The sequence below is a fragment of the Macrotis lagotis genome, chromosome 4 (genome assembly GCF_037893015.1).
Source record: "Macrotis lagotis isolate mMagLag1 chromosome 4, bilby.v1.9.chrom.fasta, whole genome shotgun sequence".
Lineage (NCBI taxonomy): Eukaryota > Metazoa > Chordata > Mammalia > Peramelemorphia > Peramelidae > Macrotis > Macrotis lagotis.
This window is the reverse complement of record NC_133661.1, coordinates 268,316,600-268,388,688: the sequence shown is the minus strand read 5'-3', so window position 1 is coordinate 268,388,688 and position 72,089 is coordinate 268,316,600. Positions and strand designations below refer to the sequence as shown.

At 34.2% G+C, this 72,089-nt stretch overlaps 1 pseudogene; it reads left to right on the top strand.

Annotated features, from left to right (window-relative positions):
• The first annotated feature begins 33,399 nt into the window (after positions 1 to 33,399).
• On the top strand, positions 33,400 to 70,810 carry LOC141522918 (estrogen receptor beta-like; annotated as a pseudogene).
• The last annotated feature ends 1,279 nt before the right edge of the window (positions 70,811 to 72,089 follow it).

The following is a 72,089-nucleotide window of genomic DNA, read 5'->3' as shown; positions in this document are numbered from 1 at the left end:
AACTTGTTCTAAAGAAGATGAATTGCTTCAGCACCAGGAAAATTTACAACAACTGGAATTATTCAGAGTCTAGATAGCTATTTTTGCTAGAACCATAATTAACTCAAAGCTAAAAGGAGTTTGCCCCAAGATGGAAGAATATGTTTGGTTATTTTCTTTTCTGTTTTGGAGACCATGTTTCATCTCAACTCTTTCTTGCCTTTCACTTAGCACAATTGTACTTATTGTTGCCATTCTTAGGGTCAAAGAATTTATGTGTCCATCTGCAAAAACAGCCTTCTCTGTGTGTTACTCTTCTGTTGTGCTTTTCAATTACCTTTGTTGGATTTTTTTCAAAGTTCCACATTTTCTCTCTTCAAACTTTTTCCTAATCCTTGTCCTTTGAGAAAGGAAGAAAATGCACACCCTCTATTTTGAAACATGTTTAAGGAAGCATGTCTCATTCTGCTCTCTGAATCTATCACCTCTATTACATAGTGAATCCTGCATCCTCTGTAATCCCAACTGGTCTCTGTGCTACTCAGTGTTTCTAAGACATTTAAAGTTGATTGACTCCAAAATATTGTTGAATAGAAATAATTTTAAAAAATATCTCACCTGGAGAAATTATGAAGACATCAGTATTTTTCTTTCTTCTTTTACCTTCTCTACATTTAACTTTTTTAATTAGTAAAACTCCACCTTCTTTTCTTACTACCAACCCTCCTTCTCTAATTGTAAATAAAAAAAAACACTTGTTATAAGCAACTATAGTTAAGCACAACAAATTTCTACATTGGCTAAGTCCAATAAACAAAAAACTATGTATCTTCCATTTTGTACATTATATACGTTAATTCTCCAACAAGAAGTGGGCAGCATATTTCATCACTGGTTCATTGGAATTATGGTGACTCATTACAATGCCTAGAGATTCTAATTCTTTCAAAATTTATTTTTGTCTTGAATGAAAAAAATTGTAATTTTGGATCTGAATGAGATTCATTTCTTTTCTTTTCTTTTTTTTTAGCTTTTGCAAGGCAATGGGGTTAAGTGGCTTGCCCAAGGCCACACAGCTAGGTAATTATTAAGTGTCTGAGGCCATATTTGAACTCAGGTACTCCTGATTCCAGGGCTGGTGCTCTATCCACTACACCACCTAGCTGCCCTGGAATGAGATTCACTTCTAAGAATTAAGCTAGTTTTCTTGTTTAGGTTCTGATCAACTATGATTTCAAAATTCTTCTCTACAAAGATTGGGAATTATGGTTGAACAAGGAAGCCAACATGTTCAAAGCCCCAAAAATAAGCTAGAAAATATTCATCATTTTGAGATTACAGAAGATATAAGACTCTTAGATTTCCTATTGGAAAGATATCACTTTACAATCCTTTATTCATTCATTCATTGTTATATTGGTTACTATATGTTAAAGGATTAATCTTAGTCAAACTTGTATAGAAGAGAAAACTTACCTTTAGCCTCTTCCATTTCCCTTTTCATTACCTTTCTCTGCTATGTGTACATCTTTCACTTTGACCTTCCGATACATAACACTCTTATGTTTCTCTCAGGACCTCCCACCTAGATTTGTTCTCTTTGGCTCTGGACTCCTCTCTTCCAGCCCCTAAAAAAACTATACCTTAGCAAACTGTTATGTTGCAAAGTATCTAATAAACAAATTCACATTAAAGCCCTTGTGACTGATAAGAGATTAATGCATTACCTCTGAACTTAAAATGCAATGCATAGGAAACAGTTTCCTTAACCAATGTCAAACATATATAATTGCAGTAGATAGTATGATTCACAGTTCCACAAAGAACAGGAGATTAGTCATTAACACCATGGGATATATAACTAAATATGATTCTAATCCTTGTCAAATCTAGTAGAGATAATGGAACACAGAAAATTAGGGCTTTTATTAGGAAGATAGAAAGAAGAAGGGTAGATAATTGTTGCTAATCCTGAAGTTTGCAGCCCAAAGAGAATGGGAAAGAGCTAGGTCCAATTGAACATGACAGTCTTTGGGGAGTCAATAGGCAATACGATGGTCTAAGGGTAAATATATAAAGGTGAAGAAAGGGTGAGAGGATATAAAATAAAAGCAAAGAAAGAGTATCAGAAAAAAACAGATTTGTTAATTTTTCTTAGAGCCTTCTCTTTCCTTAACATAGAAATGGTGCTCAATTAATGGAACTTCATTCTTCAGTGTCAGGTCACATGGTTAGATGTATTTTAGAGTGCAAAGAACTTTTCATACTTAATCTGATCAGACTGTTCTTGATACCAAAAACCAAAACAAAATTTAAAAAATCAACATTTTGTTTACTTTGCTAAGTCTTCATTAGCACAACTGGATTTCCAAAGGAATAAGAGAAGGTTACTTGCTTGATTAAAATCTTTGCTTGAACATGATATACAAATTTGGTCTTCCATTAAAATATTATAAATAATATGTGAGCACTTAGCTTCTGATATACAAATAAAAATCCTCAACTTTTACAACTGACACACCTAATGAGATAAAACATCAGTCTGCTAAGACCATAGCAGCCAAGAGAAACAAGTATAAACATTCCAAATGCCTGAACCTAAAAATGTAGAAAATTTTAACATAAACATTATAGCAAATCTCATCTATAACAGAGGCAGCATGATGGACAGCTATGAAATACATATACACTATGATTCTTAACATGTGACATTTGAACCTGTTTTAAAATTTCTGAGGAATGGGAACATTCACGTATCTTTCTCATATCCCTGAAGGTTAGTCATCACTCCTTCCTCTTTTTTCTCTCCTCCTCCTCCTCCTCCTTTCTTCCTCTTCCTTCTCCTTCCTTCTTTCTCCTTTTCCTTCTCCGTCTCCTTCATTTCCTTCTTCTCCTTCATCATCATCATCATCATCATCATCTTCCTCTTCTTCTTCTTCTCTTCCTCTTTTTCCCTTTCACTCTCCTCCTCCTCCTCCTCCTTTCTTTTCTCCTTCTTCCTTCTTCCTCATCTTCTCCCTTTCTTTCTTTTTAGCATTTTATAAAACAGAAAGACAATACAAAAAGTAAATTGTAAAGACTGTGACTTTTAAAAATTGCAGAAATGTTATGTGAAATGTGAATAAGTTTTGGTCCTGGGAAAATTTCATTCCACCATTTTTTAACTATATATATGATTTTAAAATTGACTATTTATTCAGAATGTTATAAAAGATATATAATTCTAAGTTTCTGCTGAAAAAACCAATTACTTAATCTGTAAAATGAAGATTTATACTATATTATCCCTCAAATACTTTTATCTCTATAATTTTATATAATCCTTCTATAATACTAATGATCATAGAAAATCTTTTTTTTTAGCCGTGGGTCCACAGACTTCAAAAATTAAATGGGAAAATATAGATACATCCAAATTTCACCATAAGTTTTATTTATACATTAAGAATCCTCTACTTTTTAAGTATAAGTATTACTTTGAAAAGGGATTAATATATTTCACTAGACTGGCAGAAGAGTCCATTGTTTTCTCTCTCTGTCTCTCTCTCTCACACACACACATACACATGCAAATTTCCTCAAAATTTTGCTTATTAATTTAATATAATACTTTGCTAGTCATACAACTTAGATCTAAAGTCTGCTATAATGAAGGATTCTAACTGCAAATAACAATAATTCTTCCTTCTCTTTCAAATATGAGAGATAATTGTGCAGATCAATTTCCAATCCCTTCTTGGTATATACCAGGGCATCTGCATGGCACATTCTTCAGCAAGTAGGCAATAAAGCATAAGAAGAAAATAGAAGCATCAATAATAGTTATTGCTTACTCTCCTTTTCCGGCCTAAGTGAGGTGGCAGCAACAAAGCTTTGCAGTATAAAGTCAAAAATCATGAAAACCAGTTTAGTCAGAATCTTTCTGATCAAAGTTCTGTAGTTAAACCACTTAAAATTTATTATTTTTTGAAAGAAAGTTAATTCTATTTAAATGACAATTCCTGGCCCATTATAGATGTAAATATCCACCAAAATGACTTCTACATTATAGCATAATCCTAACAATGATCCTCTAAATATAAGACATACAAATATTTCTCAAAAGATGTTGGAAGGGGCAGCTAGGTGGAGCAGTGGATAGAGCACAGGCCCTAGAGTAAGAAGGACCTGAGTTCAAATGTGAGCTCAGACATATAATACTTATCTACCCATGTGACCTTGGGCAAGTCACTTAACCCCATTACCTTGCAAAAAAAAGATGATGGGAATAAATACCTCTCTCAGGCCCAGTTGATCCTAAGTCAAGGGTAAACAACCTATAGAGTTAAATCCTTACAAAACTGCATTTAAATTCCCCCCCCCAATATAGTTTGAATTGCTTTTTAAAGTGGTCTTTCCTCTATACAAATTGAAAAGGAAAATTAGGAAAAGCAGGCCAGGATAGTGATGGAGGATCACACATTCCGTTCTATTCCAATTCTTTTGGTTTTGCCTATTTAGTTTCTGTGATTTTCATAGTAGGAAAGACCCTTGGGTAGCATCTAGTCCAAATCCTTCTTTTGGCAGATTGATTGTAGTTCTTTTACTCAAGAAAACAATAGGAAAGTTATTATTCTTCTTAGCATGAAAGCTGCCATCCTATCCTTAATTTTATAACAAACATTATAGAGCTAAGAATCCATATCAAATATATTTGATAGTCCAAGGCATATATACATATATATATATATATATATATATATATATATATATACACACACACACACACACACACACACACAAATAAAATATATGGCACAAATTATGTGCATTTAATATATGACATATGTATATTTATGCACATATATATAATACATATATGAATGAATGTGTATATATAACCACATGTACACTTTGTATGTAAGCATATTTATCCCAACCTATCAAATACATATTATATGAATTATATATTCACCTGCTAGAAAAAAGAACAAATTGAAAATTTCAATTAAATACCAAATTAGAAATCTGAAAATTAAAGGAGAAATTAATAAAATTGAAAGAAAACCATTGAATTAATAAATACAACTGCGTCATTTTATGAAAAAAAGTTTTAAAAAAGTAAGAAGAAAATCAAATTACTAGTATCAAAAATGAAAACAGTGAACTCACCACCAATGAGGAAGAAATAAAAGTGATAATTCAGAGCTATTTTGTCTAATTATATACCAATAAATTTGACAATCTAAGTGAAATAGGTGAATAATTACACAATTATATGCTACCCAGATTAACAGAAGAGGAAACAAAATACTTAAATAACCCCATTTCAGAAAAAGAAATTGAAGAAACCATCAATTAACTCCCTAAGTAAAAGTTTCCAGTGACAGATGGATTTACATGTGAATTCTACCCAACATTTAAGGAATAATTAATTTTTAAAAATTGGAGGAGTTCTGCCAAATTGCTTTCATGATACCAACATGTTACCTAAACCAGGAAGAACCAAAACAGAGAAAGAAAATTATAGACCAATCTCCCTAATGAATACTGATGCAAAAATTTTAAATAAAATTCTAGCAAAGAGATTTCAACAACTTATTACTAGGATAATATACCATGATCAGGTAGAATTTATACCATATAGGCAGTGCTGGTTCAATATTTGGAAAACATTCAACATAATTTACTATATCAATAACAAAACTAGCAGAAATTATATAATTTTCTTAAAAGATATTAAAGAATCTCTGACAAAATACAAAATCCATTCCTATTAAACCACTTCAAAGTAAAAGAATAAATGCAGTTTACCTTAAAATAATAAATAGTATCTGCTAACCATCAACAAGCATTATATGTAATGGGGATAAACTTGGAGCATTTCCTCTAAGATCAGGAGTGAAAAATATACCTATTATCACCACTATTATTCAATATGGCATTAGAAATATTAGCTTTAACAATAAGAGGAAAAGAAATTGATGGAATTCAAATTGGCAATGAGGAAGTAAAACATTCGTTCATTCTTTGTAGATGATATGGTGGTATGCTTAGAAAACCCTAGAAAATCAACTAAAAATTATTTGAAACAATTACCAACTTCAGCAAAGTAGCAGGAAAATAAACCCATATAAATATTCAGAATCTCTATATATGAACTACAAAGCTCAAGGACAAGAGATAGAAAGAGAAATTTCATTTAAAGTAACTGCAGGCAACATAAAATACTTGGGAACCTACCTCTCAAGAGAAACTCAGAAACTATATGAAGCCACTTACAAATTGCTTTTCACACAAATAAAGTCATCTAAATAAATGGAAAACCATCAATTGCTCATGGTTAGGCTAAGTTAAAGACATTAGTTTGTAGGATAAGAACTCACTTTTCAACAAAAAAATATGCTGGGAAAACTGGAAAATCATATGACAAGAAGTAACCGTAGACTCACATCTAAGGTCAAAATGGTTACAGGGATTTAGAAATAAAGAACAATACCAATTAAGAGAGCAAGAAATAATCTATCTATTGCATGTATTGATAGGGGAGAAATTTATGATCAAATAAGAAATCAAGGACATTATAAATTGCAGGATGGATGATTTTGACTACATTAAGTTAAAAAAGATTTTGTATTAATAAAATGCATACAGCTAAGATGAGAAGGAAAACAAAAAGCTAGGAAATAATTTTCAAAGCTAATGCTTTTGACAAAATACTCATTGCTAAAATATATAGAGAACTGAATCAAATTTCTAAAATTACAAGTTATTCCCCAATTGATAAATGGTCAAAAGATGTGAACAGGCAGTTTTCAGATGAAGAATTTAAAGTTTTATGTATATTCATATGAAAAAAATTCTCCAAATCATTATTAATTAGAAAAATGCAAATTAAAACAAATATAAGATAACACCTAATACTTATCAGATTGCCTTAGATGACAAAGAGGAAAAATGATCGATGTTGGACTGTTGTAGAAAATTGAGACATTATTGCACTGAAAGCGGAGTTGTGAATTGATACAGTCATTCTGAAGAGCAATCTGGAAATATCCCAAAGAGCAATGAAACTGATCATACCCTTTGACCCAGTAGTACTGAGACTAAGTATTTATCCCCCAAAATCATAAAAAATGTGAAACAACTCACATGTTCAAAAATATTTATTACAGCTTTTTTCCACAATTGATATTTTCTTTTCTTTTCCCAATAGCAAATTATGAAAATTTTTCAACACTCATCTACTTACATATGCATATCTTTAAGTTATATAATTTGTTTCCTTCCCACAGCCCTCCCTTCAGTGGCAAACAATCTGGTGAATATTGTACTTACATATTTGTGTTTACCATAATTATAGATTAGTTATTTTCTGTGTAAGGAATTAGGATTAAGGGAAAAGAAAGAAAAAATGAGATAGAAAAGAAAAACATAAATGTTTAAAAAATGAATGTAGTGTTCATTCAGGTTCTGTAAGTTTGTTTTGTTTTGTTTTGCTTTTCTTCCTCTTAATGTATATAGTATTGTCCAGAGTTGCTCTCCTAAGGTTGTCTTAGCTCTCTGAGCTGCTGAGATGAGTTGCATCCCTCAATAAAAAATATTGCTTATGTGTGCAATGTTCTCCTGGTTTTAGAAGCTCTTTTTTTGTAATGGCAAAGTATTGGAAATTGAGAGGATACCCACCAATTGACGAACTGCTGAACAAGTTGTGGTACATGGTGTTATGGAGTACTAGTTATCTATAAGAAAGTATAAGTGGTTGAACTTTGGAGAAACATGAAAAGAATCACCTGAACTGATGCTTATTGAAATGAGCAGAACCAAAAGAACATAGTACAAATGAACAACAACACTGGGAAATGATCAATTAAGCTCCTCTTTGCAGGTCATAGATTAAAGACAACTCTGAGACACCTGCTATAGACAATGTCATCCACATCCAGAGGAAAAAAATCACAGAATATGAATGCATACTAAGATTACTTTTTTAAAACTTCTTTTATGTTTTTCTTCCTCCTTCATGTTTTATTCCCTTTCTCCTCAGTTCTAATACTGCTTTTAAAACATGACTAATATGAAAATATGTACTACTTTTACCAGACTGTTTCACAGCAATGGGGAGGGCAGGGGAAGGGATGGTGATAGAAAAACATGTAACTCATAAATTTACAAATGGATGAATGCTTAACAACTACCAATCTGTGTAACTGGAAAAATGAAATGAAATGTCAATTAATAAATAAAAACAATTTTATATTTAACATATTTAATGTCAATAAAATAATAGAAACATGAATATACATATATAACAATAGTTAGAAAACAAAGTAAAATTACCATACTTCCCACTTATTATCTGAAAGAATTGGCCAGGTGTTCATGGAAGTTAATTTTGAGGTTTCTAAATTCCTTCCATCCTCTCCAGACCCTTGGGGCAGCACTTACCTAAATTGAAGATCAAATTGCTTCAGGCACAGGAAAAGTTGTTTATTAAAAGTCAGCAAGTGCCAAACACATTATTAGAAAGACAGCAAGAGTTCTTGCAACCCATACCATGTGACTCCCTCACAGTTTTGTTTTCTCTGTGTGTGTGTGTGTGTGTGTGTGTGTTGGGATTTAGCAGAATTCATTGGAGAAGGCAAGCAAAATTATCCTGATCACTTTACAGGAATGTAAATCATAGAAGTGAAAACCTGCCCATTCCAGTCAAACTGGTGATCAATTTACCAAGTAAGTCCTTCACAACAAAATGGGTTGTAGCATTGGCAGTTTCAGAAATATCCCTAGTATACCTGTTTAAACTTAGTCTAAATAATAGGAGTTAACATAGAATAGCACAATGCCAATGGGTAATCTCAGGTAGGAAATGCCTTTGAATCCTTCCTAGACCAAAGATGAAAGAGTAATTTAAATAGTATTCAAAACTGTTGAATCCAAGAAACAAACAAAAAAAGTTGCTTACATAGACTTTTACCATTTAGAGATGGCTTGAAATAATTTTCAAAACATATGAATAAAAGAAAAATGAACAGTATAAAACAATTTTTGAAAAGACAGCCTTGGTGACATATTTCACAGTTCTTTGAGCTCTTAATTGTGCTTCATAACCTCTAAAATAAATAAATAAAGACTTGGTGCCCTGTTTTCAATAGTGTGTTAATATTTTTTAATTTATTTGCTCCATAATGATTTTTTAGGCCTGGTCTAATCTATTGAGCCTTTCCAAGGAATCAAGACATAGTCTTTTTATATTATTATATTGATGTCTTTTTATGATTAGAAAATCCATTTGAGAACCAGGGGAAATCTGCAGAAGAATTCACATATCATGTTTTAATTTCAAATTAATTTTTAAAAAAAGTCTAATCTTTCTTTCTAGTACCAAGTAACAATAAATCAATGATAGTAAATAAAGAATGACAAAAATCTTTCTATGGTAGATGCTCTTAAAAAGTCTAGGTATAGAGGCAGCTAGGTGGCACAGTGGATAGAGCACCAGCCCTGGAGTCAGGAGGACCTGAAATCAAATCTGGCTTCAGATACTTAATAATTACCTAGCTGTGTGACCTTGGGCAAGTCATTTAACCCCGTTGCCTTGCAAAAAACCAAAAAAATAAGTATAGGTATCAACATGAATAAGAGAAAGTAGGTTGGACAGGGATCTGTCATGTATTTAAGGATAGGAACTGGAACTATGATTCCATTGATAAGACAGAACTTCCAGGTGATCAAACTTCCTCTATCAACTCATCACCTTCCTTGAAATTTACAGTTTTATTGAATTGTTGAGTGCTGAAAGATAAACATTTATGTTCAAAATTTACAAAAAAAATCTTTCAAAATGGAAATAAACACGTAGCAAAGAGATATCAAAGCGATTTTTTCCTTCAATGTATAAATGACACAGAAAGGGTGTTTATGGGATACAAAAGAGGCAGGATATTAATGACTCTCTAGTTCAGGTTAGTTAATGATTTCAATTCTACTCCATAACAATTGATGTGACTTTAGGATCAGCTCTCTATTCACTATATCACATTGTCTATATTTAGGATGGTCAGTAAGATGATTTTTGCTTCACGTTACTCATGCAATTTGATTTGGGAGTTATGGTGGCCTTAAATTTCTGATAGGTTTTTTTGTATATGATGTTCTTCATTATATAAATTATATGTAAGTAATTGTAATTTCCTAGCTAATTAGATAGATGATATATAATAATATATAGAGAGATAGATAGATTTCAGTCATGTTTGATTCTTAATAACTTCTCTTGTACTTTTCTTGACAAAGAAAATAGAGTGATTTGCCATTTCCTTCTCCAGCTCCTTTTACAGATGATGAAACTGAGGCAAAGCAGATTAAATGATTTGCCCAGGGTCATATACCTTGTAAGTGTCAGAGGCCAGATTTTAACTCAAGAAGATGGGTCATCCAGATCCATGCCAACTACTTGCCCCAATTAATAAACAGATAAGTGAAATTGTGATGTTATTATTCTCAATGTCCATAAATGTTTTAGACCACAGAACTGTATCTGTTTAATATTAATAAGACATAAAATTTTACAAAAAAGAAATAATCTTTCAAAATGGAAATAAAACTTAGCAAAGAGATATCAAAGAGCAGTTTTTACTTGCAATGTATAAATGACACAGAAAGGATGTTTATAGCACGCAAAAGAGGCAGGATATTAATGACTCCAGTTTATGTTGGTTAATGATTTCAATTGATGTGACTTTAGGATCTTAGACTTCTCTGGTACATGTTTTCCTCATATGATAAATTAAGGGACAAAAGAATACAAATTACACCTGTAATTTCATTTGTGTAGAGAATTCCCAAATGAAGATCTTTCTACCAGTATAGACTACTCAGGGACATAATCAATAATAATTCTTATAGAAATAGGATTTTCTTAGACTGTATCAAGGGAAAAAACATCACAGGAATAATTAATTGAATTAAATATTATTTGCTCAAGTTCTAAGGGATCTTGACCCCTTTGTTTGAATTTTCCTCCTAGAAAATCAGTTTTTACACTGGCAACATCAATTAATATTAATCCTCTTGATGAATTCCTTTTGTAATGTAAATATATATTTGAGAAGATGTTAGAATCCCTTTGGAAGTTTCTTGGAATTACTAAATTGCTATGAGACTGATTTCCTGATTTTGACTTTCCTTAAAGGCAGTCAGCAGCAGCCAGTATGGTATCATTAAAAAGTTTTCTTTCTAAGAATCTGCCCCATTGGGTCAGTTAGATGGTACAGTGGATAGAGCACAGTACCTGGAGTCAGAAGGACCCTCAGTTCAAATTTGATGTCAGATATTTAATAATTGCCTGGCTGTGTGACCTTGGGCAAGTCACTTAACCCCATTGCCTTGCAAAAAAATTAATAATTAAAAAATAAACCAAAAAGAATCTGCCCCATTAACCTTATGAAGTTTGTCCTTCCCTTCGATTAGAACCTTTATTAAATTTTTAACTTATTTTTTATAAAAATAAATGACACAGCAAGCCTTTATTCTTTATTCACAACTTAGTTTGACTTATGCCTTAGCAAGTACCAGATGTTTAATTCATATTTGTGACTTTAATTCAGTTATCACAATAGTTAAGAAGATGAGGGAGTGGGTTCAGACTTGTTTGGATGAGAATAGTAAGAAAAGATCTGAGAACAGATTTTGGGTTTGGGGCTTCTTAAATTGTAGTATTAATGAACTGGGTAAGCAAAGGACTAGAAGGGGTGGAGATGATAAAAAAACAATTTTTTGAGAGTGAATACTCTTATAACATTTAAATAGAACTAAAATTTTTGTTCTCAATGGAATGTCTTACTGAGTCAGTCTACTCATTATGCTTAATTCTTTTTTAGAGGTTCTTTACCCAGGACCTTTTTAAATATAATTCAGTAAATTGACTTTTTTCTGTACTTACTCTGACTTTTATTTTATACACTTAAATACCTTATTCTGAGAAATGATTCATAGATTTCACCAGAAAGCCAAAAAGGTACATCATATATATTCAAAATAAAGTTAAGAACCCCTTCTTTATTGAGTGTATAATAGAAAAACTACTGGACTTATTGTCAGAATGAATCTAAATACAAATCATATGTCTAACTCTTATTAGATGTGTGATCATGGTCATAAAACTCCATTCTTAACCTCAGTTTCTTAGTACAATGGGAGTTATGTTAATAGTAACATTTTTAACTACCTTAAGGTATCATTATGGAAATTACAAGTACAATCTATGTAAAATGTTAATGTAACATATACATATATATATATATAATATACAGATGTCAGACTTTGTTATTTTTAATGATAAAGTCCTACATTGATAATAGAGAATGGTATCAAGGAGACCCTGGATTCTGTAAATTCTAACTTAATCTTATATGTCTTCCTAGTAGACCCTGAGTCCTTGAAAGCTGTACCAAAGACAGTGAGATTAATTTCTTCACCAGGGTATAAAAGAGGATTATTTGAGATGTGAGCACTCAATTGTTACCAGTATCTGTGTTTGGTTTTAGAGTGTGAAGCAAGGAGCAAGGGGGTAGAAGTTGTAGAGGATAATCTGGAGTGATATTAAGGAAAAATTATATAATAATGTTAATCATCTAAATATATAACGAATCACTTCCAGGGGTAATAGTTTTTCCTTTACAGAAGGTCTTCAGGCTGAGATTGAATGATCGCCTTGCAGAAAAGATTCTTGTTTGGTTATGTGTTATTTTAGATCAGATATTCTTAGTCTTCTTTCATGTTATTATGAACTTGTTTAGACAGTGAAGCCTTTGAAGTATGAATGTTTTTAAATGCACCAAAATAACATAAGATTCTAAGGAAGACAAATATGTTGACTCAAAATATTAAAAAATGAAATGAGTTCATGGATTCCAAGTTAAGAACTACTGGTAAGAATCCTTCTAACCCTTACATTCTTCCTATGATTTTATCTTATGGTCACAGACAGTATGAAAACCATTCTAGCTATGTCTAGAGAGCCTCATCACTAATTACTTTCAGAGTACTGAATGTTAGCCATAGCAACACTCTATGACCTTCCATATTCTCTATCTTAAAATGTTACACTAAGTCCTAAAAGAGTTGTACTCTACTTCAATGGCCTTACCAAAGAAGTTTCAGACAATTACCATTGATTTAATTTATAGATGAGTTTGACAAAGTCAGATGACTGCTTCCTTTGACTCATTTCTATAAGTACAATTCATGTAGCTCTAGAAATGGAACCACAAAGACAAGATATGTGAAGATACTTTATCCCTCCAGAAGTGTGTGGCATGGTAGGCCGATTCATTAGTGTAGATCCTTCAACTCTTAATGTATTTATTAGTATGAGGACATTTTTTCATCTTTATCTTTTTTAAAAACTACTCTTAGTTATAAGGGAATAATGGCTTCTATCATTGTCAAATAAATTTTGATCATGTAAAAAAATTTGTGTGTTCACATATTTATTTATATGTATATGTGCATATGTGTGTGTATATATACCCATGTATATTACTTCATAAATCTATATATATGATATTTAAAAAGCTACAATAATATTATCTTTATTATCATGATACACAAAAACACATATATCTTTTTGTTCTTGCATATCCTAGATTTGATCTGTAACCCTCTCCCTTCACAATGACAAAAGGTCATCTTTTATAAAGGAAGACCTCTGGCCCCAATTCTTTGTAGAGGTGAGAGACTTCAGCTAGGCAGTACTGCATATAATGTTAGATCTTTTTGATAAATTGTTTTGTTTTTAACTGAACATTTTTCTCCCTCTTTAATTGTTTTATAAGAGATTCTCTGGTAAAGAGAAGAGGGAGAGAGAAGGGAAAAGAGGAAAATGCAAAGGCGAAAGGGTAGGATACATTGAAAAAGATAGGTTGTTTAAATTGTTTTTTTAAGACAGCAACATTTCTTAAAATGAAAATGAGATCAAATTATTATTTTTCTCATGGTATATTCTAAGTCACTAACAACCAAGAAGTGTACTAAACTCAGTGAACTATACAAATTAATTCTGAAGATTTCCTACCATTAGGACCTTTGCTACTCAATGGGCAAATAGGACTAATGTTTACAAAATCATTTTTTTTGGATAATAACATTAAATTGTATATATAACATATATGTAGGATCAATTAAGACTGGAATCATTGTGGAAATTTTCAAGTATCATATGGATTTTAAAGTATGCCTTTAAGTACAGAATGAATTTAGATGGTAGCAAGATAGCAAAACAGTCTTGGGTACAATTCAGAGAAGAAAAAGAAAGAATAAATAACAATCAATACGTTTTAAGCAGCAGTTAAATTTCTCATCCAAAGATTACATTTACCTTAAATTGTATGCAAAGTATCATGACTTTTGAGACTTTGCCTATGAAATAGGTATAAACACAGACATTTTCATTTACTTTCTAATGCATAAAGAAAATAATTGTCATCTTGTTAAATGCTATTATAGGTAGGAATGCCCCCTCATATTCATGAGGGGGGAGGCTCATTCCTTTGCTTCAGAAAAGAACTACACTTAAAATTATCTCCAAAAAGATAATTTTCTTTAAAATATGCAAATAATTTTACTGATTATTTTATATGTGTGTGTTTATGTATACTATATATATGCATATATACAAACACATACACACACACACACACACACACACACACACACACACACACACATATATATATATATATATATATCAAATGAAAGAAGTATATTGCCATAAAAACTAGACCTGTGATTGCATTAATATAGGAAACTCTAGGATGAATAAATTCTCTCTTTCAATACATGTTGGTCCCTTCTCTACAGTTTATAATCTTAAAGAGTCACCTAGAATCTTGAGTGATTGATTCAAGATTATACAGCTAAAACATGTCAGGTAGGACTAGCATTAAAATCAGGTCTCTTTCCACTGTCATAGTGAATATTGTACCTATTTAATTTATATATTTGAATACTCTCAGAAAAACTAAGAATTCCATATATAATAGACTGATTGTCTTTCACAATCTTGTACTAATCTTTCTAGCCTTATACAATATTTCTCAGCTTTGTAAACACCATTCCATCAAAATGGACCATAGATCAATTATTTTGTCTTATCTAAATTTTGTATCTCCCTGGAGCCAAATATAGTGTTCTATCCACAGTACAAACTAATTAAATATTTTTTAAAGACAATTAGTTGAGATAATGATGAGAATTTTGCCTTGGACTCTGGAAGACCTGAATTGGACTGTCTCAATCATTTACTGGCAGTGTTATGCTGGACTAGTAATTGAGCTTCCCTTGATCTGTTTCTTCATATGTGAAGTAGAGATCATAAAACCATCTCCCTCACAAGGTGGTTAAAATAATTAAACAATAAATGTAAAGCATTTTACAAACCTTAAAGATCTATACAAATATTAGCTGTTGCTCAACTATTTTGTGTTTCTGTGTATGCAAGTTTGTCATGTTCTCCTTTCCACCTTCAAAAAATCTTTTGCAAAAATCCCCTCCTCAGATTGCCCCCACCCTGTTGCAAGTGGTCACCATGTCATGTCTCAGGCTTTTCCTTTTAACTTCCTACATCATGGTCCTACCAGCTCAAATACAGCATCCACTCAGTTATCAAAGTGATTTTTCTAAATATCATTTGACTTTTAAAGTCTTTCATAATCTGACTTTTTCCACCTTTCCACTCTTCTCTCTTTTCATTTTTATTTTTTCTCCACTCCACATCCAACATAATCCAAAGATACTGGCATACATGCTATTCCTCTCACATGGCATGGCATCTTTCAGATCCCTGACTTTTTATTGACTTCCCCATGCCTGTATTGTTCTCATTCCCCACCTCCATTTTTGACTTCCCTGATCTCTTTCAAGACTCAACTCAATTCCCATCTTCTGCCATAGACTTTTTCCTATTTCTTTCCCCAGTACCTCTGCACTAATAGTACCTTCCTTCTATGATTAACTATCAAACTGTTTGTGTATATGTATGTGTTTGTGTGTATCTATCAATAATGCATTTTTATGTTATTTTCACCATTATTAAGAATAAAGTTCAGTGAGATCAGAGACAATATTTCCTCTTCTTAGCACAATACCTAACATATTACAAATGCCTATTGACTGACTCACTGAGGAAGGAAGGAAGGAAGGAAGGAAGGAAGGAAGGAAGGGAGGGAGGGAGGATGGGTAAAAAAGGAAGGAAGGAAGGGATGATATAGTCATGCCATACTGCTGACTTTTGTCAATCAACAATATGAAAGCATACTTCTAAAGATAGAAGGAAATAAAATAAATTTTTTTGGTCTTATAGCAGTTAAAATATTTTAGTTTATGTTTTTAAGAATTCTAAGCACTTTCCAAGGAATTCTTTTTATATTCTTCATCTTAAAAAATCAAAATAACTCTATTTCTGATTTTTCTTGTCATTAAGAATATAGACAAAATGGTTAGGGATAGTGAAAAGCTATATCATTTACTTGAGAAAAACTATATAATTAGTCAGCACTGAGTATAAACTTCATCCATCTAAGTAAGAGATTAAAAATACACACTGGTAGTATGAGGATTGATTAGTTAACATATGAAAATTAGGGGGAAAAACAAGTATGAAGCCAAATGGATTTTAATGAGACACAATGTTTATTTCTATGACAATCTGTGGATAAAATCAAGCTTTATTGTCTTATGTTGGAATAAATGTTGATATAGCCATGGCAGTTCTGAATGGCAAGATATCTTGGTTTTCCAACCAACCAAATGACCCAATGAGACTGCTGACACTTAAATCTCCAAACCAATAAATGTTTCAAATTTCCATATTGTTTGGGTAACTATAGGCAATGACCATTTCATTTTATTTATGTTGTAGGATTACTCCACACCACTGAAATTCAAACTGAAGCAAAACACTGGAAAAGTAGCAACAGCAGCATGAGTAAATAAGTCTAAATAAAGAAGCCCCAAATGAGAACTGAGAGAATGACTGCATTTGGGCAGCCTTAAAATACAGACAGTTGTCCAGAGGAAAAAACATATGACTGACTTGGAGCTTCAAGAGTAAATTACTAAATAAAAACACCTACAATCAACTGAGGTCAAACAGTTGCTTTTGCCTCATAGATGTATTGTCTTTCACACCTTCCAGATTAGCTAGACTACTATGGAAACCATAGTCTCTGCTAGTTTGCAACTGAAATCAATTGATTTAAAACACTGTTGTACTTGGACTCTTGAGAACATAATTTCAATTATATTTGGACTTTGAAAAGAGAGGAAAGCCAATTTAGTTGTTTGTTTTATATTGTGACTAGGAAGCCAAGGATCCTTAGAGTTGATAGCAAAAGACTGGGAAGGTAGTTATCTACTCAATTAATTTCTGGTATGTCTGTCTGTTTACCCTCTTGTGTGGCCTGTTTTATTCTTAGAGATTCAGATTTACATTGTCTGGGTGTTCTAATCTAAGAGAAAACAAAAGCATCTCTGTGAAGCAAGCAGATGAGAATCAGTCTTTGTACTGAGCTCAATTACTAATCCAGTCAGTGAATTATGACTACAGAAAAGTAAAAACTATAATGTCTACTTTGTTTTAAAAAAAGAAGATTATTATTAAAGTTTATTGTTAAAACTTACAAATCCTAAGTAACAAATTCTGGTTGTAATGGTAATAATCTTTGATTTTTTTTATCTTAAATGGTTTTTTTACTTTACTGTCTGTATTTTGCCAGATCTAATAATGAATCATTTTTAAAATTATTTTAAATTAATAATAATAATAAAAAAAATTGAATTTGGAATTGCCACATATTTTAAGATTTTATAAACTTTGTTCAATCAGTTTTGGTTAAGATATTAGTCTCATTTTATAGCATTGAATCTAATATTGTGATAAGAATATAGTCATGGAATTAAGAATTTGATTTAAACTCATAAATGAGAAATCAGCAAATCTCATCTTTAAATTATAATCCAATCAATTATTTTACAAATGGTTTATTTACAGCAAGTCTTGCTTTCAATTATATGCATAAGGTGTTCAGGGATAACTGTTTAACCCTTTTCAGGCTGGCCAGTTCATCTTTGGTATTCAGTCACCCAACTTTCATCTCTGATTCCAAGCAGCTATAATGTAGGTAGCAGCTGCACCCTGCTGAACAGTCTAAACAAGATTGAAATAATCAACAAGCCTCAAACTTGTCAGTAAATTTGGGGAGTGTCTATACCAAGCATGCAAAGACTTCCCCCTGGTAGAATGGGCAGATGAGAACAATTTGTTTCAAGGCCACGAAGGCAGATGAAGCAGTCAAAAATGAAGTAGGTAGAATTTGATGAAGCATGAAAAATGTCAAGCTCATCCACTGCACCCTGGGCTATTGCCAGTCATTTTGACTTTTGTCCTGCCACTGGACTTTGACTCAGGAAGGGAGATTGAAGCTATGATGTTGTGCAATTCTGACTCCTTTAAATCATATTTGAGGCCAAACCATCACTTATGATATAATTCAGCCTCCCTGAAAACAAAGGACAAGTTTTCATATTCAAAAAATCAGTTTCATCAATATAGGGAAACCAGGTGGAAAAATTCATTTTGCTAATTCAAGTTGGCATCTTCTCTGCACCCTGTAGACTTAGAGACATACCCCAAAACACTGGGCCCTGGGTCACACATACAGTCTGTGTGAGAGGCAGGGTTTAAATTCAGATCTTCCTAACCTCAAGTTCTAGGGTGTCTATTATATTACACACACATACACACAAACACACACACATATACATATACACATACATATAATATACAAATAACTTTCATCTCTGTTCATTTTTCTCCTGTCTAAAAGCACATTGTAAAAAATAAATAAAATAAAAGCATGTAGTCATCAGAAGCCAGGAATGACTACTTTTAAATTAAAAATCTTTATTTCTTGCCTTTTATATTCAGGATAAGTGTAAACCTCAAATAGATGAGGCATTAAGACAACTTCCATAGGATTGATGCATGGTATCTTTCTGAGAAGTCTCCAACCATATTATTGAACTGTATATTAGGAAAAGATAAACAATGAAGTTACTGGTTAGTTGAAAGGATGTGTATTCCTGAGAGATATTCATGATGCTATTTCATTTTTTCTTTTTGCAGACCTATGATTTCTATAATTCAGGAAAGCCCAGATGAGGAAATCCTTTCTAGCAATGCAAATCAACAACTTATCTGTTCCTTTAGAGCCTTATAGAATTAGTTACCTAGATCAAGAAGTTAAGAGGCTTGCACAGGATTACCCAGTTAATAAATGTCAAAGGTAAAATTTCTGAATCCAGGTCTTCATGGCTTTGAAGCCAGCTCTAATCTCTCTGCCTCTCTCTCCCCATTACAAAATTTAAAATGTTGTGAAATGTCATCAAACACATTTAAAGCCATATATCCTAGCACTTCTAAGCATGAAAAAAATTCCAATTAAACATATATGATTTATCTTCATTTGTGGATGATACAGACCTTTTTGTTTTTTGTTTTTTCTTTTTTTGGGGGGGAGTAGGGGGGTTGGGGATTTTTTTGTTTATTTGTTTTGTATCCTACACACATATCCACCAGTCATACTAAGGAAGCAGAGAGTGGGGCTGGCTGAGTAAGGAACCTACCTGGAGCTAACCTCAGAATGTGTAAGAAGAGAGGTGTAAAGGAAAAAAAAAACTATTAAAAAACAAAAAAAAATTGAGCTTAGTCAATGATCTTAGAAAAATAGAGAAACTGGTTTCTTAGGCTAATAAATAGTTTGCTCAAAAGGCAGCAAAGTATTGATAAAAAAGAATTTTGTAATGACATATATTTAGAACTGGAAAGTCCAATTGACTCAAAGTACAGTTAAGGACTCTAAGACCCAGAGAGAGATCATGGAACTGGAAAATCAGAGGGTTATAAAGGGCAAGGGGCTAACATTCAAGATTAAGTCCTTAGTCCAAATTCTGATCTCTAGGCCATTCTACAACTGAGTTCAGGTATAAAGTCAAAGTTATTAAAATGAAAACCTTCCAAACTAAATAATGGACAAGAAATGTTGGTTCAAAATTATCTTTTGGAAATATATTTACATTGCCTATCTGATCTTTTGAATTAGCCATACCCCTTCATTTAAATACATAATCAATTAATCAACAGTCAGAAACTTCATTTGATGAATGGAAGTTGGTAATATTGACAGAAATTAATAAATTTTGCAATAATTTCATAATCCCGTGATAACCATCATATTTCTTTTATATAGCAATGACATGCTTTCCAGGTAACTGTTGTCATCACACCAAAGATTAACCTCTGTTTCAGATAGGCTTCAAATGCCAGGAACAAATATTAAGGAAGCATAAGTCAAAATGAGACTTGCTGTCTGAGGGGAGGATGTTATGCCCTGGAAGAAGTTCAAATGTATTTCTCCAAGTCTCTAAAGTCAAAAAAAGTTCAGAGACAGAATTCAGAGAGTGAAATAGGAAAATAAACAAGAAAGATATTGAAGCATGTTTAAAAAAATTAGAAATATTTGTTCTTTAATCATATCTGACTCATGACTCCTTTTTGAGTTTTCTTGGCAGAGACTTGCCATTTCCTCCTTCATTTCATTTTACAGATGAGGAAACTGAGGCAAACATGGTTAAATTACCTAACCAGGTTCACACAGCTACTAAGTATCTTAGGTCACAAGCCCAGCACTATATCAACTATGCCACCTGGTCTCATGGTATAATGAAATAACTAATCTAGGAGGCAAGAGACTTGCCATATGACTTTTGGATTCATGATTTAATTTATTTGAAACTTAATTTCAGTGATGAATTTGGACTAAATTATTTATAATTACATTTCAGCTTTATTCTATTTTTTCTTTAAGGTAATGTGGTTAAGTAACTTGCCCAAGGTCACATAGCTAGACAATTATTAAATGTCTGAAGTTGGATTTGAACTCAAGACTTCCTGACTCCAGGGCCAGTACTACATTTACTGCATCACCTAGCTGCCCCTACATTTCAGCTTTGATCATCTATTTCTATCATTCTGTGAATGAGTAGTGATTAAAGTCTTTAGGAAAGATTAACAAAAATCAGTCAATTTTTTAAAATTTATTTTTGATCAGTCAAATTCAAAAGAAAAAATACACATAGCCAGGTAATATTTAAAGAATAGAGGAAAACCAAAGAAAGGGTTGATATCTAAAGTCAAAGGGCAGGATCATATACTTTAAAGTAAGGTTTTGTTTTTTTTTCTATAAAGGAACAGAATAAGACATAAGCTCCTAAAGAACCTTTTTTGCCTTTTTTCTTTTTTTTCTAAAGGATTAGCAGAATTCCCAGCACATAATAAATACTCAGCAAATATTCATTAACTAAATGAACAGTAAGTCAAAATTGTTACAAATTGAACAGGGCATTATTTCATATCTTTTTGAAGTCATAGTACATGCTTGACATGATAGTAGCCTGGAATCTAAAATATTGTCACCTGTGTGATAGCTAAGCTAGGAGATAACTAGAGCTAGCTTAGTGGCCTATTGTCATGGATCTATGAGTTACAAATGTTATGACTGATGCAAATTGGAAGCCAAGTAATGTATTTGAGTCAAGAATATGAATGTTAATCCTAGTAATAACATTGCACTGACTGTGTGATTTTGAGCAGTTCTTTTTCACTTGCCTGGGTCACAGCTTTTTCTTCTTTAAAACAAAGAGATTAACCTCAATGAACTCTAAGATCCTTTCCAACTCTTATTCTATAAACCTATGAACTTCTATTTCTATTGTGTTTTGAAATACGACTTATGCCCTATGTCCTAGGTTGCAAAAATGCTACAGGACTTTTAATAATCCTTAGCACTATTCTGAAGCACTTTAAAATAGAGATATTCCTACATGAGATACCTTTTTATTCCTTTGTAAAATAGACTTCAATTATCAAGGCAAGGTGGGAATGTTTATTTTAAATAGCAGGAGAGGTAAAAGTAGCAAAACAAATTAAGAATTATAGACTACCAGTGATGGTAATAGCTAGCAAAGATATAGAACAAAAAGGTTTACAAAGCACTTTCCATCCTTTAAGTCATTTGATCCTTACAACCTGTAGAACTGGTGCTTTTGTTGTTGTTGTCCAGTCATTTTAAGGTGTGTCCAACTTCTCTGTGACCAGATTTTGTGATTTTTGTTCATTGGCTTGTTTGCTGGCAAACATACTAGAGCAGTTTGCCATTTCCTTCTCCAGCTTAGTTTCCAGATAAGAAATGAGGCAAACAGGATTAAGTGACTTGTCTAAAGTAACATAGCTAGTGTCTGAGGTCAGATTTGAATTCATGAAGGTGAGTTTTTCTAATTCCAAAACCAGTGCTCCGTCCACTGCAACACCTAGCTACCCATTGGTTAGATGCCACCCCACTTTAAAAAAAATAAAGAACCTGAAACACAAGGAGATGTGCCCAGGATCACATAACTAAGAAGTGTCTAAGAGGATTTTAATTCAGTTCTTTCTGATTCCCAATTTCATCCTCCATCCACTTCATCAATAGTAATAAAATTAAATTTAAAAATGGTAGGACTAAGAGGCACTCATAAGAGGGATAATATATGGATACAAGCATTCTGAAAAATAACATGGCAGCATGTAGTAAAAATTAAACTTAAAAAACTGATCAAGTAAAATATTAAGACCTTTTAGGAAAGTATTATTTTCTTTTTTTTTTCTATTTCTTTCTTAGCATCTTGCACAGACTTTTACACATAATGTTGAGCCATTTTTCAGACACATGTTTGACTTTTCATGAACCCATTTGGGTTTTTCTTTTTTTTTTCTTTTTTCTTTTTTCTTTTTTTCTTTAGGTTTTTGCAAGGCAAATGGGGTTAAGTGGCTTGCCCAAGGCCACACAGCTAGGTAATTATTAAGTGTATGAGACCGGATTTGAACCCAGGTACTCCTGACTCCAAGGCCGGTGCTTTATCCACTATGCCACCTAGCTGCCCCCCATCTGGGTTTTTCTTTAGAGCAATTTATCATTTACTTCTTCCATTCATTTTACAGACTGAAGAACTGAGGCAGAGTTAAATGTCTTAATCTAAAAATAATTGTTGAATTGAATTAAATTGATTATTAGCTTTCTTACTAGCAATTCTATTGCCAAGATTTTATTCTAGCAAGCAGTGCAGAAATGGGAAACCTAAACCCTAATACAAATAAGTCAGATTAGGCATATTCAATGAATTGGGCTTCAGGCTAATCCTGGTTCCAGAAGTGCCTGTTTTTCATTTCCAGAAGAGGACTCAAGGCTCTTTTCTCTCCTAGAGAGGACTCCAAAAAAATGTGAGGAGGGAAAAATATCTGCACAAAAAGTATTCAGAGATGCTATATTTATAATAACAGAAAACGGAAATAATCTGTATGTTCAGCAATTGATGTAATTTGTCCTTCATTCTTAAAGAAGACTAAGATATCAGGGAGGTGATGAATGAGAAGCACATGAATTGGATTTTTAGGAGGGGGAGGAATTCAATAAGTCATACTTTCTCCTCCAGAGTCATCTGTGTCCAGTAGCAAGATATGGATCAGGATGACTGGAGATGACCTGGATGCCTGGCAATTAGGTTTAAGTGATTTAACCTAAGATCACACAGCCTAGTGTCAAGTGTCTGAAGTTGGTTTCAATCTCCCATCCTGACTCCAAAATCAGTACTCTATCTACTGCTCCACCTAACTGCCCTTCCAGGAATTGAGTAATGACTAAACACATTGTTTATATTGTTTATATTCCTGTAATGGAATATTATGGTGCTATAAAAATGATATCTATGAAACATACAATGATTCTGTGGAAAAATATGCCCAGTGATAAAAATCAAGATTAACAGAACAAGTATATAAATTATCAATATATTAGTACGCATATATATATATATGTATATATGTATATATATTGACCAAAGCTACATTTCTGAAATTGAATAAAAGAGGGAAGAAAGACAGGAAGAAGGAATAAAGATCCAAGGTTAACAGCACATAAGATCTCAAAAAGAACACAGAAGGAAAATACATTTTTTAATGTTATTTTTTTCTATTTTGTTAAATGTTAATGGCTTTATGATTTTGCTCATTACTTTTATAAGTTTATGTGGCAGTTTCTTTTAATGTCTATTACAATATAATACATTCCAAAATGCTATGCAATGTTTTTTTCCAGATTTGAAAGTTAAGAATTTTCCCCCTTAAAAAAAAGGCAGGGCAAAGGGATTGAGATTTTCAGGAATGTCTTTGATTCTAAATCTTGGATAGGAATTGTAATTGTAAGAAAATTTGATGTTTATTCTTAAATATCTAAAGGGATGCATTTCCTCCCCTCCAAAAAACCCAGTAGAAGTGACAAAGGCATTAAATCCATGTCTTTTAAGGATTTGATAAATACCCAAGTTCCATCTTTTCTGCTTTTTCTTTCTGTTTTCTTTATCCTTTTTACTCTCCTCTGCAATTATATTTAACATAATAAATTTATTCTTAACATGTTACCTAAATATGTTATTATTCTAATTAAGTAAATCTTTTTATATATCTATTCTCATGTACATATGTGTATAGGTAAAATATTTCAGATTGATCACTTTTTAAACTCTGTAATGTCATTTAGTTGCAAATCATAGAATTCTATGATTTCCAAAAATTCAACATTGTATCAATGGAGAAATGTATTGGGGCACAATATATATATATATATAATATATATTTCCAGTGATGGGTTATATAATATAAATGAAAATTTAAAAATCATTCTCAAGAGCCTATATTGGCAGAAAAGAAAACTCCATGACTACTTAGCAAAATCAAGGGATAATAGACGGGAAAAAACTGAGTACTACGCTGATCTGTACAAATTTGAAAATTTGATGGAGGTCCTCTAAAACTGGACAAAACTTGCTGAAGATTTAATAAATTTTGTGGACAAAAATTACATAAAATGGGAAGACATTAACAAATTAGGTTTAGTACCAGTATGTCATTTAAGTAGTAAATTCATTTTTGTTCATCTGGTCTTCCTTTTTGCCAGTGGCCTTAAATGGAAAAATAAAATTCTATTTATGGGGACATATATTTAGAGGATAGAAAAACTTAGTAATAATCTGTATTCTAGAATATTAATTTTATTCATCAGGAAAGTTAGGTCCAGTGAAGTAAAAAAAATAAAATTTTAACCCACAATTATACTGATAGTACATAGTAGAACTGTAATTCAAATATAGACCCTTTAACTACAAATTCAGAATTTTTCTATTAGATAAAATTGCTTCATTATATTATTGTGTTATATGAGGCAATTTCATCTATTAATTACATTTTCTCTTATGTGATGTGACCTAGAAGTGAAAAAGAAATCCAATACCATCTGAACATATAAAATGCGCACCTGAAGATTCTCAGATGACATATATTAGTATCCAGGTTATATATTTTATTGCATCACTAGTATTATTACTATTATTAATGTTAATATATTAATAACATATACTACTTTTACATATTTTATCATGTCTATTACCATTAAAATATTATACTGCTAATCATATCTGATAGACTTGTTCTTTCAAATGAAATATTTGTAAAGAGTTTAATAGCATCTGGTTCAAAGCACTTTTAAAATGTTTGTTTCCTTCCCCTTCCTGAGTCTTCTAGGTTAAAAAAAACCCCAGTAACTCATAGGATCCTAGACCTAAATGAGAAAGATCTAAAGAAGGAATTTAGAGACAGTCTAGCCCTTTCATTTTTATAGATTAGGAAATTTAGGCACAAAGATTACAGGAAGTGATTTGGCCAAGGTCCTATAGGTAGTAAATAGAAGATGTGGAATTGAAACAGCTCCTGTCATTTCAAGTTCAGTAGTCTTCCCAATGTACTCTGCTGCTTCACAAAGAACCAAAACTTGTAATTTCAGAAAAGAAAAATTAAACCAAGGAAATTTATGACATTGCTAAAAATAATACTGATGATAATAATAAAATTTTAAAAGATGATCTTTGGAAAAAATTGGTCATTAGATCAGTAAATAGCATACAATCTATCTGGCTTATTCTCTTTAAGAAGGGTCATCTACACAATCCTATTATTATATTTTGTGGGCAATGATGTGAAAACCTGGTCATATTTTAAGTTGGTCAAATATTCAGTGACAGAATAGTAATTTCCAAATGATTGCATTTATTTTTCAAAACCAAAAAATCATCCCCCAAGTCTTTTACAAATGCAAACACACTTAATTTATAAATTGTGTGTACTTCAAGGGCATATGTTTCCAATTCCTATACATTAACTCATCAGCATATTGTTTTATTAAAGCTATTTGATGTTGGAGAGGCCCTTTGAGTCTTTGCATTAAATGCTCCAAAGGGTTTAAGTGTTCTCCTTAGAGAAGGGAAGTTAGACTGAGGCCATATTTGACCCAAAGAACTCTCAAGTTTAGTTCAGAACACAGAATTCATGGAACCCAGAATAGCCCTGATTATAAGGAAACAGCTTTAGTAGAACAGAAACCTGATTATGTACTCTGTGTTCTGAATACTTCTGATCAGTCTGGTCTGGACCTATAGTGTGGTCAGTCTCCATCTTTCAAATAAAACTATTTTAGATGCAATGTGACCTAATTATAAAATCAGAGTCTCTTTTCTGCAAAACAAAATGTCTAAGAAAAATTCCAAAAGAGCCAAGTCCTTTGAATTATAGTTTGCTATGGCTTCACTGAGTTTTAATTCAGTAAAAAATTATGTATGAACTTGAGTAGAGAATAGACTTTATTTGTTTCAAATATTGCTACTTAAAGAAACTCATGAACTTAAACAATATATTTATAACTCCTAAAACATTTTAAGTACATAGTCTTTGACCTAAGTTACTTTTAACATATGTAGTTTGTGAGCATTTTTTTAAATAGAATCAGAATGCCAGATTAAAGTCAGATATTTAATTGGATTGATCTGGTTGCTAGCATATCCATGCAAAAAATCCAAAGGACAGATTTACAAAGTAACCCATTTGTTTCTCCATTGCAGTGAACTGCCTAAAAGTTTAACACTAACAAATCATCAGTTGTTTGTTGTGAAATAAGTTATCTGAGCATGGTGGCTAAGGGAGGGACTCCAATCACTTTGCTCACCAGTGAAGCAATAAGATAACACTGTGTATTGTGATTTTAAATGAGGTTCTGATTCCTTCCTGCAAATGACACTCTTGCTGACACTTGTGAGAATGAAAGTATTTTAATTACACAACACAAGGAATAGATTGATTACAATAACATCCAATACAGCAACTAATACATTAAAGACAATGGGTTAGTAATACTATAATCAAAGTAGAAGAAAAAGATAAAGATAACATCATCAATTCAGGGGAGCACCAACTCTGAACAGTCCGTGGCTGGGGGTATCCCATGTTCTTTTCCAGCCTTTCTGTTAAGTCCCGGTTTGGGGAAGGAAGGAAGGAAGGAAGGAAGGAAGGAAGGAAGGAAGGAAGGAAGAAAGAAAGAGAGAGAAAGAAAAGAAATAGAGAAAGAAAAGCCCCAGGCAGAATCAACTCTCCATGAGTGAGATTCCCCCCAATGCTTGGAGCCTCAGAGTATTTATCAGTGGAGAACAAAGAAGGCTAGTTGCTAATTTAGTTGAGAGGGATTCCCTTAGTTGGGAGGGAGTTCCTTTAACAGTAATATGAGGACAAAGAAGGCTAAATGCTAATTTAGTTAGGAGGGATTCCTGAGTTCCTTTGACAGAAATATGGGAAAAGCCTACAAGTCTAGCAGTTTGAAGAATTCAAGGAAATGCCATAGGGGGCCGGAAGATTTTACTTTTAATAAGGTCAATACTGTGAGAATAGCCAGTTCTCCCCAGTACTACCTGTGTATTCCAAGGAGTGGCTGGCTCCTGGAGTCTTTGGGATGTGGCCAAATCACCTATGGAATGTCTGGGGGTGGGGGGAGGTAAATTCATGAGGAAGGCACATCCTCATACAGGCTCGAGAGAACTTACTTAAAAGAAAACTTCATTTTCTTATTCACACTCAAAATATTATTAATTCACAAACTCAACCTTTGCCAGTTTGGCAAAGATTATAGACCTCTAACACATTGTTGCTGATGAGAGCTTTTGTAGTAGAAAAGCATGAAGGGGTAACAACATTTATACAAAGTCCTCAAACAATTCTACTTTTTTGATTTTAGCATTCTAATAGACCAGTATTTGGGGGGGGGGATGCTGAGGAGAAATTGAATGTAGCATAAAATCATAGATGAGCTAGCATTTCAGTATAATGATTGTCTGGTACTCCCAATAGAAATGTGAGAAAATTTGGACAAAGAGAGGGTAAAAGCCAGGCCAACTAGGAAACAAGAGTTCCAGTGTGAAGAGAAAATTATATAGAGCTAAATTTGTCCAACTTTTTAGTCTTGTCTTTCTTACATCATGGTAAAACTGAATTTATCTTCCACATTCCCCCATCTCCATAGATACAACATGGTCCAAAAGTCTTGGTGTAGATTTTAGCTTCTGAAGCTAAAAATTGCATCAAGACTTTTGGGACATACTGTAGATAGCATAAGATCAGTAGTTTGCAATAGTTAATTGACTGTTTTCAAGAGAGACCTTAGGGCCATGGTAAGGGGTAGATTAGATCTGGAGCTAAGGACAAAGGGAAGGCTGTTTGAAAGAGGCCAGCACATACTATCTTAAAAGCCTGAAATTCATAGACCCTTTCACATATTATTGGCTTACTTTTTTTCTAAGCATTAAATTCACACACTCCTTTTGGAATTTCCTTCCCCCATTTTGCTCATGAATAGTTTTGCCTATTTTTTATGCCTTTGAATCTCTGTGATGTGAAATCCTTGGATTTGAGTAGAGTAAGGAAAGCAGCCTAATATTTGGTACACTTAATGATCATGCCTTTTACCCAAGATAGTCATAAAAATGAATGGCTTTTGCAATTTGTGCCAATATTTTGGAAACAAACCATCTAGCCACAGTGTCTCTGCTTCTACTAGCTTATATGTTTGCATAGTTTATTAGTAAACACCCTTGGCTAACTAAAATTCAAAGCTGATCTCTGAGCAAACAAACCTGACCTCTGAGATAATGGCATTTCCCTCCTTACTCCTTCACCCATTTAACCATTTTTCCTCCCTCTTTATGAACATTAGACTTATTGATTCAAATAAATTATTGAGTTTTCTGATACCCAAATTCACCATAGCCTGGTAGGAAGCTGTTGCCTGGCAATTAACTCTTGACCTTTGGGAAGTACACATAATTATGGCTTCTGTGTAAATGGTTCAACTTCTAAGGGGAAATATTCAATTAATATTGTCAAGCTGCAATGTCACAGCCATAATACAGAAGAAACCTTTGTTGACTCAGGGTCAAATGGTGTCAAAACACAGCAGGAAGCAGTTATTAACTGATCTGGACTTTCTCAACTCCAGATCACTAGTAGCAAATTCATTATAGAAAAAATATAAATGGAAATTTAATAGACAAGTTAGCTGTAAACATTACTATTGACATTGACAATAGAGCTATTCTAGCATTAAAGATAGACTCTTACATTGGTTTTTTCACCTGTGAATCCCCTATTCCCTCTCTCTCCCAAATTTGGCAACAATAAATCATTTCTTCAAGTAGATAAGAACAGCTAACCTATTGGGAGGGTGAAAGTAGAAGGTTGTATGAGCACCAGAAACATGTGAAGACACACCAGCTGCTCTAATATGTTGATCATGCTAGATATTATAGAAACTTGTATACCAGGCAAAAGGCAGACCAGAATTTCAAGGCAACCATTCTGTGAACTGGAGCATGTTTGATCCATCCTCGGGATGTATTTATCTTTCAATGTGATGAAGACCATATGCATTCACTGAAAAGATGCCAATATCATACATGTGTGTCTTCAAAAGCTCTAAGTTCATGAGCCCAATTTTTTGGCACTTCATCCTCATGCAGGGTGGGGGAGCTCGATTCATGTTCCCTATGTCACTAAGCTGCATTCTGGGATTTAATAGAGAAGGGTGCTCTTAGACTCTCATCAGTTTCCTAAAGAATCCAAAACTTACTCATGGATTTAATTTATGGCAAAAATTAAGAAAGACTTGCATCTTTACCCTCTCATTCCTCTACACCAGCCAGGCACATTTACGTGCTGCCACTATCAAGCTTATGGCTACTAGAGCCTGAGATCTGTTTTTAACTTAGAGAGTAATTGGGGGTTTTTTATTAAGTTATTTCAGTTGTGTCCAACTTTTTGTGATCCCCTATTTGGGCTTTTCTTGGCAAAGATACTAGAATGGTTTGCTCTTTCTTTCTCCAGTTTATTTTACAGGTAAAGAAAGTAAGGCAAACAGTGTTAAGTGCTCATCCAATGCCTGGTACAGATTTGAACTCAGGTCTTTCCGAACCCAGGTCCAGCATTCCAATTACTTCACCACCTAGCTGCCCCAAGGGAACCTGGTTTAATCACAATCACAATATATATTCTATTTATGCTGTTCTATGTACATGATTTCTTTTCTGGCACTCCATGCTTATTACTGAGACCACTGTCCTAGATTATGACTTCTTATTGCTCTGAAGAGTTGGTCTGAGTTCTTGACCTCTATCTGAGTTCTGTTTTTTAGGCTTAGCCAAAATTTCTCCTCCCAGGCATCTGACATCATTGTGCTAGCAAAATTAAGAACACAGTGGAGAGAGAAAAGAAATGTGAACACTGCAGTGAGAAATGCTTTCCCAGTATTTGCATTCAAACAATATTCATAAACCACTGAAAGAAACACAGATATCTAGTATTTGATCTCATAATTGGTCAATTATGATTGTATATTTGAGAATAAATAAGATGGATACAAAAACAGAACAAGACAGAGAGCAAGACAAAAAAAATGTTTTTCCTGATCCTTCTTTCTCCTATTCCCTCTCTCCTCCATATCTACCCTATATTCATGTTTTATATATTCATATATATTTTCACATTGCAGTTATATTCTGTATGTAATGTATATATATATGTATATATGTATATATGCATATGTATATTCTGTAAGGCAGGTAGCTGCCCAGGCAGCAGTCCTGGAGGCAGGAAGACTAGTTTAAATTTGGCCTCAGATGCTGATAAATTGAGTAATCCTGGCCAGGTCACTTTATCCTGTTTATCTCAGTTTCTTCATTTATAAAATGAGTTTAAGAAGGAAATGGCAAATCATTCTAGGATGTTTCCCAGGAAAATCCCAAATGGAGTCACACAGAGTTGGAGATGACTGAAACAACTAAATAACAATTTATTTCATATATATTGATAGGTGTACTTGTTTCCTTCTCCATTAAAATGTAAATTTCTTGATGTAAGGAGCTATTTCATTTTTTGTTCTTGTAACCCCGATGCTTAACACCATGCCTTAAATAATGCAAATGATTAAGAAATACTTATTAAGGGGTGGCTAGGTGGAACAGTGGATAGAGCACTGGCCCTGGAGTCAGGAGTACCTGAGTTCAAATCCACCCTCAGACACTTAATAATTACCAATCTATGTAACCTTGGGCAAGCTACTTAACCCCATTTGCCTTGCAAAAAAATAAATAAATAAACCTAAAAAAAAGAAATACTTATTAATGTGAATGAGCAAGTGAAAGGAAAGGTACAGCGAGTTCCTTGTTGGAAAAGTCTTGACATTCCCCTTGGAGTATATCTTGTGTATTCATGACTATAATAGCAACTTGCCTAGATAACAGGTATATGGAACTAGCCAGTGAAAATCTAATGCTCTGTATAATCATGTCTAATTGATAATTTTGGGGTCATTCACCTTCCCCCTCCCCCAACATCAGAGATTCTTGTCATTCTCAACATGATTACTGCCTGCCTTACACACAAACTGAGAATTCTCCTATATTGTTCCACTTGATTTGATACTTCAGATATTATGTAGTCATTGCCTCTCTCTAAATGCCAGTAAATAAATAAACATTCTGGACAAAAAATAACTTGCTAATATAGTGAAGCTCTATTAAGAAAATAGAGTAAGAATTAAATCATATTGTATGAAACAAAGATCTCCTAATATGAACTAATACATTTGTATGAACATGAACATGGACAATACCGAAAAGAAAAAGTAACTGCAAAAAAGGAGAATCCATTGCTGTGACTTACCTATCAGTAAGAAAAAGTTCTTGGTAGTTACCAAATTTCTCCATGTATAAGACACCTTAATTTGGGGGGCTGAAATTAAAAAAAAGTATGACATAAAATTAATGAACTCAAGTTTTATTCATGAAATTCAAGGACCTTCTGCTCATAGCTTTGAGGCATCTTTCAGGCAAGTCTGGTGCGTATTGAAATGCTTAGTCTATTCCTTTTCTGAGCCATTTCTGGGAAGAACATGGTAAAATATAACCTAATATACAGGTAAAAATGTGAAACAATGAGCACAAAGACAAAAAACTCAAAAAAGTGGGAAATGCAAGTAAAAAATCTACAACCACTCTAAGACACTCCCAGTTTTTAGACCCCACATTTTTCAAAAAAGGGTGTGTCCTATTCATGGGGAAATATAGTACTATTACTAATTACATCATCTAAAATTATCAAACAAAATACAAAGAAATCAAAGAACAAACAAGTATTCATTGTCTGGGTTAGAACTATTCCTCTATAACTGCCCAAATGAAAGTCACTTGGGATTCCTAAGTCAACGCCCTTGCAGCTGTTAAACATAATCATTCCTCATCTATAAAGAGAAAGTTAGACTAAATGATCTCTAAGGTCCCTTCAAATTCAAAATCTAAGTTATGAATTCCCAGGGGTAAATTCAACAGGAAAAGGGAGAAGGGACTCAAAAATCTTAATTAATTTTAAATGTGATATATTGAGCATTTCAAAATATTTAATGAAAATCTATAAGAATCAATCTTTAAATATATATATATATATATATATATATATATATATATACATATATACACATATATGATGTGTGGTGAGTACCCTTAAGGTAGGACAGATATTTGGTGTTACTCAAATTTTCTCTGTGGAAAGGTAAAGGATATTTCTTTAAAATACATAAATATAGAAAAACTGAACAGAAAATTGAGGATGAGATCTCCCAACTGCACAGGTACTTATAATGCTACTAAAAAATAAATTTAAAAAAACAGCTTGAATAGTATAGATACTAAAATATCCTGACAGATGGGGAAAAAAGAGACGGAGATTAAACTTTTGATGTTGATCCAAGTTCAAGAGCCCAGAGAACAGCCTCTATGGAGCTTTTATCATAGAATCTTATACTTGGAAGGCAATTTACAGATTATCTAATTTGACAGCTTCATCTTCACCCCAGGCAATCGAGAATGACTTCCTTAAGGTAATGTAGACAGTAAGAGAGACAAATCCGAGTCTTGAATCCAGGTTTTCCTTCTCCCATGCTACAAAAATCAGAAAGAAAAGAAGGGGGGGTGGCTAGGTGGTACAGTGGATAGAACACTGGCCCTGGAGTCAGGAGTACCTGAGTTCAAATCTGACCTCAGACACTTAATAATTACCTAGCTTTGTGGCCTTGGGCAAGCCATTTAACCCCACGGCCTTGCGAAAACCTTAAAAAAAAGAGTCAAACATGAATGAAGCAACTAAAGAACAAAGATGGCAAGTAGAAAGTCAGATAAAACAACCAGAAGAATTATAATACTAGGAGATCTCAGGATCAAGGCTACTGAGGACCTGAAAAAGTCAAATGGAAAGAAAAGTAGGAGCACTTGAAAATCAGTGCCTTTAACCTTTGCCAAAGTAATGCATAAAAAGAAGAGCCTTATCACACACCCCAGCTATATATATAGTTTGTACTGTGAAATTCCATACCATAAATTTCATAGTATAATGAAGTTTAACTGTTTAAATATTTTGGGTCCTGGACAGCATTAAGGAAGGAATGAAGGAAAGACTAGTAAAAACACCAGATCCAGAGTACACCTATAAGACACTCAGGAGTAATACATATCATACAAAGTCAGCAATAAAGGAAGAATTAAATATTTGGAGAGCTACTAATAGTTCATGATTGGCCCATTTTAATGAGATAGTAAGAGCAATATGGCATAAATTAATTTACAAATTTTGTATCATGTTATTCTAAAATACAAAGGGTTAGTTTATAGAGCTGGAAAAAATAATAAAATTCACCTGGAGCATCAAATAATCAAGAATTACAAGAGCAATATTATTTTTAAAAAAAGAAGAGGGGCAGCTAAGTGGCATAGTGGATAAAGCACTGGCCTTGGAGTCAGGAGTACCTGGGTTCAAATCCAGTCTTAGACACTTAATAATTACCTAGTTGTGTGGCCTTGGGCAAGCCACTTAACCCCATTTGCCTGGCAAAAACCTAAAAAAAATAAATAAATGAACAGATAAATAAATAAATAAATGAATGAAAAAGAAGAAAAGACATAAAGTATCTAAACATGTACTCCACAACCATATTCTTCCAAATTACTTGGTACTGATTAAAAAATAGAAAAGTGGGGGTGGGAAGTGGTGGTGGTAGAAGTATAGAAACAAAATTCATGAGCTAATGAACATAATAGCATTTTTTTTGTCATCCAGTGTGTCCAACTCTTTGTGGTCCCCCCCCACACACACACACACTCCCTTTACATAGTACATCAACACTATTCTTTGGGGTTTCTTGGGAAAAGATACTGCATCTTACTGGATCATTTCCTTCTCCAATGGATTAAAGCAAATAGAAGTTAAGTGACTTACCTAAGGTCAGAATTATTAAGTGTCTGAGGCTAGATTTTTTGATTCAGTTCTTCCTAACTCCAGACCCACACACAACTCTAAACATTTTGCCACCTAGCCTTCAGAATTGAAGAAAAAATTGCTGGAAAACTAAAAAGCAGCATAACAAAGAAGGAAGTCATACTAATGGAAACTATACTAATCTGGAGGTAGAAAACTTGAGTTCAAAGACCAACTGACATTTACTACATTATCTGGGACATTCAATGGGAGAGCAACAGGTGAGGCAGAGCTGAGTCTCAACTGTGTATTATTGAGAAGGTTTGAGTGCATACATCTGGTATTCAACCCTTCAAAATCAAGAGATGAGGCTCAGTTCTGCCTCACCTGCTCCCTCCCAAGTTGTAACCTTGGACAAATTAATTAAGGTCCCTGAACCTCTACTAAGTTAACAGGGACTAACTTTACTTATCTAATAAATGTGGAATTTAATTAAGTATCTCTGAGATTCCTTCTACTACTTAATTGATGATCCAATGATCCAAGGTCAAGACCAACATTTCAAACTACATACAATTAAAGAAGCTTCCAGTGAATGTAGTAATGTAAAATTGAAAATTAATTTTAATTCTATTTAAAAATTTAATTAAGCTGGATATAATATTCCCTTTCACTGCTCCTAACCCTTGTAACCTGAATTCCTGGAAGAAACTTGATTAACCTAAAAGGTCAAATAGTTACAATTTAAATTACAATAACAACTCTGATGGCCTGCAGACTAATCCCATCACTTCATCACTACAGAAAACTAATCTCATTTTCCAATAGGGAGGAGCTAAACTGACATTTCAAATTTGAATTGTTTTTACTTGGTCTTGTGATTCAAATTATTTGTCTTGTTGGTGATTGGGGTGGGAGATTCTGAAGGGGCAACTTGGTGGTAGAGTTGGATAGAGCACTGGAACCAGAATCTAGAAGAGCTCAGTTCACTTTGACCTTAGACACTCATTAACCAAGTGAAAATCATTTACCTACCTCTGTTTGCCTCAGTTTTCTCATTTGCAAAAAGAACTGGAGAAAGAAATGGCAAACTACTCCAATATCTTTGCTAAGAAAATCCCCTAATATGGTAACGAAGAGGTCCACATGACTGAACAACAAGAAAACAACAAATTCAAGAGGGGCTTATCCAAACAATTTTAATATTAAGCTGATGCTAAAGGGTTTTTACTTTCTGGTTAATCAGAAAAAGACATGCCTATATAGCTCAAGATTTTGCTCTGTTATCCTGTTTATCACCATAAAAGATTCTGCCCTCCCTGGTTTTTGAGAAGACATGGATGCAATTTTGTGTCACTGCTAGCTTAGCTAACAAATTGATTATGTGCATAACTTTGTTCTCAGAATTTCTATCATAACAATAACATGACATACATGACAAATTAGTGAAACATGCAAGGATAGGCCATTCACAAGTATAGTTAGGGGAAAGTACTTAGCTAAACAAGTGGTAGAGATTATTACCAAAAATGTGAAATGAATTATTTTGATCACATAAAATTGAAATACTTGTATACAAATAAAATCCATGCAATTATTTTTGGAAAATCAATTGGGAAAAATCTGCAACAAATTTCTTTGAAAAAGAGCTCATATTCAAGAATTGCATGAAATTGATACACATATATAAGAAAAAGAGGCATTTAAAATGGGGAAATGGTAAAAATATATGAGTTGGTAATTTTTCAAGGAAGAAATTCAAGTTGTCAATAACTATATGAAAACACTGTATTACTAACAAAAAAGAAATAAAAATAGTTTTTAGGTTCTACTTTGTGTCTATCATTTTGACAATGATAGTGACTGTCACAAATAAGGCCCACAAAACCATTATTGGTGGAGCCTCTATTTGGTCCTCAAACTCACTAAATTGTATTTTTTCTTTGACCTAGTAATACTTGATATATATCCAAATGAAATCAAAGACAGAAGAAATATATATATTTCTATAAAACTCATATTTTGTTAAAGCAAAGCATTGGGAAGAAAATGAGTATACATCAGTAGTTAAAAGACTGAATACATTTTGGACATAAATATAATGGAATATTATTGTTCCATAAGAAATGATGAAAAAGAAAGTTCCAGAAAAACTTTAGAAGGCTTATATGAGCAGATGTGAAGTGAGCAGAACCAGGAGAATAATCTATACAATCATCATGATAATTATGTAAAGAAAAAAAGTTTGAAAGAAGTAATTCATGACTTCAAAAAACCAGTCAAGAAACAAGTTTCCCTGCACATGGTTGAGAGATGATGGAATAGAGATGAAAAAATGGGACACATTTTTTTCAAACATAATTAAATATGAATTTACTATTGCAAAAAAAGGTTTTAATAAAACAGTTTAAAATACATTGAATAGGATATGAGGGAATTCATAAAGGGTAATTTTTTACTATCATATAAAATATGTAATGTACTGTTAAAAGTGTATATAAAAAAGTTCACATTTTCATATTGAAATAAGAGAAATATTAGACAGAAAAAATGTTTTATTATCTATTCCCTCTACACTGACCATATTAATACCAATCCTCCCCCTCCCATCCCCTTGCCCAAGCTATGAGATGAAGTCAATGAACTTTTAGTAAAGTACCTTGCCCCAGCATGGCAAGGACTCCTAGTAAATCCTTAACCCACCCCCCATCCCCACCCATAGGCACAAAACTAGCCCATATAAACAAAACAATAGATCCTAGCCTTAGCCTGAAAGGATTAAGTCTTTCACTACCACTCCTTACCTTATATCCCTAATTACCTCATCTTTTCTCTCTTGAGTTATTGCCCCCATCTACATATACCTAATTATCTCATCTTCCTGCCACTTTAAAAGGTCACTCACTCCTCAAATGAATTTCCTTACTTCCTTTGGAAGACAGCTGGCTCTGGGGGAATGTTCCCCCCAATAACCTCTCATAATACTGTGCCTTTCTTTTGCACTCATCCTGGATTGCTTTTATTCATTTGGCAGGTCAGCCCACTCTGGGAGAGCTTGATTTCCAATATAACCTCTCTTGCTTCTGCACATCCTCTCACAACTTAGGTTGTTTAGGTTGCTTAAGATCAGTTTCCTTTAGTCTTTGTTCCCCTTAGCTTCTGGTAATCATAGCAATACTTAAATGTTTTATTTCACTAAAATTTCTTCTGGGTCAGAGTACATCTTTAGTATCAGTTCTTTCATACTTCTGCCTGAACCATTAGCTGTTTATATTTTCCCTGACAGTAATAATAAAATCCTGTTTTTCTGCTCTATATATTGAATTTCTCATGTTGGTTGATGTTAAAATTCATAAGGGCAGCTAGATGACATAGCGAATAATAGAGCAGTGACCTTGAAATCAGGAGGACGGGAGTTCAAATCCAGCCTCTGACACTAGCTGAGTGACCTTGGGTAAATTACTTAACCATGATTGCCTTACATTCAGGGCCATCTCCAGTCTTCCTGATACATACCTGGTCACTGGACCCAGATGGCTCTGGAGGAGAAAATGAGACTGGTGACTTAGCATAGCACCCCCTCACTCAAATCTAATTCATGTACTTGTCATAGCATCATCTCTCTCTGATATCTTGGTCTTCTTCAAGAATGAAAGACAAGCATTATGATGTTATAATTCATAATAAAAACAAAAAATAGTTCTAGACATGAAGTCTTGATTAAAATAAAAATATTAAAATTTCATGATTGAGAAGTAGTGAAGTTGGTTAGTCAACAAGAATAAGAGTTTTTATTTAATTTAAGCATGTAATCCGAAGTAGAATTAGATGGCCCCTCTCTAATTTAATGGGATCACCTGAACTCTCATCACAAAAAAGTGATTGATTCAGAATTTCATATTCTACACCTTGTGATTGTCCTCATTTGCCTCATATTTTAATTGGATTGCTTGAGAGTAGAGTAGGAAGCTCCTCCCAAAGTTTTAAATTTTAGCATTTCCAAGAAACTCCATTTTCCTTCAGAATTTGATTCTGCTAAACATCTGTCTTATCCTTTCCTTGACTCTTTTCTGGTTCTTTTAGTGTATTGTCTTCCTCCAATAGTTAAACTCCTTAAGGACAGAAAATGTTCCCCCGCACCCCCCTTATTTGTATACAGAGCACTTAGTACAGTGTGACTAAGACAAAAAGATTAAATATAAAAAAAATTTAGCCCTACCCTTGTCATTAAGGTCACTTTCAAATGGGGAAAAATGGTATTCAAGCAGTAATGTATATAAAATATGTATGCATGGAAGGTATTTTTATTGGAGAGTTGTGCTGAGGAAGGCAGGAAGGCAGGAATGTCTTTTTGCCAATTTGAGCTAAGACATTAAAGAAGTCAACAAGCAAAGATGAGGAGGGAGAGAACTCTAAGTCTGTGAAAAGGTAGGTAAGGAGCTTTGTATGAAAGGAACAAAGAAGGACATTATGTAATCATAACCAGAGGGAAACAAAATGATAGATTATTGGAAAGATAGAAAGGAACGAGTTGTAAAAAGATTTAAAAATCAAAGAGGATTTCATATTTTATTTTAGAGGTAATAAGGAACTATTGGAATTGATCTAGCAGGGATATGAGATAATATGGGCAAGGAGAGATACTTGTGGGAGAGAAAACAACTTCAGTGTGAGGTGGCTCAGGCACCTCAGCTCAACTGAAAGAGAAGGGACTAGACTCATGCCAACACAAGAAGCAAGAACTGGAAGACTGGATTACAGGAGGCAGGAATAGTCATGTATCCACACAACAATGTAGGAAAGACTGAAAGCTGGTGCACAGACATGGCAGAATTTTGGGCATCTTTTTGAGGCCAGCTGCTTTTAAATGCTTTTTTGCGTCAGTGATTGGAAGCAGGTGCTTTCAATTTGTTGAGGTAAAAGACTTTGGATATAGAGCAATGTATATACTGATTAATTCAGTTGGTTTTACTCAACTGTTTTTTTTCCTCTTTCCTTTTCTAAAAAAAATTCTTACTTATACAGTTAATACAATTATTAATTCACTTGAGTAGGGAAGATTATGCTCATAAAAATGATATTAAACAAAACATACATTTCTCTTTATTTTTGAGGAAAGCAAGTTCATACAAGGCAGAAACACTAAGTTTGGTGACTAGTGATAGTCTCCAGGAACAATTTCACTTCACTGATTATATGTTTTGATAAGAAAAATGAAAGTATAAGATCAACTTATACATCTTATACAACTCTAAACATGGAAAATCCAGGAAATGGTATCAAAGGTTAATTCCACAAGTGTAGAGGGAGAGAGGAGGTTGGGTCTCCAGCTAATTAATAGAGTGTATTATCCTGGAGGACAGATGATACATGACTCTGTATTCATATCTTCAGTCTCTAGAATAATATTTCACACATAGTCACTTCAAAATTAATTCACATGTCAAATAGATTACCACTAGGAAATTCATATCATTGTAAACACATTGACATTGAGATCTTCCTACTGCTCCCTTTTCTTGCCAATCATGCCATCATTTTGACTCATATTAAGCCCATAATCTTTTTAAATTCTTGGATTGTTTTGTTGAATGTGGTGGCTAGGTGGTTTAGTGGATATAGTACTTTTGTTGTTTCTGTTAACAATTAGGAATAATATGCTCTATTGTTATTGTGGGTTCATTTCTAAAAAACTTTTTTTTGGTTAAGCAGGCTTTTATTTTGGTCTCTTCTTTATTTCTTGGCCTTCTGATAATGTCCTGTAAGTACAAATGCCTAATGGGAACTTGTTTCTTTAGTATTATGGGATGAATGGTACTGAATATCCCTAGTTGAGAATTTCAATGATATTAGTTGTTCATTTAATGATTAGAGAGAAGCTCTGAAGACTGAACCCAGGATTCTTCATAAGAACAGGGATCTAGGAATTCCAAATGGTATGTGTTGCTCTAAAGTTCACAAAGAATTTATTTTAAAGTTAACATTTTGTAGTACCTGGTACAAATATGTATATTGTGAAGTATGTGCTATATACATACACACATATTCATGCATCTGTACTCACACACACATACATGGCTATAGGTATGTATCAATGTATGTGTGTATGTATATGTCTATATATACTCATACAAATACACATGCACATATATTTACATATCTACATATGTGTATTATGTATATTATGTATATATATGTATACACAGAAATAGGAACAGAATCTGTGTGTGTGTGTGTGTGTGTGTTAGTCCTTTTGGAAAATTATGAGATCATTCTCTCCTTTTCAATGCTCTGTTTATTCTCCTGTTGTCCATCATCCCTGTAGAGTCTAGCCTGTTGTTGAATAATGTCTATAAATTCTCCTCAAGGCCTCCAGATATGATTCTTATGTTTCTAGGCACCTAAACTCATTTAAAATACCAAAGTTCCCACTGTATCCTTTATCTCACTCAATTCATTCTTAATCATGTTTACTCTTCTTTTCCAAACTACAGATTATTCAGCTGAATAAAGAAGATGGAAACAAATTAAGGGTTAAGATCCTTTCCCCCCCTTTTTCTATTGTCCATTTCATATCACATTCTCTAAAGGGTTTTGCCCTTCCTTGTTCTGAGCAAATCTTACCCCCAACTCCTTTTTATTTGCTTTTGCCATTTTAAAAACTTCAGTTCTTTTAGAGTATTAGAGAATTTCTAATACTTCTTTATCTTTGTCCATATTCTAATGCACTTTTAGAAATGAGACCTCTTTGGTGAACTTCTTTTTATTTGCTGTGGCTGCCATCCTTCCTTTTTCTTTTTTCATTACTAATGTTCATTAATATATAACACGATTTTTGTTTTCAAAAGCTTTTCATCCCTATTGAGTCATCTTTTATTTTTGAGTCTCTAGTGGCCAATCACATTTAACATATCTTGAAACTTTATTTTTCATGTTTTCCTAAAATCTAGAGTACATCTTTGAATATTCCCAGCATTGCAACTTCGTTATTCACGAACCTTTATTTCCATGGCAACAATTATAGTAACATTATGACTTCAATGAAATATTTGGCTTGAAGACAGAGAAGGAAATGTTTTGGCTTCCCCCAAATAAACCTCTGAACTAAAATAATTATATATTATTTATGAAAACAGATGGAGATCTGGTTGTTTAGATAAATTTTGAAACTTTTCTAAAGTTTCCTGAAGTAAAAGGGAATTTAATGTATTCCATTTCTGTCACAATTTTGTTATTATGGTCATCTACCTTGTTGAAGTGACATTTCTATAGATTTTATCTAACCAAGTTGAACATAGTTTGAATTTGTTTTTTAGAATGAAGGCATCCAAATGACAAAAAATAAAATAGATACTTCTATTTTTATGGATATTAATAGCATGCATTTCTTCTTTTGAATATGGTTGCTTGGTGGAGGAATAAATAAGAGTGCTCGACCTGAAGTCCGGAAGATTCTTCGTTCAGAGTTCAAATGTAGATTCAGAAAATTGCTAACTATATGACCCATGGCAAATCACTTTAACCCTATTGGCCTCAGTTTTCCTCATCTGTAAAATGAGTTGGAGAAGAAAATGTATGTTTGCCAAGAAAACCCCAAATGGTATCACAGAGTTAAACATGACTAAAAAAATGACTTAACATCAATAACTTCTTTTGAGAAATCCTTGTTCATAGCTTTTGACCACTTAAATTTTGGGGAATGGCTTCTTTTCTTATTTATTTGTGCTAGTTTCCTGTGTAGTTGGTAGAGCATGCCTTCTGGAATCCTCCCCCAATTTACATTAGAAAGTTAAAATTTCTGTTCTAGGAGTAATCCTATTATACTTCTAAACTCTTAGAATATGAACCCCCACCAGTGTCCTTCTTATTAAAAGCTAGCTAGTAAACACAATTAGCTCACAGTAAAAATAATTCTAATTTTGGCATGGTAAGGACAATAGTTACAAAATATTCTTCCTGTAAATCTGTGACATATTATTCTATACATATATACAAATAGAAATGTCTATGACCTAAGGAGTCAAAGAGTTCCTTAGATCCCTAAAATATGCAAAGCAACACTTTTTAAAGTAGCAAAGAACTGGAAACACATTAGGTGTCTGTTCATTAAAGAATGGCTAAATGAATTATGATGTAATAGTATGATGGAATTTTATTATACCATAAGAAAAGATGAACATGAATCCAGAGAAATTTAGGAAGATTTAGATGAACTGATACAAAGTGAGATAAAAAGCAGAAAAACAATATGTACAATGCTACAAATATTTTCCCCCACAATATAAAGATACATGTTTGAAATAAAATTAAGGAAGAAAATTGGATGGAAATAGAAATATTTAATTTACTTGTGGAGCAAGAGCACTAAAATCACAAAACTACAAGTCATTCATGAATATAGTCTTGCCTCCCTCCCTTAGGCTCCTGGAATTGATTTGTGTCCTGTCCCAAGAAGCCAAAAATAGGATGGAAGTCTTAGTTCCTTCTTTTCATTTTATTTTGAAGTTAGACTATCCAGAATAAGGCAGAAGAGCTGAGAAAATGATGAAACATTATAGAACGTATGACAACACAAAAGAAATGTATCATTGTCATTATAATGATCAAGTTTGTTCCCAAAAAAATTTTAAAAATACACTTCTACTGTCACTGGAAATGTTGGTCTATAGGTATGGCACTTTGCATATCTTACCAGACCTGTGTTAATGTGTTACTTAATTGTGTTGAACTGCTACTTTTCACTTCTCTTTAATATGTGTATGTATTTATAAAAATATATATGTGAGTTTGTGTGTGTATATAAGATATAGAGCTATATCCCATCATTATCTAGAGATGTTTAGCTATAGAAATATATCTATATACATATATGTATATAGATATACTTATATATTTGTAAATATAAATTTAGTTTGCTGAGGAAAGCAGAGAATAGCATATACAGAAATGGAGACTGTATAAAGCCAAAAGTCCTCAATGAAAATTATTAAGACAAAATAAAGTAAAATTCTCTACTATCTTAGATAAATTCACTTTGGAAAATTTAGGATAAGAATAGAAGTTTGTGTCCCTTCAGCTTTAGTGGAGGAAGTAATCAACGAGATCATTAATTCACTGACGTATTTTGTTTTGTTTTGGTTGCCACTGTCAACAATCCAACGTCATCCTTTGTAGCATGAATAGAGGAAAAATTCTGGCATTTTTGCTCTTTTGGGTTTTGAAATTTATCATATTCAAATGTGAGAGATTTAAAACAGCCTTTTCATTCTTCATTTTAGGATTTCACATTTCTCTTTTAAAAAAAAATACATTTTTATCCTTATCTTTTCATTTCATTTATATTCCCCCTCATTCCTTTTTGGAGAACCATCCCTTACATAAGGGAATGATTTAAAAAAGGGAAATAAATTCTACAAAACTAAACAATATATAAAAAAAACTGATGCCATATGCAAGAAACCATACCCATAATTCCTCATTTCTATATTAAAACAGGGAGATTCAATTGTATTTTTGGTGATTTTTTTTTCTATTTATTCTATGCTATAGATGAAAAAATGTAACATTGTAAGGATAATGCTTCAAGTTCAGATTCATTGGAATGACTATACTGAGATTTAGAGATTTAGATGGGAATCTTGAGCTTGCTTCTTTATATCTTTTTCATTAAACACCCCTGACTTCTACTTTTTAAAATTACTGAGTGCCAGTTACATGTGAGGCATTTTACAGGGAATACAAAGATAAAGCAAAAACAAAACAAAAACAAAAAGAAAAACAAAAAACCCCTGCCTGTTCCTTAAAAAACTTATATTTTGCATACATAAAAAAATAAATTTAAGTAGCTTTTTGATTTTTGTCAAATCCTTTCCTTACAATAATTCTGTGACATTATCAATGGAGTTATTATTATCAGCAGTGGGCTGATAAATATTTAACTAACTCCCCAAATAGAAAAATCCCACAAAAACTTATTATACTTTAAGTTTAATTTGCATTGTTATATTTTTCATCACTTTCTTAAGTCTGGATAGTCAACAACAACAACAACAACAACAAGTCCTAATTTGTAGCATCTGTTCATTTTTGAGATGTAAATGCTCACACTGAAAACTCAAAGGTTGGTTTTATCATGAACCAGTTTGAGCTGCCTCCAACATACCCCTGATTATTATCGTCATTCAGATGAGTGAACTGAGGCTTGAAGAGATTAATTTGTTCATATAGCTAGGAAGTGTCAGAACTAGAATTTGAAGCCAGGTATCTGATTACAAATTTTGGTCTCTTTTTCAATATATTATGTTGTCCATAATTTAAATCTGTAGGTTACCTCTCCTGAGGTTATTGTTATTTTAAGCCTTCTCTGTAGTTATTAATTAAAAGACTTTATCTCTACTAAAAGAATGCTAAGTATTAAAAAGGTTTAATGAGGTGAACTTCAGAGTGTAGAAAAGTCTCTTTTTACTCCCCTTGAAATTATGGTAGCAACTGAAGCAAAATAATCTCTTACTCTAGTTTGAATAAAACCAATTCTGCAACTATTATACAGAAGGTACTTGTCTAGTCTTTGTCTATTTCATCGACTGCCTTATGAAATGACATAGGGAAAGCCATAATTATATCGACTATTAATGCTGTATATGCACAATATGAATCAGTTGGCACAAACCCACTGACTTTTTGACTGTTCCAAGAGTTCATCCATTCTTTGTGTTCACATATATCTCAGATTAACTAAAACTTTTGCCACAATAATCACTGAAAAATAGTGATAATGAACTTCAGAGAATAAAAAAAAGGAGCAAGGAAATTGACAGTGAAATTTTGTGATATTTGTCTTACTGATTTTAAAAATATTTTTTCTTTGATTTTTTTTTTATAATGAATATTTTCTTTGCCTCTAGAGAGTCAATGAAAAGAAAAGTCAATGGAAACAGCCCCATTATCAATAGCCCAGGCTCAAAGAAGCATGCCCACTTCTGTGCTGTCTGCAGTGATTATGCTTCTGGTTATCACTATGGTGTGTGGTCATGTGAAGGATGTAAAGCATTCTTTAAAAGGAGCATTCAAGGTAGGAAAACATCATTAGCTATATTTTTTGTTGTTTCGGTTTGGTTTTTCCAGAATTTATTATAAACAGTTTTGTAGAGGTGGTTTCATAAAATCTTTCAACTAAGTCTTTATGGCATAGAAATTCGAGAGATGGAGTCTCTATGGGCTGGTGAAATTTCAATTATGTAAGGAGAAATCTTTAATGTGAAAGATGACAAGCATTTACAATTATCATCTTCCTGAGATATGATATTAATAGAGATTATTGTTCCTTAGGAAAATTTAAAGATAATCCATAAAAAGAAAGATTTATTTCAAATCTCAGACAACCTCAAATTCATTTTTCTTTTGGGAAACATTGATTTAAGGGATAAAAAAACAAAACAAGAATTTCTTATGTGCCAGATAACTGTAGTAAGCATTGGGCATACAAATAGAAGCTTACAGAAAAGATAGTCCATAACATTACAATCTTTTTTTCTTTTTGCAAGGCAATGGGGTTAAGTGGCTTGCCCAAGACAACACAGCTAGGTAATTATTAAGTGTCTGAGGCTGGATTTGAACTCAGGATCTCCTGACTTCAGGGCCGATGCTCTATCCACTGCACCACCTACCCACCCACCCCCATTACATTCTAATGTTGGAAAAACAATCCATAAAAGGGAGTTGAAAAGGGATAATCAGAGAAAGAGAATATAACTTTTTTTTTTCAACACATGGGAACATACATCAAGAATAGGGCCAGGAAGGCATGGCTGATTCCTTCAAAAAGTGGAGGCTTGACTTCTGGCCAAGATGGCAGAGAGAAGACAGGCACAGTTCTAAAGTCTCCTGATGTCTTCCCCATCTATCACATGAAACAAACCTCTTAAAAGAAATCATTACACTAAGAGGTACAAAAAATCCTATGGTAATAGAGGGGAAGAAGGGAGCAGAGGAGAAACATCTGAATCTTCTTCTCAATAGACTTGGCTTAAAGTCAACCTACACATACTCAGTTAACTTATAAAACATCTAACCTTTCAAGTATTAAAAGGGGGAAAGGGGAGAGGGGGATGGAGAAAGGGAAGGGGAGTGGGGGAAATAAGGGGAAATAACAAAAGGAAGGGAAGGGAAAAGGGAAAAAGGGAAAGGGGAAAGAAAATGTAGGGTGTGATACAGGAGGGAAAACACACTGAATGGTGTGGTATTCAAAAACAAAATACTGGGGAATATGGATAAAAGGGGGAGAAAGGGGGAAAATACAAACAGAGGAAAGATAGCACAGAGGGCAATAAAGAATTGGTACTCATAACCTTGAATGTGAATGGGTTGAACTCTCCCTTAAACCATAAGCAAATTGTAGAGTGGATTAAAAGCCAGAATTCTACAATATGCTACCTACAAGAAACTCATTTGAAGCAGAGAGATACATATAGAGTAAAGGTAAAAGGTTGGAGCAAAATATATTTTCCTTCAGCTGAAGTAAACAAAAGCAGGGGTAGCAATCCTTATCTTAGACAAAGCAGCAGCAAAAAGAGATAGCATTAAAAGAGATAAGGAAGGAAACTTCATCCTCCTAAAAGGTACCATACACAATAAAGTCATTTCAATATTGAATTTGTATGTACCCAGTGGGACAGCACCCAAATTCTTAGAGGAGAAGCTGAAAGAACTACAGGAAGACATAGACAGGAAAACTCTCCTAGTGGGAGACCTCAACCTCCTGCTATCAGATCTAGATAAATCGAATAATAAAACAAACAAGAAAGAAATTATGGAGTTAAATCGATTGTTAGAAAAATTAGATATGGTAGACTTATTGAGGAAACTGAATGGGGATAGAGAGGAATATACCTTTTCTCCCTGCAGTACATGGAACTTATACAAAAATTGACCATGTACTAGGACATAAAAACCTAATGATCAACTGCAGAAAGGCAGAAATAGTGAATACATCTTTCTCAGATTACAATGCAATCAAAGTCATATGCAATACTGGGCCAAGGAGATATAGACCCAGAACAAATTGGAAACTGAATAACCTCATTTTAAAAAATGAGTGGACCAAAAAACAAATTATAGAAAGAATTAACTATTTTCTCCTAGATAATTATAATAATGAAACAACATACCAAAACCTATGGGATTCATTTCAAAGCAAATCTCAGGGGATATATTATAGCTCTCAATGCTTATATGAATAAATTGGAGAGAGAGGAAATAAATGGACTAAACATGCAACTAAAAAAATTAGAGAAAGAACAAATCAAAAATCCCCAATCAAATACCAAATTAGAAATTCTGAAAATTAAAGGAGACATTAATAAAATCGAAAGCAAAAAAAACTATTGAATTAATAAATAAAACCAAAAGTTGGTATTATGAAAACCCCAATAAAATTGATAAACCTCTGTTCAATTTGATTAAAAAAAGAAAGAAGGAAAACAAATTTCTAATATTATAAATGAAAAAGGTGAACTCACCACCAATAAGGAGGAAATTAATGTAATAATTCAAAATTATTTTGCCCAACTCTATGCCAATAAATTTGATAATCTAAGTGAAATGGATGAATATTTACAAAAATATAAGTTGCCCAGGTTCAATGAAGAAGAGATGAGATTAAATGCCTAAAGAACCCTATCTCAGAAAAAGAAATTCAACTTGCAGGGGTGGAGCCAAGATGGTGACATGAAGGGATCCAGGCTTAGGAGCTCTCTGATAAAAACTCATAAACTAAGGACTCTAACTAAACTTTCGAGAGACAGAACCCACAAAGTGACCCTGTGAGGCAGTTCTACTACTCAGGGTAACCTGGAAAAGAGCAGAAAAGCTCTGCTCCCCGGGGCAGAGGGGCGCCCGCCAGAGGGGTGGCCCGCCAGAGCCAAAGAACTTTAGCCTCCCAGAGGCAGCCCCAGAGAGCTGGGAGCCTCAGCTCACAGCAGCAGGGGAGTTGCCTGAGCTGCACCCCGGGGAGCACCGGCACAAAGTGGGTGAACAGCGGGGGACCTCTGCCAGAGCAAGCGCGTAGAGCCCAGCCCTCTGGGCACACAACCAGCAGCCTGGTCTATCGGCAGCCTAGACCTGGAAACAGAAGCAGGTGGAGCTGGTAAGCAGGAGCCCTCAGGGCATGAGCCCATTGAGCTGAGGGAGGCGAGTGAAGAGAGACTGCAGAGCTCTGTCCTCTGCCCCTAGAAAAGGACTCTGGAGCTCTGACCACATTCAGATCCTGATCACAGTCTAGGCCCCCCCATAGAACAGCAGCCCCCCCCACCTCAGCCCCATGGCAGAGTGGGGCGCTTATGGTCATTCACAGACCAAGAGGGAGGACAGAACCTCACACACTGAGACCCTTGTGGGAGTGTCTCAAAAGCTCAGGAAGCACCCCCAAAAAACAGGCTTAGGCTGGGAAAATGAACAAACAAAGAAACAAGAGGAAGACCATTGAGAAATATTTTGCAAATGAGCCCAAGAAGGATCAAAATACTCAGTCTGAAGATGAGGAAGCAAAAGCTTCTGCATCTAAAGACTCCACGAAAAACAGAAATTGGGCTCAGGCTATGATAGAGCTCAAAAAAGACTTTGAAAATCAAATGAGGGAGTTAGAAGAAAAACTGGGAAAAGAAAGGAGAGAGATGCAGGAAAAACATGAAAATGAAGTCAGCAGCTTAGTCAAGGAAATCCAAAAAAATGCTGAAGAAAATAGCATGCTAAAAAACAGCTATGGTCAAATGGATGAAACAGTTCAAAAAGTTATTGAGGAGAAGAATGCTTTAAAAAACAAAATTGGCCAGATGGACAAAGAGATAAGAAAACTCTCTGAGGAGAATAAATCCTTCAGACAAAGAATAGAATTCAGGGAGATTGATGAATTTACCAGAAATCAGGAATCGATACTTCAAAACCAAAAAGATGAAAAATTAGAAGAAAATGTGAAATATCTCATTGAAAAAACAACTGATATGGAGAACAGACTTAGGAAAGATAATTTGAAAATTATTGTAATACCTGAAACTCATGATCAGGAAAAGAGCCTTGACATCATTTTCAAAGTATTACTACAGGAAAATTGCCCTGATATTCTAGAAGCAGAGGGCAAAATAGAAATGGAGAGAATGCACTGATCCCCCCGAGAAAGAGATCACAAAAAACCAACCCCCAGGAATATTATAGCCAAGTTCCAGAACTCCCAAGTCAAAAAGAAAATATTACAAGCAGCCAGAAGGACACAGTTCAAATATCATGGAGCTGCAGTCAGGATCACACAGGACTTAGCAGCAGCTACATTGGAAGCTCGTAGGGCTTGGAATACAATATACCGGAAGGCAAAAGAGCTTAGAATGCAGCCAAGAATGAACTACCCAGCAAGGCTGAATGTCCTCTTCCAGGGAAAAAGATGGACTTTCAATGAACCAGGGGAATTTCAAATGTTCCTGTTGGAATGGCCAGAGCTGAACAGAAGGTTTGATCTTCAGATACAGGATTCAGGTGAAGCATAGAGTGGAGAAGAAGTGGAAAATATGAGGGACTTAATGATGATGAACTGCATGTATTCCTGCATAGAAAAATGACTATGATAATACTCATATGAACCTTCTCAGTTAATAGAGCAGGTAGAGGGAGATTTTTTAGTTGAAGCACAGGAGAAAGCTGAATTCAAAGATAAAATATGGTGTAAAAATGGAGTCAATAGAAAAAAAAATGGAAATGTAATGGGAGAAAGAAAAAGGAGAGGTGGAATAGTCCAAGCTATTTCACATAATAAGATTTTTTTATTACAATGAGCTACTGCAATGATATGGAAGGGGGGAGGCAAGGGGGAATGAGGGAACCTTTGCTCTCATCAGAGATGGCTAGGAGAGGAAACAGAAAATATACTCAAACGGGGTATAGACAACTGGAGTAAGAAGGAGGGGGGAGCAGGGGGAAGGGGTGGGGATGTGAATAAAGGAGGAGAGGATGGACCATGGGGGGACAGTGGTCAGATATAACACATTTTCTTTTTTTTTCTTTCTTGTAAGGGGCTGGGATTGGATGGCCTGCCCAGGACCACAGGGCCAGGTGGATGCTAGGCCTCAGGGGTGGTATGGGGGCTCAGGGCTTCTTGGCCCCAGGAACAGGGATCTGTCTGCTGCGCCACTCAGCAACCCTACAGCAGAGCCAGAGTGAAAGGAGAGAGAAAATATAGTACATGGTAGTGGAGAAATAAGAAAGGAGGGAATTGCGATCAGCAATGGCAACATTGGAAAATTATGGAAGTAACTTTTGTGATGGACTTATAAAGAATATGATCCACTCACGACAGAGTTGATGGTGTTGGAACAAAGACTGAAACACATTTTTTGTTATTATTATTTGGGGGAGGGTGCAGGGCAAGTGGGGCTGGGTGGCCTGCCTGGGGCCACATAGCAGGGTGATCACTGGGTGTCTGGGACTGGATTCGGACCCGGGTGCTCCTGGCTCAAGGGCCAATGTTCTGTCTGCCACCCAGCCACCCCTACTATTATTACTATTTTATTTTATTTTGGGGCTTTTTTTTCTTCTTTTTGGTTTTTGCAGGGCAGTAGGGATCGGGTGGCTTGCATGTCACATGGCTGGATGATTATTGGGTATACGAGGCTGGATATGGACTCAGGTGCTCGTGGCTCCAGGGCTGGTGCTTCATCCATTGCACCACCTGGCCATACCTACAATTATTACTATTATTTTTTTAATTTTAATTTTTTTCTCCCCCCTTTACTTTTTTGCCCAAGCAAGTCTATCTATATTCATGAGGGGAGGGGTATTTTGTTTAATTGTAAACAAGTATATTTTATTAATGTAAAGAAAAACATTTGTACAAAATGAGAATAAAAAATAAATTAAAGAAAAAGAAATTCAACAAGCCATTATTGAACTCCCTAAAAAAAAATCTTCAGGGCCTGATGGATTCACAAGTGAATTCTACCAAACATTTACGGAACAATTGGTTCCAATCCTATATAAACTCATTGGAAAAATAAGGAAAGATGGAACTCTGCCTATCTCTTTCTATGAAACCAATATGGTACTGTTACCTAAACCAGGAAGAGTTAAAACAAAGAAAGAAAATTATAGACCTATTTCCCTGATGAATATAGATGCAAAAATCCTAAACAAAATCTTAGCAAAATGACTACAACAAGTCATCAATAGGATAATACATTATGATTGAGTAGGATTTATTCCAGGAATGCAGGGTTGGTTCAATATTAGGAAAACTGTTAGTATACTCAATTATATCAACAACAAAACTATCAGAAATCATATAATCATATCAGTAGATGCTGAAAAAGCTTTTGACAAAATACACCATCCATTCCTATGAAAAACACTAGAGAGTGTAGGAATAAATGGACTATTCCCTAAAAATAATTAGCAGTATCTATCTGAAAACATCAACAAGCATTATATTCAATGGGGAGAGGCTAGGGGAATTCCCAATAAGATCAGTAGTGAAACAAGGGTGCCCATTATCACCACTACTATTCAATATTGTATTAGAAATGTTACCATCAGCAATTAGAGAAGAAAAAGAAATTAAAGGAATTAGAATTGGGAAGGAAGAGACAAAACTCTCACTATTCACAGATGACATGATGGTCTACCTAGAGATTCCCAAGAAATCATCTAAAAAAACTACTGGAAACAATTAGCAATTTTAGCAAAGTTGCAGGTTATAAAATAAACCCTCATAAATCCTCAACTATTCTATATATGTCTAGCAAGAAACAGCAGGAAGAACTAGAAAGAGAAATCCCATTCAAAGTAACCTCAGACAATGTAAAATATTTGGGAGTCTATTTGCCAAAACAGACTCAGAATCTTTATGAAAACAATTATAAAATACTTCTCACACAAATTAAATCAGATTTAAATAACTAGGCAAAAGGTAGAGCTAATATAATAAAAATGACAATTCTACGAAAACTAAACTATCTCTTTAGTTCCCTACCAATCAAAATCCCAAAAAATTACTTTTAATGAGTTAGAAAAAATTGTGAGTGAATTCATATGGAGAAATAAAAAGTTAAGAATTGCCAGAAGCTTAATTAAAAAAAACTGTGAATGAAGGTGGCTTAGCACTACCCGATCTAAAATTACATTATAAAGCATCAGTCATCAAAACTGTTTGGTATTGGCTAAGAAATAGAGTGGTGGACCAGTGGAATAGACTAGGTGTAAAAGCAGGAGAGGATTATAGTAATCTGCTATTTGATAAACCCAAAGAGTCTGGCCATTGGGATAAAAACTCCCTCTTTGATAAAAACTGCTGGGATAATTGGAAGTTAGTATGGAAGAAACTTAGATTAGACCAAAACCTCACACCCTTTACCAAGATAAGATCCAAATGGTTACAGGACATAGACATAAAAAACAATACTATAAGCAAATTAGAAGATCAAGGACTAGTCTACCTGTCAGATCTATGGAAAGGGGAACAGTTTATTACTAAGGAAGAGTTGGAGAACATCACCAAAAACCAATTAGATGATTTCAATTACATTAAATTAAAAAGCTTTTGCACAGATAAAACCAATGAATTCAAGATCAAAAGAAATGTAGTAAATTGGGAAACAATCTTTACAACTAATGATTCTGACAAAGGACTCATTTCTAAAATATACACAGAACTGAGTCATATTTTTAAAACAAAAAGCCATTCCCCAATTGACAAATGGTCAAAGGATATGCAAAAGGCAATTTACAGATGAGGAGATCAAAGCAAACCATAGCCATATGAAAAAATGCTCTAAATCATTAATTATTACAGAAATGCAAATTAAAGCTTCTCTGAGGTACCATCTCACACCTCTCAGATTGACCAGTATGACCAGGAAGGATAATGATCATTGTTGAAATGGATGTGGGAAATCTGGGACAATATTACACTGTTGGTGGAGCTGTGAACTCATCTAACCCTTCTGGAGAGCTATTTAGGACTATGCCCAGAGGGCAACAAAAATGTGCATACCCTTTGACCCAGCAATACCACTACTGGGTCTATACCCTGAAGAGATGAGGAAAAAGGGTAAAACCATTACTTGTACAAAAATATTTATAATAGCCCTGTTTGTGGTGGCAAGGAATTGGAAAACCAGTAAATGTCCTTCAATTGGGGAATGGCTTAGCAAACTGTGGTATATGTATGTCATGGAACACTATTGTTCTATTAGAAACCAGGAGGGACGGGATTTCAGGGAAACCTGGAGGAATTTGCATGAACTGATGCTGAGTGAAATGAGCAGAACCAGAAAAACACTGTACACCCTAACAGCAACATGGGAGTGATGTTCAACCTTGAAGGACTTGCTCATTCTATCAGGGCAACAATTGGGAACAATTTTGGGCTGTCTGCAAAGGAGAGTATCATCTGTATCCAGATAAGGAGCTGTGGAGTTTGAACAAAGTACAAGGACTATTCCCTTTAATTTAGAAAAAATACAGATATCTTATTGTCTGATCTTGTTACCTCTGAGAATTCTGTTCTCTTTGAGGATATGATTTCTCTCTCATCACACCCAATTTGGATCAAGGTACAACATGGAAACAAAGAAAAGCCTGACTGAGTGCTTGCTATCTGTGGGGTGGGGGTGGGGGGAGGGAAGCAAGATTGGATGAAAATTTTAAAACTCAAATATTATCTTTGATAAAAATAAATTTAAAAAAAGTGAGGGCTTCTAAGGGACTCAGAAATGGAAGAATAGAGTGAGCCTTGTAGAGGACTATTCCATGGTCAGTAGGTTATAGATGTCATAGGCTTCCAGAGTGAAGACGCTCCAGTCACTAAGTAAAGTTCCAGAGTGAAACAGCAGAACTATGATTCTGAAGTCCAGAAGATCAAGAACAAGGCTGGGAAGACTTGATAATATGGCATGATTCTCCTTGAGGCATTTTTATTTTATAATAATTAACAAGAATAAGAATCAGAGATTAGAGCTCAGTGGAATGGTTATGGGAAATGCCCATTTTCTGGAGAAAAAGTCAGTTTTTCCAATAAATTGAGTAGCATTCAGTGCCTTCAAAGGAAATTATTCAGCCATGAGACATTTTTAGCATTGGACTAGTCATTTTTATCCCATTTTATAGAGTATCCTTTACTATTTCTTCCTTTACTATTTACTTCCATCTCACATTTCTGCCTGTTGAGATAACATTTTTTTTTTGTTTTTCTCAAAATCCAGAGACATCCCCTCTATCTTTTTATTTAAAATTTAAATGATGTATAGTTGTTTTGAACCAATCATCTCTTCTCTAATCTATTCCTTTTTCTCCCTTTCTTACACTAAGTGATAACTCACATTTCTATGGGGTATCCCAAAAGTTGTAGGGCTGCTTTAAATAACTTAAAACTGCATTAAGATTTTTAGCAAACCCTTTTTTAAGTCCTTAGTTCTATAAGATAGATAATACTAGTATTTCCCCGAAGTGTAGATGAGGAAACTAAGCCTTTAAGAGATAAATTGATAGTAAATGGACTAGAATTCAGGTCTTTTGACCTATTCTATTATAAAACTTTAATTTTCCATGTGTTGCTTCAGATAAGGAGGGTAAAGTGTAAAGTAGATTGTCTTCAGTCTCTTCTCATTTTGTTATTCTCTCACTAACCTCTTAATCTTACTTTAGCCTAGCTTCTACTTAGCTACTCAAAAATTACATTTTATGTTTTCCCTGAAATTTTTTAATTTTAATTTCAGTACTTCTTTGTCAGCTAGCTGTCAAGAAGCAAATGAATTTGAAATTAATTCCTGCTCTAAGGTTTACCTAATTGGTGATAAGGCATCAAATCTACAGATTTAAAGAGAATGCATTTTGCCTAAGAAAATAAAACCTGCTGCATAAACTATTCCTGATGTTGAGTTCTTGATATTCAACATCATATTATGTAGGTGACCAGATCTAATCTGCCTATGCATTAAGCCACTTCTATCTCCCTTTTATTCTCCTCCATCTTTGCCTTCAGTTATAACTGCAGCATGTTTCTGCTCTCTATCTACTTTTGTCAGTCTCCCTCTGTTCCTACAGAATTTTTTGTAAAATTCCACGCCAAGCATGCCTCTTAACAGAAAGGTGGTTGACCAGACATGTGGAATGCGGCATATGTTTTCAGTTTTCTATTTTAACTTGCTTAACTCCTCTTATTTAAAAAAATAATGCTTTTTAGTGTGTTTAGGAGTCCTTGGGAATTGAGAGTTATGTAGAGAAATATCAATAATACATAAAAATAAAGTTCCCACTCTTATTTTGCTATTACCCAGCCACTAGAATGCCAAGACTGTTAACAGCTCATCTCTGCTAATTGATGTGCCCCTACACTGCCTGTATTGGAACCAAGAGATGGTGTCCAGACAAGAGAAGGGTTTACTACTACCAAATTAATATTTGAATTTAAAGATTAATCAGCACCTAGTTGAACATGGGAAAATTGAGGTATATGGGAGAGATAGAAGTAGAATGAAGAAATGAGAGATGCTAAAGATGAAGTTATAGGAGTCATTCATTCCTTTTTTCACCCTTCTTTCTCTGACTTTTCTGGAAAGTTTGAGAATGAAGACTCAGAAGACTTATAATCAGAAAATAGAAAATTATTATAAGAAAAATGTGACAGAAAAAAGGAAGAAATTATAGTTAGAAAATAGTTAATAAAGTTAATAAAATCTTCGCCTTATTTTTTAAATGAACATTTCCCCCAAAAAATGTGCATTTTCTATTGTTAAAACTTTCTCAATGTAATTCTAGTAAATGTGATTTTATCAGATGTTCTTTCATGTATTTGACTTTCTTCCAGAATTAATGTCATGAACTTTATTGTGTGGGCTGCTTTGTAAACTCTATTCCTCTGAACTCTCCATGTTATTTTGCTTTCTAATAATTTTTAAATGAATTTTTGGGAGGGGGTTATCATTGTAGAATATTTTTTTTAAAAACTACTGAGGGTTATCATGAATGGTTTTCAGAATTCAGGGAGAGCTTTACAATTTTTCTAGAGAAGGAAGTAGAATTATGTTTATATTTCAAAGGGAAGTAGTAGACTTTTCAATTAAAACCAGGTCAGCAGCTAAATGTATAGTAGTTGTCTCATATTTCATTGGGGTCAAGGTAAAGTGTGTCCAACTGTAGCTGATCACATCAATACAAGCTCAGACTCTTTACAACAGGTCAGGAACAAATTGTATGTGTGAATATTTGAAGTGAAGATGTCTAAATGTGCACTCCTCACGTTTCTTTTAAGCTACTATAATTGTGCTGAGCTCATAGAGCACAGACATGTCTTTGATGTGGGCAGGCCAATGCTAGGTGATCCTGTACCAGTATTTCCCATGTTTCACAACAATTTCTCAGTTCTTCAGAGAGACCTTGATGGTGTCCTTCTTCTGACTGCCATGTGAGTGCCTGTCTTGTATGAATTTTCTGAAAAATGATCTTTTAGAAAAATGTACATTTGACATTCAAACAAGGTAGTCAGTCCTTTGGTATTGCATTTTCTGTGGTAAAGTCTGAATACTAGCTAAAATACTGTAGAGACTAAACCTGTAGCAGAATAATTATCTTTCCGGGTGTTTTTTTTTTGTTTTTTCCTAATAACTCCAAAGCACCAATTCTTTATGTGGTAGAATCAGGGAAAGACAATAAATGCCCTCTATATCTAAATTGAGTTTGATTTTTTTTTAGAGAACCTTTGAAGAACGTTTCATTTTAATCATTTAATTAGTGCATGCTTTGTTCAAGGCCTCGTCCAGGGCCTATCCCTCGCCATCTGAGTTTACATTTTATCATTTATATATACTCAGATAACTACAAGAAAAGTTAAGGAGTGAAGAGGGCAAGGAGACATTTGAGGAAGTGTTCACCATATATTTGTTAAGTCTTATGCATGAAGAGAACTAGGGTGGTAACTCTAGTGAAATTTCTTCTATTTAAAAAAGTGAATTTTTTCTGTTTTCTTTAGAAAACAAAACTATGCTGAAGTATATTTTCTCCTTCACTTTGGAGGAAAAAATCACATTAAAAAACAATCATTCAGTGATAACATTGATCTATTAGCTGCATTATCTAAATTTTGCATATTTTTGACCTTTTGATGAAAAGTAATCGCAAATCACTTTCATGAATCAGTGGTTACTAAAATTAAATTAATATAATTAAGCTAATAAAATAAAATTAAATTAAATTAATATAATTCCATTGTTAATTAAATCATTTTTCTCTAGAAATGGTGTGGCCACAATAATTTGTCCTTGAAAATCTTTTGAGTATCTTTCCTCTGTCTTCAGAAATTGTTATTGGCTACCCAAATGAAGCAGCTGTTTTGATTATAGCCACCAATTTAGAAATATCCATTCATAGAACTAGGGCTACATGTCCAAAAGCCTAACTATAAAAGTTTAGGCCAGCAAGCTGCCTGAAATTTCTTTGGTTGGCTTTTGTTCCAAAATTCAGCTTCTAAGGTATCATTTCACTAATTAGGAATTGAATACTTTGAGATTCTAATAGCCAAGATTTACAAAACACGTTAAGGTTCACAAAGTACTTTAAAAATAATTTCTTTTCATTTATTTCTTTATAAAAATTTATTGAAGGCAATGGAGTTAAGTGACTTGTCAAAGGTCACACAGCTATGCAATTTATAAGCATCTGAGGGTGGATTTGAACTCAGGTCTTCCTGACTCCAGGGTCAGTATTCTACCCACTGTACCACCTGGCTGCCCCTAAAAATATTTTCTTGCTTCTTCTCATAATAACAGTGGGCAATAGATGCTATTTGAAAGATGAGAAAACTGAGAGAGGGTGTAACTTGTCTAGGGACACAACTGGCGCATGTCTGAGAGCATCTTTAAACTTGGGTCTTATGCCATAATAATCTCAAAGTCTTTAGTGGTATTTAATAGATATTTTTTGAATCAACTTCATAGGAAAACAGTGCAAGGTAGTAGAAAGAGCACTGGTCCTCAGATCAGAAGGCTTAGATTTGTATCCTGCCTCTCCCTTACACTGACTAGTAATTTTGCCCTTCTTAACCTCAGTTTCCTCATCTGTAAAATGAGGATATTGGACTAGAGGATCTTCTGTATCTCTTCCAACTCCAACACTCTCTACATCTGGGGTGAGTAATTTATGGGAAAAGTTGGCACATGAAATGTTTCTTAGGGATAATATTTAATATTTTAAAGGAAAAATAGGTGCAATCCAAATTTTTCCCAAAGAACCTCTTTTTAAGTGACTGGGATCACAACTAGGGAAATGGTAACCAAGGGAGTGAGTGATCTAGACAGCTGCCACCTTTTATTCAGAGACATCAAGGTAACAACATTTATTAAATACCTGCTATATGCCAATCACTGATTAAGCCCTGGGGGGGAAAAGTTTAAAATAACCCCATCCTTCAAGAGGCTCATTATCTAATGGGGAAGAAGCCTATTTAAGTTCTCCTGTTAGAACCCCATCTTTACCTATTTCAAACCGAATAAGTTAGTGTATCCAAAACTGAATTCATATCTTTCCCCCAATAACTTTCCTTTTTCTGGTGAGGGTACCAGCAGCTCCCCAGTCCTTTTGTTGCCACCTACAACACTGCACTCTCTCTCGTTCCCCATATCCAGTCTTGCAAAGGGCTACTGATTTACTCTTGCTAGCACTTCTCACATATGATGCTCCTGTCTTCAGACCTGCCACCATCCTGGCAGGTTCTCATCATCTCATGACTAGACTATTGCAGTAACCCCCTGCCATGGGTCTCTCCCCATCTCAGTTCATCCTCCACTGAGCTACCAAAGTGACCTTCCAACAGTGCAGGTCTGACCATGCCACCCCTCTATTCAGTAAGCTCCAGTGGTTGGTTCCCTGTTGTCTCCAGGATCAAATATAAACCCCGCTGTTGGTTATTCACAGCCCTTCATGGCCTGACTTGTCCCTTCATTTCTAGTTGTCTTAAACCTTATTCACTGACCAGTCTTCTGCTTCTATCCCTCCTGGTCTTCTCCTCCTGGCTTCTTTCAAGTCTCAGTTAAAATCCTACTTTCTCCAGGAAGTCTTTCCTATCTCCATTAATTCTAATGCCCACTTAGCTGAATATTTCCAATTTATCACATTCTAATTTGTTTGTACGTAGTATTTGTGTGTTGTCCCCCTCATTAAAATACTTAGAGGTCAGGGAACTGCGCTAAGTGTTGGGGGTACAAGGAAAATCAATAAACTCTTTTGACTTTCTTTGCACCCCCAATTCTTAGCACAGTGCCCCAACATATTTCAAGTGCTGAATAAATGTTAATTGACTCGCTCATAGAAACAATTTTATAAATAGTAGTTAGGTATAGTTGAAATCATCCCATTAATATTTCATTGCTAGGCTTCTTTGGGTTGGCCTGGAAACGTAATTATCATTAGTGATATTGTTACTATGCAGTTCAAAACAAGGATCATAAAGATGGGCACACTTTCAAAGAGGCAGTTTATTTATAACACATAAAATTGTCCATTTAAGGCATCCAATCTTAATTTTTATTTAATATTGCAAAAATTATATGTCCTTTTTTGTTTGCCCCTTATCTGAGTGCTGTGGGCTTTCTGACACGCAAAGAAATGCACACATTTAATTCTATAAAGAAGAAAGCAGGGAAAGCTAGATAAACAAACACACAACCTGTTGCATGGCTATCTCAGTTTAGTTTCATGTATGAAAAATTCAAGAGAAATTTCTAATTGCCCCCATTTTTCAGAATAAAAAAGGAATGTAGAGGCAGGGAATGGGTAATCTAGGTTAGCTTATTAACAGTCAAGAATAGTGAGATACTCAAAATGGCCTTGATCTTTGAATCCAAATGTTTTCCTTTGATTCCAATGATACCTTAAGGGTCATCTTTCATTACCAGAAGGTTTTTGGTCTTTTATCTGGCAGGAAGAGAGAGCAAAGCGTTTCAGCTATGCTATGTTACCAGTGATATTCACCAGGAGGCACGTAAACAAACTATTATAACCATAAACTTCCTTTTATTTCTTTTGTAATAGAACATAATAATTATATTTGTCCAGCAACAAATCCATGCACAATTGAAGAATCAGCACAAAAGTTGCCAGATTTGTAGACTTTGGAAATGTTATGAAGTTGGAATGATGAAATGTGCTGAGCCTACTTCCATGTTTATTGCATTCTATTCATCCGAGGCATTTTATTAACTATATTATTTTATACCAAATCATGTATAACATATTATCTAAAATATTGTATATTATATGAATATATTATTATACTTGTATTAATTGTATATAATATGAGAACATAATTATATTAACATATTAACAGTATAATTATATATTCATGGGTGAGCATATACTTATCTTGCCTAATATAATTATATATTATATACAAATATATAATTATATAACCATATCATTAACTAATTTTTTATACTACAGGTAACTGAATTCAACTTTATTGAAATCAAAAGTTTATCAAATAGCAAATTCAGTGCAAAATGATCAGTGTTGATGGAAAGAGGAGAAAAGGAAGCTAGGCTACATTAATTGTCATGAGTCCAAAAATATTTTGGTTAGTCAATGATTTCACAGGATTTTGGTCAAATCTAAGATAGTAGAGGCAGGGAGAATTGTGGATGATTTCTGTGAAATTATTCAAAATCTTTGAATGTGACTCCATGATGAAAGGAGATACTCTTTGCTTTGACTATCAACCAATGACTTGGAGTTCCTCCTTGAGAATAATATTCCTTTATTTTCCTTCTCATTCCCCCTAACCCTCATATCCCTCTGCATGTTGTGGTTTAGTTATGTTCATCTCTCTGTGATCTTATGAATCCTATTGCCCATGAATTTTTTTCAGAAAAGCTATTGGAATGCTTTGCTATTTCCTTCTTCAGTAGATTAAGGCGATCAGAATTTAAATGATTTGCCCATGGTCACACAGCCAGGAAATGTCTAAGACTGGTTTATTCATGCATATTCAATAAATGACTTATTAACTGCAAAGTACTGGGCTAGGTGCTGAGGCATCTAAAGTCATAACCCCAAATCCCTGCTCTCTGGGATCTTACAATCTATTAACCTGTGTGGATAGAGGGAAGATCACAGGACAGGCAATACCTGGGCTGGGCCTTGAAAAAGGCAAAGATTTTCAGAGGCATATTTCAGGCATGGCGAACAATCTGAACAAAATCTGTAGAGGTAGGAGATGAAATGAGATATTTAGTTCTGGGACTAGCTAGGGGTCCCTTCTACCTGGATCAGAATCTGTGAATTATTATAATTGTCATTTATATAAGACTTTGAAATTTCAAGTGTGCATTCTCATGTGAACCTCTCAATAGCCCTCTGGGGTTGGTACTATGAGCATTATTATCCCAGTTTTACAAATGGGGGAACTGAGGCTCATCTAGTCATCTAGCAATTATTAAGTATACACTATGTGCCAGCCCTAAGTATCATGTACTGAGAGTACAAAGAAAAGCAAAATACAGTCCCTGCTCTCAGGGAAAGGGAAAATAGCAGGTATGAATAAATAACTATGTACAAACAAGATTTTTTTGTTCAGTCATTTTTAGTTGTGTCTGACTCTTTGAGATCCCATTTGGGTTTTCTTTATTGGAGTGGGCTGCTGTTTCCCTCTCCAACTTATTTTACAGGTGAGAAAAATGAGGCATACATGTGAAAGTGACTTGCCCAGAATAACCCAGCTAGGAAGTGTCTGAGGTCAGATTTGAATTCAGGAAGATTATCTCCCTAAACTCTAAGCTCAACCCTCTATCAGCTGCACCACTTAGCTGCTCAAACAAGATATAGATGAGATATGTTGAGGATAATCACAAAGGGAAGATTCCAGGATTAAGGAAGATTGCGAAAGACTTCTTGAAGAAAGCACATTTCAGCTGGAAATGAATGCAAATCAAGGAATCTGGTACATAAAGATGAACAGAAGAGAATTCCTGGCTTTAAATTGGAGAGAATCCAGGAGAAGAAATGTTCAGTCTCTGGAGATGGAGCCCCCAGGGACTCTATTGTCTCTGGATACCAGAACACATGGGCATATATGAAGATACGGAATGTAGGAAGGTGCCAAGTTATGGAAGACTTTATAAATCAAAGAGCAGATTTTATGTGATCTTGGAAACAAGGGGGAGCCACTGGAGTTGATTAAATAGGGTTGGCATGATCAAACTTGCAATTTAGAAAGATGAATTTGATAGGTAGTGAAGAATGGATTGGAGTGGGGAGAGATATGTAGGGAGGATTAGCCAGCAGGCCACAACAGCAACATGGACTAATAGTCTAGGTATGAGGTGATAAATGTTAGGAGATTGTCTATGATCCCATAATACATGTTGAAGGTAAAAAAAAAATCCATTATGGAAAGATAAGTCAGAATAAGTTAGTGGTAAGCTTTAAAAAACAAACTTTAAGGGGCAGCTAGATGGCACAGCATATGGAGCACTGACCCTGGAGTCAGGAGGATCTGAGTTCAAATCCAACCTCAGATACTTAATAATTACCTAGCTGTGTGGCCTTGGGCAAGCCACTTAACCCCATTGCCTTGCCAAAAAACAAAAACAACAAACAAACTTTAAATACAATCTAAAGAGTGTATTATTTTTGTGTCTGTGGGATGATTTCAAGAGGGAAAATGACATTGATAGAAATTTAATGTGATAAGCATCAAGGAGAAGGCTATTAGAGACACTGTGCAAAAAAGAAGCAAATGACATCCCTGTCCTCAAGGAGCTCACAAATAAATGAAGGTGATGGCCTGATACAGGATGGGAGCTCTGTAAGGAGGCGGGGCTATCTCTTTAGAGATAGAATTGAAAAGACCTGGAGAGTGCTGGGATATGGGCAGTGAATTATAGACAAAAATCAGTAATCTTTCTAAGCTTACCTAGCTAAGTGACTGGAAGGATGATAATGCCTTAAGAGGAAAAAAAAATCAATTTAATTTTAGATGTCCTGTTTGATTTTCAAGTGGAGATGAAATGGGCAAATAGAATTCAAAAGAGAGGATCTGAACTCAGGAAGTATGTCACCAGGGTAGAAAGGGAATAAGGATAAGAATGCCAGCTCTGGAGTCAGGAAGACTCAGACATATGCTAAATGTGTGACTCTGGGCAAGTCTCATAATCTTGTTCGCATTAATTTCCTCATCTGTAAAATAACCTGGAAGAGGAAATGGCAAACCACTCCAGTATCTACACTAAGAAAACTCCAAATGAGGTCACAAAGAATAGAACATGACTTAAAGACTGAACAACAACAAACGAAGGTGAATAAAAGGGCCAAAAGAAGTAGTAACTGAGAAGAGGCTGTTTGATTTGGCAGTTAAGACATCATCAGTATTGTTCAAAATAGACAATGAGAGTGTTACCAAAAACAAAGCCTGAGCCAAACATGATGGTTAATACCAGTTTTCCTTGTTCCTGGGGAAGCTAGAAGTAACTTGGATGCCCAACAAAATGGGATAAATAAACTGTGGTGCTTAATTAAAATGGAATACTATGATATAAGTACAAGGAATGCATAAAAAGTATCTCACGTGGTTTGGTTTGGGTTTTTTTAGATTTTTACAAGGTAAATGGGCTAAAGTGGCTTGCCTTAGGCCACACAGCTAGGTAATTATTAAGTGTCTGAGACTGGATTTGACCCCAGGTACTCCTGACTCCAAGGCTGGTGCTTTATCCACTATGCCACCTAGCCACCCCCATGTGGTTTTTTTAAAAACCATTTTTCTAAATTAAGTTCCCATAACTAGATTCTTTCTTTATTTTGATGAATTTCCTTTTAAGTGAGTATCCTACTGAAGATTTTTTTTATTTTTAGCATGTTAGAAAAATTTTACATATATATCTTATTCACAGAGCTGACATTCCAAAATGAGATGACTAGACATTGATCTCTAATGCCTGATGTAGTTCTAATCATCATTATTCATAGTAACAGACAGCTTTATTAAATCTTCATTTTTTATAAAATCCTTTATATAAATACATCTCATTTGTTCCTGAATTAGATACAACAAGCATTATCTTCACTTTTACAGATGAGGAAACTAAGAAGTAGGGAGATTGTGGAATTGATCTAAGGTTATATGGCTATGCATGAGAGGTAGTTTTTAAAACTAAGTCTTCTTGACTCCCTCGACCACAGATTATCCTATAGGAAATCCCTTAGTTTCCTTTCTTTCAACTTCAGAATCTCTTGTTATCTTGTTGCCCTCATCCCTGAACAAGGAGCTTTCTTCCCTGCCAAGGCTAACCCTTGCACATGTGCCTTTGATCATATATTTTCCAGTCCTACTTCATGGCCTAGTTAACAATAATCATCTTTCCTCCCTTATGCATCTTCAATTTTTTTGATTCTCCACTGATTCTTTTCTGTCTATAAACATTCTTAGGTCTCCCTTAGCATTAAAAAAAGAGTAAATATAGGGAAAATTTTCCTCTAGGGTCTGCTATCCCCTTAACCTAATAGACTGTTTCTTTCTCTTTAAAGCCAAATGAGTTTTTTAATGGTTTTCTGACTTCTAGTTCCCCTTCTCCAATCTAACCTCCACCCCACTGTCAAAATAGGATTGTGTGAAGTAGTGCAGTCTAAAGGCTTGACTACATTACTTTCTTTCCTCCTCTTCTTCCTCACATCTTTCCTAATCTATACCTCTAGGATAAAATGCAAATAATTTAGTTTGGCACATAGAGCTCTATGTAGTGTGACTCCAAATTATTTTTTTCAGTCTTATTTCATATTTCTCTCTTTTACACACTCTATTTTCCAGTCATATTTACCTACTAAATCTTCCCTGAACTCTTGTCATGCCAGTGGGCTCTGGAGTCAGGAAGCTCTAGTCTCTAATCCAGTTGTTTGTTTGTTTGTTTGTTTTGCAAGGCAATGGGGTTAAGTGGCTTGCCCAAGGCCAAACAGCTAGATAATTATTAAGTGTCTGAGGTTGGATTTGAACTCAATTACTCCTGACTCCAGGGCAGGTGCTCTATTCACTGAGACACCTAGCCACCCTCTACTCCAGCCTTGATTGATCTTTATCCTTCCTTTTTGAAGTAGACCATGCCAGGGAGATGATGTCATGACAAGCACATGAATTGGATTTAAGTGTGTGTGTGTGGGGGGGGGGGAACTGTGCTAAGTCACCAAACTCACCTTCTCCTCCAGAGCCATCTGGGACCAGTGGCCAGGTATGGATCAGGATGATTGGATGCTAGGCAATCAAGGTAAAGTGAATTATCCAAGGTCACACAATTAATAAGTGTTAAGTGTCTAAAGCTGGATTTGAATGTGGATCCTTCTAGGTCCAGCCATTGGAGTAAGTATATCTAGGATTATACTTGCAAGACAAACCTAGGAACAACATGAACATAAATATAAACAACTTTTTATACAAAGAAAATCAGAGTTAAATAAATGGAGAAATATTAGTTGTTCATGGATACACAAAGACAACATAATAAACATGACAATTCTATATAAACCAATCTACTATCCCATTACATTACCAAAAATTTCTTTATTGAGTAAGAAAAAAATAATAAAATTCATTTAGTAGAATAAATAAAAAATATCAAAGGAATTAATTATTTAATAGATATAAAGAAAAGGGTTTTGGCAGTATCAGATATTCAATTATATTATAATGCTGTAATTATCAAAATTATCTGTACTGGCTAAGGAACAGAAAGGTAGACCAGTGGAACATAGTAGACAAACTAATAGTAAATTATTGTAGTAACCTTGTGTTTGACCAACATAAAGATATTTAATCTTTGGAAGTAAGAATTAATTTGGCAAAAATTGTTGGGAAAACTGCAAAACAGTTTGGCAGAAATTGGTCCAGAACAATATTTTAAACAATTTTCCAAGATTAGGTCAAATGAATATGTGACCTAGAGATAAAGGGAGACATCACTTGAAAATATGAGGACCATAGAATCAAATACATGTATAAGATAATAATTTATGAATAAACAAGTGATAAATATAATATTGAAGAATAAAATGGATAATTTTGGTTGTTATAAAATAGTTATGCAAATAAAATCAATGAAGTCAATATTAGAAGGGAATCAGAAAATTGAGGAGAAATTTTATAGATATATAAACATCTCATCTCAAATATATATAGAGAGAATTCTGTCAAATTTATGAGGACAAATTATCCTCCAATTGATAGTCAAAAGATGTGACTAAGCAATTTTTGATCAAAGCTATATATTAGTGTCATGAAAAATGTTTTAAAACAAAATTGATTAGAGAAATGAAAATTTAAAAACCTCGAGCTATAACCCTACATCTATTAGATTGGCTAATATGACAAGAGAAGGAAAGTGAAAAATGTTGGAGGGTATGTGGGAAAATTGAGACACAAATGCACTGTTGGAAAAGGTGTATACTGACTTAACCATTATGTAAAGCAATTTGGAAGTATATCCAAAAGGATATAAAAGCCACCCTACCAATATCACTTTTAGGCCTGTATTCCAAAGAGTTTTTTTCCAAAAAAGGAAAAGCATCAAACCATTAGCAGACATTTTATATATATAATATATACATATATATATATACATATATATATATATATATAAAGTGATATTGGTAGGGTGGTTTTATATATATATATATACATTTATATATATATATATATATATATATATATATATATATATATATATATATATATATATATATATATAAAACGAGCATCAACTAGAAGCATTTGCAATAATATCAGGGATGAAACAAGGGTGCCCATTATCATCACTGTATTCAGGATAAGAGTATAAGAGAAGAAAAAGAAATTGAAGGAATTAGAATAGGAAATGAGGAAACAAAACTCATTCTTCAGATGATAATAATGCTATATTTATAGAATCCTAGAAAATCAACTGAAAAACTGCTTGAATCACTTAATAACTTTAGCAAAGTTGTAGGATATAAAATAAACTCACACAAATCATCAACATATCTATTTAATACCAACAAAGCTAGCAGCAAGAGATAGAAAAAAATTGAGGTAACTGTAGACTATGTAAAGACTTGGGAGTTGGACTTTCAATCCTCTGCAAAACACTTCATCTTTGCCTGTGTCAGTCTCCTCTATCTTTAAAATATATTGTTTAAAGGATAAAACATTGGTAAATTTCTTTAAAATGCTAGCTATTATTCTTATTATTTTTATCATATTCCCACTCTGAACATAAATATAGTCTTATGTATTCAGAATTAACTACCTCTCAATTCTGATTCTTGGAATTCCTAGTTGCTTTCAAGAATCATGTCCAGTGCTAACAGAATGTCTTTTGTGGGGAGTGGGGGGTATGCAGCACGAATGGGGGAAAATTTGTAAAACTCAAAATAAATAAAATCTTAAAAACAGAATCATGTCAAGTGCCATCCTGTAACTAGGTTGTCCCTACTCCACTTCAGCTGTGAATACTCTTTCTGGTCTAAAACTACCTTTTATTTACTCAATAATAATTATTTCTATTGAGAACTCTTATATAGTGCCTTAAAGCTTACAAAGCACATCAATAATAATAACAATAATAATCATCATCAGTGTTAGTAATTATATAGCACTTATTATGTGACAAGCATTATGCTATGCATTTTGCAATTATAGTCTCATTTTATCTTGGCAGCTCTGGGAGTTAGTTGCAATTATAACACCATTTTTACAAATTAGGAAACTGGTAGGTAGAGGTTAAGTGACTTGTGCAGGGTCACACAGTAAGTGTCTGAAGCCATTTCTGTGTTTATGTTGTGTGTTACCTCCTGACTCCTTGGAATGATAGCCTTGGGTGTCTCTGCTTCTTCCTTCTCTTGTATGTATAAACCTGGTATATAATAGACATTGAATGTTTCAATCAAAAGGGGATATGAAAATCAATACCTTTACTTTCTAACACTGTAATGTTGTGAAGTAGTAGACGTCTTTATTGTAGGAAATAGTCTAAACAAAAGCCTGTTGTCCTGGATTGGTTAAGCTGCCCTCTGTGCTACCCCCTCACAACTTTGTCACTATTGAAATTAGTTAGCTTTATCCTAGAATCTGGAGGATGCATCATAAGGAGATAGACTTAGACCTGAAAGGGACTGTATAGATCATTACATCCAACCCCCTCATTTTACAGGTGAGCCACCTAAGACTGAGAAATCAAGGGACTTCTAAGGTCACAAAAGTAGTAAATGTGATTTTTGTTCTTTGTTTCTGGTTTTAAAAGGGGTAAGCAAGGGAGGGGAAAAGAAATATATCAGAGAGTGAATAGGAAAGAAGAAGGAGGAACTTACTGTTTTGGCATAAATGAAGTTAATGAAAACATATGGAGGAGAGCACAAGGATAAAAGACATCTCATGAACTTCATTCTTATCTGAGCTGGCTGAAGGAGGGTTGAACACAGACACAAAGAGTTTGGGGCAGGTGCAATGGCTACAGCACTAGGCTTGGTATCAGGAATATTTGAGTGCAAATCTGGCCTCAGATCTTTCTTATCTGTGTGACCCCGGGCAAGTCACTTATACTGTTTGACTCAGTTTCCTCAATTTTAAAAGTTCTGGCAGTAGAGAAAAGAAACAGAAATATATGGAAATGGGAAAACAAGGAAGAAAGGCCCATGAAGGGAAATAAGGTGGGGAACAACTTGGAGTATGAGACCAAAAAGCATAAGGCCAGCAATCCATTTATGTGAAAGTAACTAGTTCTTTCCATTTCTCCACTCCTCCTCCAGTATATTTATTTTCCTTTCCTTTTTCTTACCTTTTAAAAAAACAGATAACAGAATAAAATAGTAAGTAGTCATAAGCAAAACAAAATTTAACTTTGGAGATGGAATCATTCTTTCTACATATGCATATGTTATATAATATGAAACTATGTAATATGCATAGTACAGGCACACTAGTTATATGTAATATAATTTCATGTGAAATATAATATTATTAAATTATACCTTATTATACCACATATTTTATGTTAATATGATATGTGAAAATATATCTCATGTTGCATACATCATATATATGTTTTATTTCACATATAATATATTAATAATATATAATACACACACGTGCGTGCACGCACACACACACACACACACACACACACACAAATACACACACACGAAGAAGGGATATTCGATTCTCCAGATAATTAACCACTGGTTCACCAACCTAGGGGAATGGGATATGCTTAGTGTTGGCAGGAGAAATAGAGGGAAAGCATTTTATTAATATTTCCCTTTCCCACCCATCTATAGGTTCCCGGAGAGCACATTGTAGGTATTAACTTATCCGCAGGCAGTGGAATGCAGATGAGCAAATGAATTGTCTTAGCAAAGGAAAGAAAAATATTGAAAATGTAACCCAAGTTAAAGAGCTGCTGATGAATGTTCTGAGCCCTGAGCAGTTTGTGCTATCTCCCCTGGAAGCAGAACCACCCAATGTATTTGTGAGTCTGCCCAACAAACCATTTACCAAAGCCTCCATGATGATGTCATTGACCAAACTTGCTGATAATTAATTGGTTCACATGATTGGATGGGCCAAGAAAATTCCCGGTAGGAGTTTGGGGGGGGGGTTACTTTGGCATTGATTTGTAGGTTTGTTCAGCATTCTATCACAATTTCTATAGTCATTTGTCTTCCTGAATCAAATATGAATTCATTCACTGTTATTCAGAAGTAGGTAATAAAATTGATCAGTATGGCATGATAGGAGGAGTCTTAAATGTCACAGACCTGTTTATTGCTCTGTCTTAGGTGGTTGAATCTCATTTATCCTCCAGGAGGAAGGCACAGACATTGAATAGAGAGCCACATTCAAAGTCAAGAGACATGGATTCAAAAACCAGCTCTGAGCACATAGGCTATGTGACCATAGGCAAGTCACTTATTCTAACAATGCTCCATGCAGCTCTCAAAGATCAAAAATTGCAGCTCAGGTGCCTGTTGTGGATAAAGGGAATTTCAGTGAAAGAGCATGTAGGGAATTCCCTCCATCAAAGTCAGTACAAAATATTGCCTTCACTGGTTTTTACATAATCTTCAAATGTTAAAATATATAACAACAAAGTATTACTACATTGTGGAATGTTTCTTTCAGAGAACAAATTCATCTGAATATTTTTTAACTAGATCAACTAAAAATAATAACAAAGCATATGTGCTGTTTTGACTAGATCAGAGAATCTAATGGCTGTTATTTACCTTAATGAATAGGAACAGATAAAACTAACTATAGCCTAGAAATATCAGGGTAAAAGGAAGGGATTTTGTTTTTTTTTCTTCATTAGCATAAGAAAGACCTGAGCATGTTTGTCCTGAGAAGGGAAAGAACTTGCAGAGAGGGAGAAGATTCCCTTTAATGGTGTGGGTTTATATATTTGGTTTCTTGAGATGAAGTGTGCTAGTACCAGACTTGGAGTCCATTAGGAGGATTAGATTCCAGTTCTGGAATTAGTATGTGACCCATGAACAAACCTTTTACTATCTTTGAACCTGTTTCTTCCTTTATAAAATAGAAAACATTGTATTAGTTTCCATGTAGAATTGTCATACTATAAATGAATCACTGGGAGAATCAGGTCAATGGGACTTAGGAAAAGGAGACCGGGCTTGAATTCCAGATCTCTACCTTACTAGCTAGCTATGTGACTGACCATGGATAGATCTTTTTTCCTTTTAGTTTCCTAGTTAGTTCTTGCTGCTTTCTACCCATGGCTACTAGGACCCATGTCTCTACCTGCAACTTACTCTGTCTCACTCAACTGCTATCCCTCTAGAGGTTCACAGCTTGAGAGTGAGAGTAGAAATGTTTAGAATTGATAGAACACTCCTGACTGTCTTCAGCAAATTATGTGGGAGTGCAATTGGCACATCAGTCCTTTTCCTCAATTCCAGAAAAGTTTCAGGTACCTGGGGAGAATTGAGGATTGAATTTTCAAGTGCCTCTCCAAATGGCATGTTCTGAAGAATCACAACCAAGTCCATGGGGCAGGATTCCACTTGGCCTCTTAAATGCCAAAAAACAAAACACAGGTTCTTCAGCACAACTGGTAGAACTACAATTCCATGGACATACCTTGTTTTGCATCCTTTCACTGGTGATATCCCTCATGCTACACTTCAATTCCCTAACTGTGTTATTATGTAATTATAGGACTGAAGACTGTTTGTTCAGCTACATCATCCTTTCCAAAAATTCATTCAAAATTAAACTATTCTTTCCCTAGTTCTATATAATTAAGACTGT